Below are 70,447 nucleotides of genomic sequence, written 5' to 3'. Positions count from 1 at the left end.
GTTTTATATTTATCTTTTTTAAATAAAAAAAACTCAGGTGTTTAAGATATTTGTGGCTTTGGAATGTTGTTTCTCTTCTGTGAGAAAACAATTTCTTATTAAGAGACCTATTATCGTTTGCTAAATTTTGGTATTTGCCTACGTTTTATGGTACGAAGTCGACGCCGTTTTTGTTGTGGAAAAGTTGGGAAATGGTAAGCTTCCCGGGACCTACTGTCATGTTGACAAAGGTCCCTTCCTCTGTTCTCTTGTGCCTCAACTTTTCCAATTGGAGCTGAAGATGAAGACGTGATGATTTGAACAAGAAATCAGGAATATAAACAAAAAGCGAAGATTGTAGATTTTTCCAAACATAAGGATGTGTTTTATTATAGGGTAAGTAGTAGTTAGTTTACATTTATTTTTTTTAAATAAAAAAACCCTCGTGGTTGAGACATTTGTGACTTTGGAAAGTTATTTCTCTTCTGTGAGAAAACAATTTTTGATTAAGTGGCCTATTAACTTTTGCTAAATTTTGGAATTTGCTTAAGTTTTAGGGCACAAAGTAGACGCCGTTTTTGTAGTGGAAAAGTTGGGAAATGGTAAGTCTCCCGGGACCTACTGTCATATTGACAAAGGTTCCATCTTCTGTTCTCTTGTGACTCAACTTTTCCACTTGGAGCTAAAGATGAAGAGGGGATGACTTGAACCAAATTTGGAATGTAAATAAACAACGAGGATTGTTGATTTTTCCAAACATGATGATGTGTTTTATTAAAGGGTAAGTGGTAGTTAGTTTATATTTATCTTTTTTAAATAAAAAAACTCGAGTGATTGAGATATTTGTGACTTTGGAAATTTATTTCCCTTCTTTGAGAAAACAGTTTCTTATTAAAAGACCTATTATATTTTAATAAATTTTGGTATTTGCCTCTGTTTTAAGGCACGAAGTCGACGCTGTTTCGTTGTGGAAAAGTTGGGAATGGTAAGCCTCTCTGGACCTACTATAATGTTGACAAAGGTCCCATCCTCTGTTCTCTTATGCCTCAACTTTTCCACTGGGAGCTGAAGATGAAGAGGGGATAATTTGAACAAGAAATTAGGAATATAAACAAAAAGTGAAGATTGTAGATTTTTCCAAACACGAGTATCCGTTTTATTACAGGGTAAGTCGTAGTTTGTTTTATATTTATCTTTTTTGAATAAAAAAAAAGGTCAGGTGTGAGAAAACAATTTCTTAATAAGAGACCTATTATTGTTTGCTAAATTTTGGTATTTGCCTGCGTTTTAGGGCATGAAGTCGACGCCATTTTTGTAGTGGAAAAGTTGGGAAATAGTAAGCCTCCCGGGACCTACTGTCATGTTGACAAAGGTCCCATCCTTTGTTCTCTTGTGCCTCAACTTTTCCATTGGGAGCTGAAGATGAAGAGGGGATGATTTGAACAAGAAATCAGGAATATAAACAAAAGGCGAAGATTGTAGATTTTTCCAAACATGAGGATGTGTTTTATTATAGGGTAAGTAGTAGTTGGTTTACATTTATTTTCTTAAAAATAAAAAAACCCTCGTGGTTGAGACATTTGTGACTTTGGAAAGTTATTTCTCTTTTTTGAGAAAACAATTTCTTATTAAGTGGCCTTTTAACTTTAGCTAAATTTTGGTATTAGCCTACATTTTAGGGAACAAAGTCGACGCCATTTTTGTAGTGGAAAAGTTGGGAAATGGTGAGTCTCCCGGGACCTACTGTCATGTTGTCAAATGTCCCATCTTCAGTTCTCTTGTGACTCAACTTTTCCACTAGGAGCTGAAGATGAAGAGGGGATGACTTGAACCAAATTAGGAATGTAAACAAACATCGAGGATTGTAGATTTTTCCAAATATGATGATGTGTTTTATTACATGGTAAGTGGTAGTTAGTTTATATTTATCTTTTTTAAATAAAAAAAGAAACTCGGGTGATTGAGATATTTGTGACTTTGGAAAGTTATTTACCATCTGTGAGAAAACAATTTATTATTAAAAGAACTATCATCTTTTACTAAATTTTGGTATTTGCCTACATTTTAATGCACGAAGTCGACGTCGTTTTGTTGTGTTAAAGTTGGGAATTGTAAGCCTCCCGGGACCTACTGTCCTACTGTCATGTTGACAAAGGTCTCATCCTCTATTATCTTGTGCCTCAACTTTTCCACTGGGAGCTGAAGATGAAGAGGGGATAATTTGAACAAGAAATCAGGAATATAAACAAAAAGCGGAGAATGTAGATTTTTCTAATCAAGAGTATACGTTTTATTACAGGGTAAGTTGCAGTTAGTTTTATATTTATCTTTTTTAAATAAAAAAAACTCAGGCGTTTGAGATATTTGTGGCTTTGGAAAGTTGTTTCTCTTCTGTGAGAAAACAATTTCTTATTAAGAGACATATTATCATTTGCTAAATTTTTGTATTTGCCTTCGTTTTAGGGCACGAAGTCGACGCCGTTTTTGTAGTGGAAAAGTTGGGAAATAGTAAGCCTCCCGGGAGCTACTGTCATGTTGACAAAGGTCTCATCCTCTGTTCTCTTGTGCCTCAACTTGTCCACTGGGAATTGAAGATGAAGAGGGGATAATTTGAACAAGAAATCAGGAATATAAACAAAAAGCGAAGATTGTAGATTTTTCCAAACGTGAGTATGCGTTTTATTAGAGAGTAATTTATAGTTAGTTTTATATTTATCTTTTTAGAAATAAGAAAACTCAGGTGTGAGAAAACAATTTCCTATTAAGAGACCTATTATCGTTTGCTAAATTTTGGTATTTTCCCTACGTTTTAGGGAACAAAGTCGACGCCATTTTTGTAGTGGAAAAGTTGGGAAATGGTAAGCCTCCCGAGACCTACTGTCATGTTGACAAAGGTCTCACCCTCTATTCTCTTGTGCCTAAACTTTTCCACTGGGAGATGAAGATGAATAGGGGATGGTTTGAACAAGAAATCAGGAATATAAGCAAAAAGGAAGGATTGTAGATTTTTCCAAACACGAGCATGTGTTTTATTACAGGGTAAGTAGTAGTTAGTTTTATATTTATCTTTTTTAAATAAAAAATACTCAGGCGTTTGAGATATTTGTGACTTTGGATAGTTGTTTCTCTTCTGTGAGAAAACAATTTCTTATTAAGAGACCTATTATCGTTTGCTAAATTTTGGTATTTGCGTACGTTTTAGGGCCCGAAGTCGATGCCGTTTTTGTAGTGGAAAAGTTGGGAAATGGTAAGCCTCCCAGGACCTACTGTCATATTGACAAAGGTCTCATCCTCTGTTCTCTTGTGCCTCAAATTTTCCACTGGGAGCTGAAGGTGAAGAGGAGATGATTTGAACAAGAAATCAGGAATATAAACCAAAAGCGAAGATTGTAGATTTTTCCATCCAAACATGAGGATGTGTTTTATTATAGGGTACGTAGTAGTTAGTTTATATTTATTTATTTTTAAATAAAAAAACCCTAGTGGTTGAGACATTTGTGACTTTGGAAAGTTATTTCTCTTCTGTGAGAAAACAATTTCTTATTAAGTGGCCTATTAACTTTTGCTAAATTTTGGTATTTGCCTACGTTTTAGGGCACAAAGTCGACGCCGTTTTTGTAGTGGAAAAGTTGGGAAATGGTAAGTATCTGGAGACCTACTGTCATGTTGACAAAGGTCCCATCTTCTGTTCTCTTGTGACTAAACTTTTCCACTTAGAGTTGAAGATGAAGAGGGGATGACTTGAACCAAATTAGGAATGTAAACAAACAGCGAGGATTGCAGATTTTTCCAAACATGATGATGTGTTTTATTACAGGGTAAGTGGTAGTTAGTTTATATTTATCTTTTATAAATAAAAAAACTCGAGTGATTGAGATATTTGTGACTTTTGAAAGTTATTTCTCTTCTATGAGAAAACAATTTCTTATTAAGAGACCTATTATCTTTTACTAAATTTTGGTATTTGCCTACGTTTTAGGGCACGAAGTCGATGCCGTTTTGTTTGTGAAAAATTGGGAATGGTAAACCTCTCGTGACCAACTGTCATGTTGACAAAGGTCCCATTCTCAGTTCTCTTGTGCCTTAACTTTTCCATTGGGATCTGAAGATGAAAAAGGGATGATTTGAACAAGAAATTAGGAATATAAACATAAAGCGAAGACTGTAGATTTTTCCAAACGTGAGTATGCGTTTTATTACAGGTTAAGTTGTAATTAATTTTATATTTATCTTTTTGAAATAAAAAAAACTCAGGTGTTTGAGATATTTGTGGCTTTGGAAAGTTGTTTCTCTTCTGTGAGAAAACAATTTCTTATTAAGAGACCTATTATCGTTTCCTAAATTTTGGTATTTGCCTACGTTTTAGGGCACGAAGTCGACACCATTTTTGTAGTGGAAAAGTTGGGAAATGGTAAGGATCCCGGGACGTAGTGCCATGTTGACAAAGGTCCCATCCTCTGTTCTCTTGTGCCTCAACTTTTCCACTGGGAGTTGAAGATGAAGAGGGGATGATTTGAACAAGAAATCAGGAATATAAATAAAAAGCGGAGATTGTAGATTTTTCGAAACATGAAGATGTGTTTTATTATAGGGTAAGTAGTTGTTGAGATTATTCTACTCACCTTCTCACCTGAGCCTCCTCTTATATTAATAGAATTGACCCTTCACATAAGGTCGAGCTTATAGAGAAATTGGCAATTTAATATTGTATCAGAGCATCTGGTTTGGTTTCTAAGCGGTATCGGGTTCAAGACCTGTCAGGTACAAATTGCACAAAAAATAAAAAATTGCTCACCTGTGTTTATTTCTAGCGTGTCTTCTCACCTGAGCCTCATCTTATATTAATAGAATTGACCCTTCATATAAGTTCGAGCTTATAGAGAAATTGACAATTTAATTGTAGTGGTTTGTTTACATTTTTTTTTAAATAAAAAAACCCTCGTGGTTGAGATATTTGTGACTTTGGAAAGTTATTTCTTTTCTGTGAGAAACCAATTTCTTATTAAGTGGCCTATTAACTTTTGCTAAATTTTGGTATTTGCCTACGTTTTAGGGCACAAAGTCGACGCCGTTTTTGTAGTGGAAAAGTTGTGAAATGGTATGTCTCCCGGGACCTACTGTCATGTTGACAAAGGTCCCATCTTTTGTTATCTTGTGACTTAACTTTTCCACTTGGAGCTGAAGATGAAGAAGGCCAGGATGACTTGAACCAAATTAGGAATGTAAACAAACATCGAGGATTGTAGATTTTTCCAAACATGATGATGTGTTTTATTACAGGGTAAGTGGTAGTTAGTTTATATTTATCTTTTTAAAATAAAAAAAACTCGGGTGATTGAGATATTTGTGACTTTGGAAAGTTAGTTTTCTTCTGTTAGAAAACAATTTCTTATTTAGAGTCTTATTATCTTTTACTAAATTTTGGTATTTGCCTACGTTTTAGGGCACGAAGTCGACGCCGTTTTGTTGTGGAAAAGTTTGGAATGGTAAGCCTCCTGGGACCTACTGTCATGTTGACAAAGGTCCCATCCTCTGTTCTCTTGTGCCTCAACTTTTCCACTGGGAGCTGAAGATGAAAAGGGGATGATTTGAACTAGAAATCAGGAATATAAACAAAAGGCAAAGATTGTAGATTTTTCCAAACATGAGTATGCGTTTTATTACAGGGTAAGTTGTAGTTAGTTTTATATTTATCATTTTTAAATAAAAAAAAAACTTAGGTGTTTGAGATATTTGTGGCTTTGGAAAGTTGTTTCTCTTATGTGAGAAAACAATTTCTTATTAAGAGACCTATTATCGTTTGCTAAATTTTGGTATTTGCCTACGTTTTAGGGCACGAAGTTGACGCCGTTTTTGTAGTGGAAAAGTTGGGAAATGGTAAGCCTCCCGGGACCTACTGTCATGTTGACAAAGGTCCTATATTCTGTTCTCTTGTTCTTCAACTTTTCCACTGGGAGTTGAAGATAAAGAGGGGATGATTTGAACAAGAAATCAGGAATTTAAACAAAAAGCGAAGATTGTAGATTTTTCCAAACATGAGGATGTGTTTTATTATAGGGTAAGTAGTGGTTAGTTTACATTTATTTTTTTTAAATAAAAAAACTCTCGTGGTGATATTTGTGACTTTGGAAAGTTATTTCTCTTCTGTGAGAAAACAATCTCTTATTAAGTGGCCTATTAACTTTTGCTAAATTTTAGTATTTGCCTACATTTTAGGGCACAAAGTCGATGTCGTTTTTGTAGTGGAAACATTGGGAAATGGTAAGTCTCCCGGGACCTACTGTCATGTTGACAAAGGTCCCATCTTCTGTTCTTTTGTGAGTCAACTTTTCCATTTGGAGCTGAAGATGAGGAGGGGATGACTTGAACCAAATTAGGAATGCAAACAAACAACGAGGATTGTAGATTTTTCAAACATGATGATGTGTTTTATTACAGGGTAAGTGGTGGTTAGTTTTTATTTATATTTTTTAAATAAAAAATCTCGGGCGATTGAGATATTTGTGACTTTGGAAAGTTAGTTTTCTTCTGTGAGAAAACAATTTCTTATGAAGAGACCTATTATCTTTTACTAAATTTTGGTATTTGCCTACGTTTTAGGGCACGAAGTCGACGCCGTTTTGTTGTGGAAAAGTTGGGAATGGTAAGCTTCCCGGGACCTACTGTCATGTTGACAAAGGTCCCATCGTCTGTTCTTTTGTTCCTCAACTTTTCCACTAGGAGCTGAAGATGAAGAGGGGATGATTTGAACAATAAATCAAGAATATAAACAAAAAGCGAAGATTGTAGATTTTTCCAAATATGAGTATGCGTTTTATTACAGGGTTAATTGTAGTTAGTTTTATATTTATCTTTTTGAAATAAAAAAAAAAAAAATCGAAAGTGTTTAAGATACTAGCCATTTGGCCCGGCCTATGGCCGGACTTGCTACATAGATAGCTAATGACTCAAATGCTTAAAGTCCACTTGAATAAATAATATATGTATATTGATAGCTAATGATTCATTGCATAATTTGTTTGAAGGGTTTATGTTTTTCTATTTTTTTAAAGAAATTGCAAGCTCTCAAACCTTGATCTAGTAAGTGTAATGCATACAATTTTTCTGGCTGACAAATCGGTGTCAATTTCAAATCTAGATGAATATCATGATATAGGTGACAATGAATGTTTGTTTGTACATCATATTGCACCATTTGCAATATTGAAGTATTGAGACAAATAATAGTTATCACAATAAAAATGTAATTTTTTTAGATTCCCAAGTCAGTTTGATCATTCAAGTTACCTATTTTAGAGATTGACATTTGCTCCATCAATTCCTTGTACTTAGGACTATTTTAGGAAACTGTTATACATGACAGCTGAATTCTATAGTTTTTCGAAGTAGATGCAACTTTAAGCTTAAACTCCATCTTAGAGTCTTCAAACCCAAAATCCGACAAACATACATCTCTATGCTTACCAGCTGATTCCATAAATTCATAATAGTCCTATAAATTCATAGCTGCAGACATTACCCCAAAGTCTGGTTCAGGGATTTACTCATAAACCTCAGAGGAATGTACTCACTGCTATAAAGCCTCCTAGTGTCAGGCTTGTTCAATCAGATGTAGTAGCAGCTGCCTATACTACCTCAACTACATTCATGAGAAGTAATAAGCAAGGAAGCTTGATTGATCAGGAGTTGCTCATCAAAATCCTCAGCAACCTAGAAATGATAGAAAAAATGGTTACAGATTATGAATCAGTAGCCAACCTACAGAGTGTACAGATGCCCAAGTACATCGTCATTGAACATTGAACTTGTGAGTCACATAGCCAGGTCTACCACCTGGTTATATCAACAGGGTAGAACCTAATATACCCATCATCTGTACGACCTACATCAGGACTCTTCCATCCTGTGAGAAATGCAGTGACGCCCATGCAGTATGCACAACATTCACCTGGAATTGCTCAAATAACCACACCTGTAGTTAAACACCTTGTTAATAAGAGAGTATTTATGTTAACAATTCATGCCCAAAAAAAAAGGTTGCACTATATAAATAGGTTTTGGGGGTTACTTAGGAGCATAACTCTTCTATAAAATGATATCCGTGCTAAGCATTTCAGTAATAGAAGCGAGTGCTTGCTGAGGTACTGAATAGACAACAATAGAAAGTGTGAGGTGTTCTGATAGAACATGTGTAAGACAACATAAGAGAGTATAATAGATGAGAAACGTCACTGCAAGTTGGAGTTAAATGTAAAAGTCTGGATGACTGAACACATGTACATTATGAGCTTCATTTTCTTGTTGTTGCCTCTGAGAAGTTTGTAACACATGAAAGGAGAATGTGATCATATATCTAAAAATAGCAAAAAGGCCATATTATATATTCATAACATAAATCAATAACAACATTGTCCATATGTAAGAGTTGTGAACATAGATAGTAACCTCTGAGAGACATCATTGACTCTTTTGGCGTTCGAGAACTTGTTGTTCATCTGTCATTTGCTGTCTTTTATTTGGATGACCGAGACGATCACGCTCTCTAAGCAAGGAAAGTTGTTCTTCAGACATGTATTCGCGTTGTTTTTTCTTCCGTCGTTGATTCTCCAATTGAATGTTCATTGTGTTGTTGCTGTCATTAACTATACTAAGTGTTGTCCATGAAAATCAAGAGATTGCATTTAATTAGATGCGTAAGTACAGATAAAACGAAAAAAGATGAAATTGAACATCGAGAAGTCGAGAACAGTTGACGGAGTATGAACAACTTTATACAGGCAAACTAAAAGATGCATACCTCATGGACAAAGGTTCGATCATAGCATGCATTGCATGAGGTGTAATCCAATGGGCCTCGACAAACTGCTTGATCTTATCCTGATCATTATGTGAGGTGGAACTTACCTCCATAGATACTCGATTGGAGCCTTTGTACAACTTGATGGTTGAGCATATTTCGACATTTCTGTGACAATCATATTTCCTCAGGAGCCAAGGATTCGCATTCAAGCCAGGGATAGTTTTTCGTTAGTCATTCGTCGTCTTCTCTCTCGTTGATGAAGACGGTCTTGCTCTCTGACTATAGAAAGTTCTTCCTCAATAATGTTTTGGCGCCAGTTTCGTTGTCAATCTCGACGAACACATAATGCATTGTCGCTCACATTCTCCACCACAATGGAGTCTTGCTGGGAAGAGTTGTCCATGTTGGACGCCCTGGGATTATATCGTGGCAAGAGAATGCGTCTAACCCAAAACAGTAAATATAAACAATACTAAAATTACAATCAAACAAATTATCAAAGAAATAAGTAAAATAATGGAGTTGAATAGTGTTCTTGCTGCTCATGCCAACTACGGGTGTAAGAATCATAAACATAGAAACACTGAGAAGAGCGCATAAATAAATTTTAAAACTGGACATACTGAACAAAATTCATCAATGTAAGTATAGCAACATACAATGTTTCCATACATAATTAATAGTATGTCACAGTATTGCAGATTTAGTTGCATTAGTAAGAAGTATTATGTATGATGAATTCAGTAAAAACAGACCAATCCAAAGAGATATATTTCACTTGGGGTAGGTTGCACAGATGCACTAACACAGATTTGAAATGAAAGGCTCCATCACTATCCGTTGCCCCATGTGGTAATGTGGCGTAAACGTCTATTGATAAGAGCCCAAAACTATAGTTTTAACCCTTTAACAGTCATACTTTTAGACCAATTATGTGAGTAATAATTAAGAGTTAACACCGACACGTGTTTTATGCATTTCGGGCTTCAAAGTCCATTATGTGCAGAAATGTGCCACTTTAGCGAGATAAAGGAGAAAAGGTCAGTTACTAAGGAGTTCCGTGATTAAAGGCCAAGTTTCGAGAAGACAAAGCCTTTCTAAAAGCCCGGTCAAAAGCTGAAAAGTCGACGCGCGGGCCAAAACAACACAAAAGTCGCAGAACTTCCGAAGGACATATCTTTGGACTCAGACCTCGGAATGGGGCCTACCTTATGTCAAAACGACCGTCTCGGAAAGAGCTTTCCAATGGTCTAAGCCTTGACCCAATCAGAGGAGCAGAAGTAGATGGAAAGTCTGTTGAAGCCAACTGCAGCTGAAGAGGCCTTTTTGGACTGAAAGATTTGGGTTTTGGGCCTGATTCTCTGGCCCAAAACATGGCTCCAAGCCCATGCACGATTTTTGGATCTGAAAGTATAAAAACAAAAGCTTAACTCTTTGTTAATGGTAGATCTTTTAGTAGAGAATAGTAGATTTTTAGGTTAGAAAATAAAGGTAGCTTAGAATAGAAAGTAGCCATTAAAATAGCTTCTAGATCTAGTTTTTCATGTAGATTAATTAGGTTTAGTTCCATTTCAATTATTGTATTAGATTAAACCTTTGAATCTTGTTCTTCATTTTGATTAGATCAATAAAGTAGTATTTTTATCAATTTCGATTTTTGTCATTTCCATTTCTAGATCTAATTTCAATTCCTGTCCTTATTTCATTTGAGTCATTAAATTAAATTTCATTATTGTTTAATTAAGTAAATTTCAATTCTTTATATCATGTTTAGTTTAAATGTAATCGGAAATGATTGCGTAATGATTCTCGGCTAAACCTCCATTAGAGAGGGTTGAGAAGCCTTGATGAAAGCTTGATTCCGATTAACGTAGATTCGTCGTAATTTCCTTTCCACTCTAGAAACGTTTAGTTCACCATGAGAATGGGTTTAATCGTTCACATGCTAGTTATTAATTGGTAGAAATGTCATATGAAATTAGGGATTAGGAAGAACCAATTGTTCGGGCGGCGCAATTCGGATTACTTTACGATTTGTAGTTAATAGGATTAAGTCGAAGTTAAGGTGGAATCAATCCCCTCTAACTCCTTATCATAGAATCAACGTAGCATTCCCTTAGTTATTCCCATCGTCGACTAGTTGCATTTCGGTAGGTAGTTGCATCGTAGTCTAGTTGCCTTTTTCAGAAATCTCTCATTAGACCTTAAGTTTAGAGTACTTACACTTGAGAACACAAAGATGAAGGACTAAGAGTGGAGCGAATCACTCTACTCCACTATATCTCATAGGATTGAGAGTAGAATCTTTGATAACATATAAACATAAAAAAGTTTAGTTTTACTTGCGTTTAGAGTTCATCGCTTTATTTCAGTAGGTAAAACTAATAATTTTACTTTTATCAAATGCATTTGCTGCCATCTTAGTTTCACTTTCGTATTGTTTTCAGTAGTGTTAGTAATCGCTCTTAAAGTCCCATTTCACCCACCCACCCTTGTTTGATTAATCTTGTGGTTGTCCATTTCAGAGAGTTGAAAAATTCGGGTAAAAATTACAATGATGAATGCTACGCTTCCTTGAGCGACCACCCTAACTCATCGGACCTCGAGCGACCAGCCCCATGTGGAGCGCAACCCGCCTTCAACTCGGAATTCTAAAATACACCGAGCGACCCAGCTATGCGGCGTGACCGCCTTTAACAAAAAAATTTCGGTTTTCGGCGGTTTTGATTCAACTTTGATCTTTCATATTTTTCAGTGTTCTAACATGCTATATATAATGAACAAAAGTGTAACAAGACGCTATTCATAAGCGAAGCAAGGACGAAATCAGTATTCCTTTCTTCCACACCTCGCGATCTCCTCGTTAGAGGTTTATACTAGTATATCGAAATTGTTTGGAGTGTTGATGTGTTTAGCTAAGTTTGGTTTTAGCCTTGTATGAGATTAAGGTCCGGCGAACAAAAACACCGAACGTAATTACACAACAACGTTAATAAACAAGTCTATCTAGTATACCACCCACTTCACCTCTAGCTACTATTTCACACACATCACGACCTGATGCCCGACGAAGAAGAGGCCTCTCTCGACTTCTACAAAGCCTTGAGCGATAGGCCCCAAATCTTGCATCGTTCTAGCAGACCAAATGGGATTTTCGAATCCTCCAAATATTTTTAATTTGTTACCCGTTTTTCATGGATTAGACCATGAAAAACCTTATCAGCACATGCGTAGGATTGAACAAGTCCTAACAACATTCCACCATCCTACGGTTGGTACGGAACAAATTAAATTAAGGGTATTCCCTTTCACCTTAGCCGATAAGGCGGTGTCTTGGTTAACTGCCCAAACGCCTAATTCTATGGACTCGTGGGCTAAACTTGTTCAGCTGTTTATGGAACATTTTTACCCACCCCTAAAGACGGATGAGATGCTTTCCAAGATTCATTTCTTTCCGACAAATCCTCATGAATCATTTTCAGAGGCTTGGAATCGTTTCACCGATCTCCTTATAGAGTGTCCACATCATAATTTAGCGAAAGACACGTTAGTTAGTTGCCTTTTTCAAAGGACTTCTACACCACCATAAAGAAGTCCTGTACATAATGAATGGGGTAGTTTTAAGTAAAGGAGCCTCGGAGGCTTATAAATTTTTAGAGGACCAAACTAAGCGAAATAACAACCGGGGGTAGTGGACGATTACTCCCGCTCCGCTAGTTCTTCTTCAACAGATTAAGGCTACCAAGGTATGTTTGAGGTTAAATCAGATCCCGAGCTTAAAACTCTAATTGAAACCCTCACAAAAAAGGTAGAGGCCATTTACGTACAACAAAAGCCAATCCCCCGTCATGAATGTAAACTCAAATCCATGTAGTTTTACATTGGAGCCCCGAGCATCCCGACTCCCATCGGCCCTATAGCCTATGAACAGCTTTGTTCCATTAATAGTGAACCTAACGCCCCGAGACAAAATCCCAACTTCGGTTGGAGAAATAACCAAAACGTCACACCTCGAGGTACAATAATCAATATGTTAGGCCTACGCCGCGGCTTTAACCAAGCCCCACTACGACAAGGACAGGGTCAGGGGAATTTTAATAATTATAACAACCAAGTGCAACCTCGACAAGGTCAAGCACAAGGTCAAAGTAATTATAATAATTATAATGCTAATAGAGGTATCGTTCCGGTAAATAATAACTATCAAAATTCACCCATAAATAATTCACGTGAAATAGTTCCAGTCACACCACCCGTGACTACTACACCCACACAACCGGATTGTCTTGACACCTTCATACAAGTGAGCCAAAAAAATTTCCAAACCATGGCTCAATCTAACCAACAGCTTCTACAATCCGTTAATAATTTAACCAAACAGTTGGCTCAAGATAAAGCCCAACCCAAAGGTGTGTTGCCAGGTCACGAAATACCTAATCCTAAAACAACAAATACAGCCTTTGAGGTAACCGATAATACTAGTAGTGAATATGAAAATGTAGGTGAGCTAAAGGCTATCACCACCCTCCGTTCTGGCAGAATGGTTGATAACAAAGTAACTATGCCTATAGTTACCCCACCAAGAGTCCCCCTACACCGCTATATTACTAGATACCGAAATAGAAACCGAAGAGCCTACCACATTGTAGGGTACCGGTTCAACACAACCTAAGAAACAGAAGCCACAATTAAACACCCGTGTAATACCATTGCTAAATATAGACGAAACCACCATTTCCACAAAAATTAGCCATGTTAACTAGGGATACAAATTACGAGGAGATTAGGGATGTTTTAAGAATCTAACTATAAACCTTCCCTTCCTCGAAGCTATAAAAAGCTACCACACCATGCTAAGTTTCTTAAGGAATTGTGTACTACTAGGCGTAAGACCAATATACCAAAAGACGCTTTTTAACGTAACAATTCCCAACTCTATCCTCGAACATAATGGAATTGTTAAGTACAAGGACCACGGTCGATCCATCTTGTCAATGCACCTTAGGAGATTCCTATCTGACGATCGCGTTATTAGACTTGGGGGCTAGTGTAAACTTACTCCCGTTTTATTTGTATAGACAAATAGGTCTAGGCGATGCAACCCACCATTAGAATGACGTTGCAATTAGGCGATCGGTCTATTAAGTATCCTAAGGGTGTCGTCGAAAATGTTACGGTAAAAATTCAGGATTTTTACTATCCGGCTGATTTTGTCATCCTCGATATAGAAGTCGTTAATGACTCGTCCCATCATCTTAGAGGCGACCCTTTTCGCAACCCGCCAATCGCTTCATTAATTGCGCGATGGTTCAATGTCCATGTCTTTTGGCCATCTTGCTATTGAAGTCAATGTTTTAAAACAAAGACACGATTACCCGATTAGATCTATGGATGGAGAGGTTAGCATGATCGAGAGTGTTGCTCGAGATTATTTCAACAACACGTTCCCTGATAATCATATGCCCAAATTTCTTTCCTTTGGAAGTCCAGACTCCAACATTTCCATCTCTACACTAGTCGATACACATATTACGGATGAGGATGAGATAGATGACTTTCTCAAAGATGTAGATGACTATCATAGTAACGAGGATATGACCAATCTAGATGAGCAATTCGATGAGTTTCTTCGAGAAGGTGATGAATCACCCTATCAAGAACTACTTTGCACAACATCCACCTCGATTCCCCTCCTCCCACCCTTTCAAAGGAATCCCGAGTTTGCACTTCGACCCTTTTTTCTTTCTTACGTGCTTTCATAAGTATTTAAATCCACCTAGTAAACAAATACTTGAGGAAGGACAAACCTTTTGACACCTTCATTTTTCAGAATTGAGACGACCCACACACAATGAATGAGTTTTGTGCTAAAACCACATCCTCATTGTTTACAGTCGTCTTTCTACAACTTATCCATATCCACCATATTCTCCACAACCATTCACTTTTCTACACTTATTTACTAGAACACCCACTCATTCAAAAATGAAAAATAAGGTGCATGATAGGTTACATAATAGGGTTATCCGACTTCGCTTTCATTTCACTAGGTTGAGTCATAGGAAATCATGGTGCTTGATTGTGTTTGGATATATTTTCTCGTGATATTTATTTATGGAATGATCCACAATTATTTCTACTGTTGATATACGATAAACCGTGCATGTTCATACATACGCCTAGATAAAGTCTCGAAAGTATCGACTATAAACGACTCAACTTTTGTGTTTGGTGCATTTCCTTTCATTTCCATATATTGGTGAGTGCACCATTAAGGTAACGGGCCCTCCCTATGGAGTGTGTGGTGTAAGTCACCGGATCCTAAGTCCACGTTTAAACATAATTCACGTTTTCCACTCTTGCATGTTTTCTCGGATTTTTGAGTCATGTTTCTCTATGGGGTGAATTATGTCTTTATTGTTTTTATTTTTACAAAAAAAAAATTATTATATATATAATATATATATATATATATATATATATATATATATATAATATATATATATATATATATATATATATATTAAAGAATAAGCATAGTAACCTAGGAAGTCTCGAATCGACTTTAAAAGACCATTTGCTAAAACAAATTTTCTAAGCCGTTGTAAAAATTTGTTTGGGGTGGGGTGTTAAATTTTCGTACTAAATATTTATGTCCCATTAGAGTTGCTTAGGCTGTTTTATTGTATTACAATTCGGGTTGACATAATCCATGAATTTAGAGTTCAATTGTCGCATAACGTAAGTCATGCACGCACTTCGAGGCATTTTCCACTATCTTATATGTCATCCACGGTCAGAATAGAGTGTTTTATGAATCATTGGATTGGAAATTCTCTCTTGATCATTTCCATATCTCGTTCGCAAAAATCGGACCGGTAACGAAGCGGCAATTTTGATTTGAAGTTTCGCGAAAAATTGAAAAAAATCACAAATTTCGATTTTGGGCTTGGGCCCAACCAGCCAACCCGACAAGCCGACCGCGCCCTTACCTTTAGCAGCACTCGCGATCTTCTTCTCCATCCGCCATTAACGCCAAGCTCCAAAAACCTAAAAAAAAAAAAAAAAATCAAAATAAAAAGAAAACTAAAATTAACCCACGCCCCAAATCAAATCCCAACCCAAATCGATTCCAAACACCACCGACCACCACCACTACCGATTTACATCACTAAAAACCACCGAAAATTCAAAATTTTGGTGCTGCCGCGCCACCACTCCACCACCACCACTGTTGCTTCAACCGGTTGATTAAAATCCCACCACTACATCACATTTAAACCCCCACTACATTCCAAACTTCCAATGGCTCAACAACGCCGAATTTTGCCAGAGCAAACTTGTACCGCCGACCACTTCGCGCCGTTTTACGGTGACGAGATGATCAGTCGAGACTGGAATAGCTTGTGGTACTCGACTGAAGCCTATTACCACGAGGACTTAGTCCGACGGTTCTATGATACGAGGGAGTTAGAAGGGACTAGGATTTTTGTTGTTGTAGCGAAGAGGCGGAAGGAAGTGACGACTAGGTTGTTGGCTGAGATTCTAGGCATTCCGCCTAGAATCCATCTGGATGTCACCCTGCAGGAGTCCTAGCATAATGGGGTAGAGCCATTGATGCACGAGATAGTTATTGGAGGGGACTACAATGCAAGATCGCATTGTGTTTGACAGGCTTCCCTTAGGACCAACCGGTGCTCTGACCCGGTGGATTGGTCTCGAACGCCCGAGGGAAGGGAAGGGAAGGTCGGCGATATCGCCCTGAACTGCCTCCATATCTTATGGATACTCCGGGAGCCGAAGTATGACTTCGCATCTTAGAGTTTTCTTGAGCATGATTAGGGGGAGTAGGGAGGTCTGTTGCCCCTCTCCCTATGTTGATAACAAAGATCATGCTCAAGTTGAGAGCGGCTTCAGCGACCGATCGGACATACATCACTCTCCACCGTAACCCTCGCATCTCTATAAGGTGTGTCCAACGAGTTTGGAGATTGGTGAAGATAGAAGAAGAAGAAGAGGATGGAGGAGGAAATGCCGAGGAGGCCAAGATAGCTAGTAATTAAGCCAAATTATTCACGAATTATTCAGGTTTATAAGATTTGGCGAATAAAACGAATAATTCGGCGAATTTTTGAATGATACGGTTTAATTCGCGAATTGGTTGGGTTGGGCTTATAATTGCCGAACTATTCGCGAATTATTCACGAATTATAAGGTTTGGCGAATAAAATAATATTTGTATTATTTTTTCATGAATAAAATTGTAAAAATAAAAATAAAAATGTTATATACTTATATATCAAAATTTTAAATGTAAAATATATAGCCGAATTTTAAAGAAATATATTCGTATTATACCCGTATAAAACACGTATATCGTATTTTTACCGTTAGCGTTTTATTGGACCGAATATTTAAAAGTATTATTGTTGAAAATTTCGAATCTTAGACGAATAATTGACGTATCGAACTTTTGCCGTCCACGAATTTACTAGCTATGGGCTGGGGGACATCAGGATGCCTCCGAGGATGAGGAGGACTTGACCTGTTTTGACACGGATGCCTTGGAGAGGTCTTTGGGCGGATCTGCGAACGCATGGATGTGATCCATCGAGGCATCGCGTTAAGCAACACTATCTGTGAAGACCTCCGGACTCGACTCGGCAACGATGCATCACAACCGAGCTCCGTTACCCGGAGAGGACGGGCGAGAGGTGGAACGGATGGCGCCGAGCTAGAAGCTCGGCCGCCGGTTGAGATGAGATCGACCGCGATACCCACCTCACGGGGACTCTCCTTCGAGGACACACCATCCGAACCTGGCGTCGTCGCCCGAAGGACGAATGGTGCTGGCTCTTCAGGAGCTCAGGAGCAATCTCCGGAGCATGTTCCCTCCGCCACCAGTTCCGGAGTAGCTAGGGATAGTATAGTTTTATGTTTTATGTTTTATTTGTAGTTTCCTTACTGTCATTTATTTTTATGTAAGTTTATTTCCGTAATTTGAATTTTGTAGTGTAATGTACTCCGAATGAAAATTTTAATATAAGGGGTTATTTTCAGTATGCGTGGTTGTTTCATATTGATCCCACCTTTCCAACTTGTTTGGGGGTGGTTTTATCAATTCAAGCATTATTTTTATAACGCTTCGTGTTAGAATTTATTGCGGAGTCAAGGTGAAAATATGGCCGTTTAGGCATATCTATGATTGAGTATCATTGTAGGATGAAATCTAGACTAAATAGGTACATTCTATCATAAAATCAACCTAAAAGATACTGGGTTTAAATTAGAATCAAGGATATGAGTTGTTTCCGTTTTCGGGTTTGGAAATTTTAGGATTTCCGGAAACTGCCGTAATTAGTTTTGGCAACTTCCCGATCCATTTTAGCAACTTTAAACCTATATAAACTTGATACAATCTATCCTCACAACTCACACTACACCTAAACCCCATCACTCACCTTTCACTCCCGCGATTCCCTCGTTTCGGCTCATTTTCCGAAGTTTTACGCAACTCCGAAACTTTTCAGCCCTACAGAGGCCGCGCTTCACGCCTGTATTTTTTCTGAGTTTTTGTCGAGGCGTGCTTTCGCTTCAAGCCGAAGTCGCGACCAGCTCAAACACTGGAAATTTCAATTTCTTGAGGCCTTCAGCATACGACTTCCGTGGACCAAAAATTTCCGGTTTTTCGCGCGTAGTATCCGGATCATTCGCGGCTATTCCAAAGCGTAATTTTGAGATGACATCTCCAACATTGATACGGAACAGTCTTTCGAAGATTTGTTCCAAAGCACTACTTATGGTGCTTGGTTTTGTGGCGATCACATTCGTTATTGGCTGGGAGCGCTTATGGTAAGACCGGATGCACTTTATTCTCCAACACTAGCATCTTATTTTTACGATAATTGCATTTTCTTTGAAAGACCGGATGGAGAACAAGTGTTCTCCATCAACATTGATAATTAACCAATGGAAATTACCGTGTTCTTGCTAGCATTTGTTCTTGGACTTGCTATGCCCGGCTGAAATACAAGACCCATGGTGCTATTAGGGTCGATAATATGTATGTCTACACTTACGAAGTTTTTGCATGAGTCGTATGGCGGGCATTTTTCGTATTGAGGACCAAAGGGAATATAACGTCGCCTTTGGTAGCCCGTCCATGAACATAGGAACCTGTTATGTTTTGGATCATGCTAAACATTTTAGGGAATGGCGTTTTCTTACGTGAATGATGCCACTTGCGCGTCTTCCTTGCTTTAGCCACGGGCGTATGTGTCATGACCTTCCCGAACCTTGATGTCTAGTTTAGCTCGATCCCATAGCATGAGGCATAAGTACCTTCTTATGCCCATTCTAGTTTCTCGTATTATGCTATGTTTCTTTCCCTGTTTTTGTACACGCTTCCACGGATTGGATTACGGTTTAACAACGCATGCGACCCACCAATAGTATTATTCGATCTTTCCGTGCAATGACTTGGCAAGGGCGGAGGATACAACCTCATCCGGTTGCACCCTACACCCCGTCCGGACGTAAGTGGCTCTTACTAGGTTAGCAATCATAGATGATAAATGGCGGGAAGCCCGGCAAATTATCATGGCATGGCAGGGCGAAGGAACCTCACTTCTTTATGGAAGAAGAGGATGAGTAAGATGACGAGTAATCACGAGGGATAAGGTAAGTTTTCATTCTAGTTAGTGTCTGCGCTTATGTCCCAAAACAATTTCATTCTTGTTAACCCTATAATGGGTAGAACTTCGTATAGAGTTGTGTCGGGCTTTTATTTCCTATATTAGTACGTTCTAACCTTGTTTTACAGATGTTCCTGAATTTCACGCATTTCAATGGTATTTTTCCTACCCTCTTTATTTAAATGCTTTGAGGACAAAGCATGCTTCTTGTTTGGGGGCATAGAAACACGTGTAATTAAGGCATCTGTTAGGATATAGATAGAGTTAATATGCATTTGTTTTCTAGTTAAAATTTTAAAAATTCAAAAATATAAATAAATAAGTTCATGCTATACACTTAGGAATAGTGGTATTGTTTTCCTTCTCTATGCTCTTAACAATCTAGAAGTCTCACGTAGCTTTTGCATTAGAATAATTGTTAGAAACTTAGGTTAATATGTAGGTAATAATCTTTGCATCTATCTATAAATATATTACATGAGTATCTATGATTGTTAGCAGTAAGTTTCTGAAATCTAGGCTAGAGTACTTATTCTACAAATCCGGTGAGAATATAGCCTAAAGCCTTATATGAGCGAAACATTTGAGAAATGACACAAGGGAGAAGTAAAATCCGGATAGAGATATCACACGTCCACTTGCTTGATCACTATGTCATATCCTAAGCGAGAATTTAGGCCCTCTTTGGATCGATATAGCCAAAAATTCAAACCTATGAATTATTTTCCGCTAGTAAGCCTCCGAGCCTTTCTTTTTAGCCTTCCATAAACCACAAATCCTTTTACCCCTGTTAAAAAAAAAAAAAAAAAAAACAAAAAAAAAAAAAAAAACAAAAAAAAAAAACAAAAAAAAAACAAAATAAAACAAAATAAAACAAAATAAAAAAATAAAAAAAATAAAAAAAAAAAAAAATCAACCCACCCAATTTAGAATAAGTCCGAGAATAGAATGAGGAAGAAAGAAGAAGAGAAAACACATGTAAACAAAAAGTTAGTTAATTGCTTGAGAAAATAAAAGAAAAGAAGTTTCCATCCAAGGAAAAGAAAAATAAAAATAGAAATAAAATAAAAACTCCAAAATATAGAATAAAAGTGAAAAAGTGAAAAGAAAAGCCAAAAAAAAAAAAAAAAAAAAAAATATATATAAAAAAAATATATATATATATATATATTAAGGATGGAAACAAAGTGTAGAAGCAAAAAGTAAATAACAAGGTTTTCTCTAGTTACATAATATGAAGACTCTATTATCTCGGACTTGTCCTTTTTTAATATCCATTTCCTTCCTCCTTAAACCATCTCCTAATCCCCGACACCTAATAAAGACCTCTAGCTCAATTAGGAATAGGTTAGTGTGATAGTAAGTGGCAGATGTGTTTGATCGACTCCGCTTCCTTGTTGTCATTGAGATTGTAAGGTAAAGTGTGCCCATCTAGCACTAGAGTAAATGAAAACTTGAGTGGAAAAATCAGTGTTGTATCTTGACTATTATTGTGAGAACCTACTTAAGGACGCTATTCCGAGTTTCAGAAATGGACCTGCTAGACATTTCATAGTATTACTCATTGTATATATGTTTATTATAAATGATTGATTATTATGCATATATTAGCTTAGGGTTTTGACTTGGTTATTCTTGTTCATAGCTAGTGAGATGTATAGATAGTTTGGAGCATGAATAAGGAAACAATAGTTTTATTTCTTAGTCGTTGTAGTATAGATGAAGTTTGTGAGTACCTTCACTGGAAAACTCTCACGAGGCTATAACTCGTCCACTAGGGATTCCTAGTGGTTTAAGGCCTTGTTGCATATGGTCAATGCAATCGCACTCAGCGAAATGAGAGTAGTTAGGACTCCATTTTTGGTCACTTATGCTAATTTCTCATCTTTGCTTGAGGACAAGCAAAATGCTGTTTGGGGGTGGTTTGATAAGAGCCCAAAACTGTAGTTTTAACCCTTTAACAGTCATACTTTTAGACCAATTATGTGAGTAATAATTAAGAGTTAACACGATTACGTGTTTTATGCATTTCAGGCTTCAAAGTCCATTATGTGCATAAATGTGCCACTTTAGCGAGATAAAGGAGCAAAGGTCGGTTACTAAGGAGTTCCGTGATTAAAGGCCAAGTTTCGAGAAGACAAAGCCTTTCTAAAAGCCCGGTCAAAAGCTGAAAAGTCGACGCGGGTCGAAACAGCACACAAAGTCAGCAGAACTTCCGAAGGACATATCTTTGGACTTAGACCTCAGAATGGGGCTTACCTTATGTCAAAACGACCGGCTCGGAAAGAGCTTTCCAATGGTCTAAGCCTTGACCCAATCAGAGGAGCAGAAGTGGACAGAAAGTCTTTTGAAGCCAACTGCAGCTGAAGAGGCCTTTTTGGACTGAAAGATTTGGGTTTTGGGCCTGATTCTCTGGCCCAAAACATGGCTCCAAACCCATGCACGATTTTTGGATCTGAAAGTATAAAAACAAAAGCTTAACTCTTTATTAATGATAGATCTTTTAGTAGAGAATAGTAGATTTTTAGGTTAGAAAATAAAGGTAGCTTAGAATAGAAAGTAGTCATTAAAATAGCTTCTAGATCTAGTTTTTCATGTAGATTAATTAGGTTTAGTTCCATTTCAATTATTGTATTAGATTAAACCTTTGAATCTTGTTCTTCATTTTGATTAGATCAATAAAGTAGTATTTTTATCAATTTCGATTTTTGTCATTTCCATTTCTAGATCTAATTTCAATTCCTGTCCTTATTTCATTTGAGTCATTAAATTAGATTTCATTATTGTTTAATTAAGTAAATTTCAATTCTTTATATCATGTTTAGTTTAAATGTAATCGGAAATGATTGCGTAATGATTCTCGGCTAAACCTCCATTAGAGAGGGTTGAGAAGTCTTGATGAAAGCTTGATTCCGATTAACGTAGATTCGTCGTAATTTCCTTTCCACTCTAGAAATGTTTAGTTCACCATGAGAATGGGTTTAATCGTTCACATGCTAGTTATTAATTGGTAGAAATGCCATGTGTAATTAGGGATTAGGAAGAACCAATTGTTCGGCGAAGCAGTTCAATTCGGATTACGACGATTTGTAGTTAATAGGATTAAGTCGAGTTAAGGTGGAATCAATCCCCCTCTAACTCCTTATCATAGAATCAACGTAGCATTCCCTTAGTTATTCCCATCGTCGACTAGTTGCATTTCGTGGGTAGTTGCATCGTAGTCTAGTTGCCTTTTTCGTAAATCTCTCATTAGACCTTAAGTTTAGAGTACTTACACTTGAGAACACAGCATGCGGAAGGACTAAGAGTGGAACGAATCACTCTACTCCACTATATCTCATAGGATTGAGAGTAGAATCTTTGATAACATATAAACATAAAAAGTTTAGTTTTACTTGCGTTTAGAGTTCATCGCTTTATTTCATAGGTAAAACTAATAATTTTACTTTTATCATCTATCATGCACTACAATAAAGCTAAGGCATTGATTGAGTAGCAACTGTGGGCATAACGTTAAACTTTTATAAACATACAAACCAAGAGGAAGATCAAATGCATGCCTATTTTGGAAATTAAACTGCGGGATTCCAGTCTACAACATTCCTAATATCAATTGATCAGATTTTAATCATAGTCATCTATCACTCTATTCCAAATGATTAGTAATATTGATAACGCCTGAACCATTTGATGTAATATTCTTGTATACGTAACTCATAAAGTTTGGAACAGATAACCTATAACATCTATCGGATTTTTGAAATGAACAAAGGAGCAGTTGAAAGGTACCATCTTCTAATTAAACACAGACACACAGTCGAACTAAATTTACACCATTTGTTAGTGAATTGGGCGATAACCTTGCCTGTTAAACTGGAAAAAAAAAATGACAATGAGAGTTTCTTTCCGCAATCAAATCCACCAAGCTTCTACAATCAAATTTGCCAATTAGCCTTCCATATAACCAAGTTAACAAACTGCTGACACCGACAATTTGTTTAGTAACCCATCAAACTTAGTTTCCCACCCAAATTCCAACACACCTTGTTTGATAAATTGGTCATAAGAGAATGAGACAATAACTTTGATAGTTTATTTAAAAATATTGGCAATTAGAACATATTAATTTGATAGAGATAGAGGCCGAAGCCTTCATCAGAGAGAGAAAGAGGGGAGACGGAGATATTCCCATCTTGACTTTTCCTCCTTTTGTACTATTTAAAAAAAAAAATCAATCTCGACATATGCATCATTGAAATGCTTATCCACATTACTTTCCAACGATTGGTAAATGTGAACTCAGTCCAAACTGTTATAAATCACTTCTATATAGGTGTTCTAATTCTAGTCTTCTAAAATCTTTCTAAGAACCCGCAACTGACTTAGAAGTTTAACTTGTTCAATTCCATTCAATTACACAACAGTCATCTTGTAACAAACACATTCAATTAAGTCATACCATTAAATCAACAATCAAACACACTCAACATTCAAATAAATAAATAAACAAAAATAAAAATAAAACAATCTGACTAACCTGTGTTTTGCCCAATCGAGATTCAAGGTCCACTTCAAAAAACCACATGCTTCAATGGTTTCCTCTACACCAGCGGTCCTTTCGCTACATTTTACACCACATGTCAACAATTTTTTCTTCCCAAAAAAACAAAAACAGTAAAACTCAAACAACACCCTTCATCTTCATCTTCATCCTCATCCTATTTAATAAACATCAATCATAACCAGATTAGTAAAAGTAAATTTAAAGTATTAAAAAAAAATTAAACCTGGTGTTCACAGTGACGAACACGATTCTAGATAGCCTTCTCTACTAAACTTTCTTCTAAAAGCATTACCATCATCTCCACCACTCTACCAATTCCAACAACAATAACAAAATAGGACGAAGAAGGAGATTGTGCACAGAGAGAGAGGAATAATCGAGAAGCGTAGAGATAATATTTTTAGAGAGTGAGTAGAGAGAAAGGGTTGGCGAGTTTGAAGCTTGAGAAGAGAGCAAAATGGGGAGACCGAGAGAGAGAGAGAGGAAAAACCAAGAGTTTAGCGATCGAAATGACAATTTTGCTCTTGTGACGTACGTGAATCTACTATTCATCGACCCCGTATTTTTCTATAGTGGTTACAAAGTAAAGGGAAATCAAAGAGTAAATCAAAGTGGGTCTTTTCAACTATTTTTTTGGCGTAACAAAAGATTGAAGGTATATGTAAGTAGCCAACCTATAAAACTTTTGTGATTTAATTATTTCACTGCCATGCTATATGTGCTTCCATGCACCTGCTTCCCATGAATAATTCAAAAACAAAGTCGCTAGTTAAAGTGAACTTGTTTAAGTTGTGAATAACTTGTTGGATGGATTTACGTGTGCATTTGTAACTTGGCATCTACCAAGGGATTTAGGATTCTAGTCATATTTATGTATGAAGGAGACATGTACCACTATAAAAATCTGCCTACAGTATATCCTATGTTCTCACTCTATATAGTTAATAAAGGCATATGCGCTAGGTAGGCGCAAGCCTAAGCGAGAATAGACACTCAAACTGTTGCATGTCTATGTGTTTAAACCATACATCCATAACCTTCACATGGTTTTAATGTGTTATAGGCACAATCATCCAACTGATCTATGTTCTATTCTCATGTAATCTATACAAACTAATTCCTTCACAATAGAACTAAAATCCCAATTCAAGTGTGATCATAAATAATTAAATATATATACAAAAGTAACATAACAATAAGACAAAAAACAACTTGAGGGTATATATTACATGCTTGCCACTCAAAACTATAACAATACGTCGACTATAAAAACAAAAACAATAAGTTGTTCCATCTTACCTGTTCATAAATGATGATTGTTCATAAAATGTCTGTTTCAAAAAGGTCATATTATAAGACATCATCTGCTTAGAAATCCAAGATATACAATTTAGAGTGAATCTATGTGCCTCTTATAATAGGCACTGCAAGAAATCATACTAATAGAATAATCTATCGAACCAAAACGATGAACTATTATTCCTTCTCATGGTATATTGTGAGGTTACCCATCCTAACAACGACAGACCAAATTAAAATAGAAAGAAAGTCACAACACTGTTTTACCGATAGCATAACCTTTAGCGACTAATCTATTGGCTATTAATAAAAGCACAAACAAAAAAAAAATGAAAAAAAAAAAAAACACAAAGTTAAAACTTGAATTGATCTCACCTCCACTACGAATATTTTTTCTTAGCTTTTTTTAGATTGTCATCTCTACGTCTGTCGGTTGTATTCACTTGTGAATCTGTCCCTCACTAACCATACATTGTGCTAAAAAAAAAGGTATATGTTGGTGAGAAACAAAAAAATATATATATCGAAAAAGGGAGTATAACCTACAATTCTTGTTGTTAGGTTAACAATGAAAATTTGGGTGCAAAATGTCGACCAAAGCAGCACAACTCTTTGGCTTCCATCAATTCATTTTCTTAAAGGGTTTTTTCAACTAATTTGCTAACGTAGTTGTGATATTTGGATCAAGCTATTTCCCCACGCATTTTAGGTCATATCAACTACAACCAACTTTAAAATACTAATATCATTTATAATTATACCCAAGGCATCCTTGCACAATCGTAATATATCTAACTCATATAAATCTACCAACGGAAATGAAAAAAAATAAATTATAGATACTTGATTCGTAAAGATTGCGTGAGATGAGAAGATCATCGTTAACTTTTAATATTCTGAGAATTACCACCCATCAAGATCTCAGTTACGTTGACAATTATGAAATAGCTAATTAGATTAATTTTTGTAACCAAAGAAAAGATAAAGTACATGTAACCCAAAGTGGGACGAACTTTTATATATATATTTTTCCACATAATTAAGCAAGCAATCAGTTGGACCTCCATCTTTCTTCCATCTTGGATATTCGTTGATTTCATTGGAGAAGAAAGATAAAAACACAAGATCTATTGGGCACAAAAACTGGTTCAAATTGGCAAAAAAAAAACCATCTTTCAGTAAAGAAAAGCTAATAAGAAAATTGCCAAATTTCTAATGAATCAAAAAGTAAGGTGGCAAAGAGCATACCTTGAGGCCTGCTAAAATCATTTGAACCACATTGATGACATATTAGCGATTTTGACGCCACCCCTCTTCATTTTTTTAGTGTTGTATGATGATGCTTAGTCACTTATCACTGGAATCACAAAGAATTCTATAAGAAAAAACCAAGTAGCATATGAGATGCCAACAATATGAAACTTTTACAGTGACTGAGGTATCATATAGGTCGTCAAAAGGTTCCATGGTCAGAAATTCAAGTACACAACACACACAAGAAAATTGAACAAAGCAATGTATGAATACCATGTAAACTCCTAAACCAATCAAGAGGAACCAATGTATCTCTCAAGATTCAGTTCCTATAAACGACTAATGACTACACTCAGAATTTTTCAGCTTCAGTCCTTAATTTCAAGAATAATAAACCAATCTATTTTTGAAATCATGACATGCTCAACCAATACTTGTACCTCATAGTACCAAATTCCATAGCTTCCTTACCCTATTATCATTTCTTGTAACTCTCCAATTTCTAAACTCTACCAAATCAATGACTTGCAAATTATTTATTAAAAACAAAACAAAAAACAACCCAGATGCTTAGCAAGCAATCTGAAACACGAATTTAAAAGTATACACATCATTAGAGTTGTCTATTTCAAACACAAATTAAAAGTATACACGTGTTTAGCTGAATGCAAGATGGACAAACACAAAAAAATTTTTAATGAAATTTTAAAATTGGTTTAGGTGAATGTATCATGTATGTGAAGTAAGAATAATGAATACTTGGAATTAGAAGTGAAGAAAATTAACAAATGAAAAGTTAACTAACGTAGCTGTTAGAATTCATACCAATATCTCAAATTAACGCTTGGATTGCTCCAAGCAATAGACGAAATGCCCGACTGGATTGGATTTGTGATTAAGGATGCAAAAAAAATTCTCGACAACGTATAATCCATTTAGCCACTTTAATGCCATGGCAACATGAAATCATGCATTCATGATAATTTTCAGCGATTTACAATGTCAAAATTGAAGGTTATGGGAAAAAAAATGCTGACTTGATTGAACTTCCTAGAACGATGATTCTGTCATTGTGATTGGGGGTCTCCTTTTTCTATTCAGCAGAAGGAAAGTTTTGATTGAATCAATTTCAAAACCCCAAAAACACAAAATGACAAAAGAAAAAAAAAACTTACAAATCATTGGACTGGTAAATTGTGAAAATAAATTTTGTTGATTATATTCCTTTGGTGACATCCTGAACGATAGTACACTATCAGTAACGGGATCCATTACAAAATAGCAAGTAGTTGATACTGTGAAGCAAGCATCAATGCAAATGAAGAAAATGATATCGTATATATAAATTCCTCATAAACCAAATTAATGTCAGGTCACTATAACTTATGAAAAACCAAAATAAAAGTTTGTAAATATGAGTCAGGGAACACAAATTTTTTGAAAGGATGTCAAAAGAAGATTCGTAAAATATGTTGACTTAAAAAATAGTGGTACTAAGATAGTTTCATACCTGAGGCACCTAAGAATAGAATTCACACTATTTCCATTATTGCTCTTGGTATTAATATCCCACCCATAGCTCCCATAAGATAACAATAAAAGGTATTGCAAAGGATTATAGTAGCTCGTTGTTTCAGGCACTGGGATTAACTGTCCATGCATGCCTTAAACAACGATCTCCCTTCCATTAGTCAATTCTTCATAAGCTTCTCTCCAACCACACTATCACAGCAACTTGAGGATGCACTTGGAATAGAGTACTTCTGTTGATGAGGGGATTGTTCCTTGATAAGCAGTCTACAGTTCTACACTGTTCTATGTCATCGCGTTGTCCAATTTGTCTTAGCACTGCAACAAAACAGTTAACATCCAACGCACGCACGCCTAATTTTCTAAACAATCTCCAAATGTAGTCCACCATTCTCGGCCATACGATGCTCTAATTCGTGCTCAGTGTAGTATAAACATCTGCATAAATCTAGGCATTACTTTGCATAAATCTAGGTAATCCTGCATTATTCGTTGTCACCCTCCGCAGATATGGCCTGGTAATCTTCCGGTTCCTTAGCATCAAGGAACCTTTTTAATCCCTTCTCTGCACATTCATGAAGACGTTCTAACCAAAACTCAGCCTCACCTTGAAGGTACTCAAAGAACTGCCTCTTTGCAGGTTCATCTTCAGGTAGGTAATATCCATAGGCATAGGTCATTGTTGAAACGAGCAGCATTACGACTTAGCCATATATTCCACAGAGAAAGACCAAACTGGAGTAATGAAGTATCATCAATATGAGTAGCTGTGATGAGTCCCCTAAGAGTGTGATTTAACCAATCTTTGAACTCCGCTGAAACATTCAAAAGATGTCCATGTGAGTGAGAAGTTATCCAAACTTATGAACGAGCAAAAGAACATTATATTTCAAAAACACATGTTCTTGAGTATCTTGACCATTACCACACAGAACATTTTGAATCAACAACGAACCCATGAGAAGCTAGGAATTCAGATGTGGGAATCAGACCATAATAACATTGCCACAAGAAATATCTAATTTTAAAAGGAAAATTAGATTTCCATATATGTGAAGTAAGGAGTGTTGTTACTGCTCTATCTGGAAAAACCCGATGCCAAATATCTGAATAAGTTGTTTAAATAGTATAAGAACCAGATTGATGATGTGCCCAAATACATTTGTCTGGATGCTCATTTAAACTCAAAGGAACCGCAAGGATCTTCGGAATAATGTCAGAAGGCCAGTACTTATTTAGAAGATCTCATCTCCATTGTCTATTAACCGGATCTATGAAGTCACTAACAAATTCAAGCTGACAATCCGGCGGTCGACTATGTTGAGATAATGGATCAGTACATGGAATCCACAACTCACTCCAGGCATATGGGCAAATTTTATTACAACTTCTAGAAACATTCCCAGACAACTAGAAAACAATGAAATTTTAACCAACACATTTGCCAATATTATTGAAGACCATCTCCAATCTACAGTAAAGTCTTCAGTGTGTATAGCTCTTATTACTTTAGCAGCATCTCATATGTAGTGAATGACACTCGAGGATTGCTAATAATACACTCAAGGAAACTATAAATATTTATAATACTGTTGCTTCTTTACACTGCTAATATTCAGTGTATTATAACTAGAGTCATCCTATATGAACATGTGTGGTTAATTTTTTTTTTTTTTTTCATATAAGAAGGGTTGAGCTAATACATTAGATTGTCATTTTGGCCTTAAGCAAGGGGTATGGGGTTGGTTCCTTAACTTTTTGTTTATGTGTATCAAGGGGTATGTGGTTATATTTCATTTTTATTCTAGGTTGAAATGGCCTACAGTATGTAAGTATGTATTATTACTCCTTTCTGAGAAAGTCGATATCGACTTGAACAAATAGCTATGTATTTTTTACCACTGAGTTTCATTTTAGTGATATCAATGACATTTATATAAATCAAGTTTTTCTTAACTTCGTTTTAATTGTGAAATCTGATGGATTTGAATCCTAATGTGATGATATAAATTGACAGGAAACGTTGACACAAGAACTGGTCCGTAATCCACAGGAGCATGACGCAATCAACACTATTGTTTAAGCAAGGCATGACTTCATATTTTGTTCATGTCATTTCCTAACTCCCTCCATGTTGTAGTGATTATCCACTATCAATTGTTTTGGTTGCCAACAGATCGACCATATCAAATATCAGCAAGGTATGTGTGAGTGCTCCTTCCATATGACTTTTACTAAATGGCTTTTATGACTTCTATAAAAGATTATCAATCGTCGTTGCCCCTCTGATTACAGGGAGGGTTTTAGTATATCGGATAATATCGGAAGGGCTAGGATTCAATCAAGACTTCTAGCACTAATATAATGCCTATAATGGCTTATTCTTGAATTAGATGGGAAGTGTGGGGAGTTGGTAGTTGCATAAAGGGTGGAAGAGACTTTGTATATGGGCTCACAATAATTTTTAAGTGCTCATACAGTTCAGTCACTATTGGAACTAGCTTTCTTCATGCACTTAGGAGGTGCACAAGCATCATGGGTTGCACGCTGGAAAGAGAATATGGTTGACGGAACTGGAACTCCCATAAGTTCATCTTCATGCTGAGTGTATATTTATTGCTTTCCTTATACTAAGTAAACTTTAATGGTACATATTTCTAAATGATGGGATTTAAGTCATGGTTTTAAAACATGTTTTGTGTTGAATACATGGGGTTTTATTTTATAGATATATAACCTTGATGGAATTTGGTGTTAAGTTCTTATTGAGGAATTTTTATATTTACACGGTTAAGTTCATCTTGATGAATTTCTAAATGGTCCAACGGTTTTTAGATGAAGACCATGAATTCAAAATGATAACGGTTGGCCTTTAATTGCGCAGTAGGTCTTGCTCATATGGGCAGGGTAAGGAGTAGGACTTGACTTACCCTCCCTCTTTATTTACAACTTCCAGATGACATGAGTGACATTTTCTGGGCACTTGCAGTGTCATTATAATCTAAACTACTTATCTATAGCCAATTCAGTTATGTTGCTTTTTGGAACTTTAATGACCTAGAGGTTCTAAGTTGCTTGGATATGGGATTTTGAAGTGATGTTGCACTATGCCTTTGGAAAGGTATTAATTATGGTATCTACTTTTGAAACTTTATATATTACTTGGTTCAGTGTTATATTATTAGTTTTACCGAGGAAATTTGTGTCTTGCTTCTTGGACATGCTCTTTGATGTTGCACACTCCCTTCATGGCACTACTATCCCTACCAATCTCCCTCTCTCATAGCTAGCAGCAGTAGGCAAAAACCTTTTCTCCATCATTTCTAATTGAATCATCAAATTAAGATAAACTAGAACGCATGTACTTATGAAAATTTTCCTTTGTCATCATGTCAATGACGTAATAGTGATCGGTATTACTCTAACATGCATTCTCTATACGTACGGTTTTCAAGAGAAGGCACACAAAAATAGTCTTCACAAGAAAATTAAAGATCAACAGAGGTCAGGTATATTTCTTTCCATTCCTTTCAGTTCATCTATTTATTTATTTTTTACACATTATTTCGAGTGATGTATTTCGGTCCCGTTATTAATGACATGTATAAAGTCTTATCGTCATAATTCAATCAAATTTTATTGTTTTTTTAATTTCTTTTTTTCATTACTGCTACTTCTTTTCAGCTTGAAAATACAAGATTGAAACACGAATGACACTATTTCTATATTTCCTCTTCAACCATGTAAACTCTCTCTTTCATTTTTAGAGTGGTTGAATGACTGAAATAATAAATACTCCTCGAATCTGCCTGTTTGTAGAAGAGTAACCATCATGTCTACTCAATGTATTTGGTTTATTTATGCACTTCCTCAAAGTTAGTGATTTGGTTTGGCACTCTCATCTGTTTGTGTTTATATATTGTTGGTTCTTATGATCATGTATACAAGAGATATAACCCAATTTCAAGAAATTTCTACCGTGGTCCTTTTAATAAGCTGGCAGTAAATACAAATTTGTTCATTTGTAGTATGCGCAGATTGTCAAATGAGGCCTATTGAAGTTTAACAACGAGTTGATTTTTTTTTTCCTTTTAAATTCTTTTCATACTATTGATTTTTTCAATTCAGATTCAGTAGTAGATTTTTGAATTTCATTTGGGTATTGTATACGTTTATTTGTAGTATACATTCTTTGATTTTTAAGAATTTTCAGTAGGAGTTAGCTTCAAAGCAATTTCACTGAGGAATCAATGTTTGTACACTGGACGTGCTAAGGATGAGGCAAAAGATCAATTCGTGAGGACCATACTCTAGGCAGGTATTCCTTGATTAATTCAGGTGGTGGTAGGATACTTTGTTTTTCATGCTTTCAAAAGGGTTTAGGTTTCTCCAGATAGTTTTCTCGATTGTTGCAACGGAATGCTCCTCTTCTTTGATCGATCTTCTATGCAGTTTTATGTTTGTAACCCTTCCACCGAGCAATATACTGCTATTCCTAATTGCCCTTGGAGTCGTCTTGCCTCTGTTGATGGTGCTTTGTTTTTTTATCCGCACTTCAAAGTTGTAAACATCTCACGCTCACATCCAAGATTGAATATTTTCTCTTAAGCTACTGGCCAGTGATCGGTATATAACATTGATTTGGATCCTTGTGTCAGTGATTGCTTTTGGTCCCTACGCTTTGTTTTCTTAGATGGATCACTCTATAAACTATCCATGACGCGTACTAGACAACTAATGCTAATTGATGTAGAACAGATAGCTTTTCGGGCAATCAAACTTCCGGATATTATGGTGGAAGATTATCTCATTGGGTGTTTAGGGGTGTCGCAGGGCATACTCCATTATTCTTGGACTGACAATGAAAGCTCAAATTTAAGAGTTTGGATGCTCGTTCAGAGATGTTACGCGGATGAATGGTTCTTAAAGCATACATTCTCCCTCGAGTACTGCTACAAACACCCAATCTATAATTTTTCATGGTTCTCTGTCTTTGCATTTCATCCAACTTCATATATGCTTTTTGTTGGCAACCTGGGGAACTATTTTATTATGATTCGGGCACAAAAAGGTTAGAGAGAATTTGCAGACTAAGAGAAGATAATGTCGTACTTAGCGGCCAGTTTCTTGTTTTTCTTTTCTCAGTCAACCTGACTCCTCTATGTGCTTCCCTGAAAGAAATAGCTGGTGAGACAAAACATGTTTTATTTTATTTATTTTTTATACTTTGACCTTAGTCCCTTGCTCGCTTCGTTTTTTAAATTGATTGACTAAAGTTGTGATTTTTTCAAGTTTCTTATATATTCTTAAAGGGTGATAATGTTAATAAGTTCCTTTGCATGCAGGGTACAGGCCCGGCCCTGAGCAGGTGTCATGTGGGCGACAGCACAAAGCCCCCAATATATAAGGCCCCAAAAAATAGTTTTAGTGGAAAAGGCTTATTTCGCAAATCAAAAGCCCAAACCGATGAAAAACCCAAAAAACTGAAAATTTCACAGTAAACAGTCGATTCTCTCATATTCTCTTTCCTCATTAATTATGTTCATAAAAAAAAAATATAACAACAGATATAATAGATGAAGAGATCTTCTCAATGACTAGATCTCTCTCTTCCTAATTAATAACGTTTTCTTTTGGAAAATCACTCCAATTAATTACTTGAGTTGTCCTCAATTACTCAAATACAAAAAGAATTAGTAAAAAAAAAAAAACCCCTTTCACTTTATGACCATCTAGTATCATCTCATTCTTAATAATTTCTTTCTTTACAATTGTGGATTTGTATTAATTTTCACTTCGATCAATCTCAATTACTTATTCACCTAAATTTTGATTATTTTTCAAGTAAGTTAGAGATTAAAATCAATTTTTCTTTTTTTTAAATATTATTTCAATAACTCAATTTAATTCCAAAGTAATCTAGTCTAATATTATTCACCTAACTTGATTTCTTGAAACGACATGATTGTTTTCCTAATGCATTCATAGCTTATAGAATTTTGTTGATTGTTCCCATTACTGTCGCGTATGCAGAAAGAAATTTTTTTAAAATTAAAATTATTGAAATCATACTTTAAAGGCTTAGATCGACTATGTCACAAGAAAGTTTAAATGGGCTAGCGTTAATATCTATTGAAAATGAATTTTTAAATAAAATTAAATTTGAAAGCTTCATTGATGATTTTGCAGCCAAAAATGCGAGAAGAAAAATATTTCGATGATCCAATTTGTGTTGATGAAAGACTGGAAGAGGGCCACATTTCTCCGTTTGCACAGAGCTATTGAAAACTCGGACGGCCTGGCAGGGTAGGACAAGTCAAACAAGAAATTGAAATTTAACAAGTCAAACGAGAAATTGAAATTTGATGAACTTAAGAATTTGAAATATGATTTGACTATGGGGAATTTCAGGTTCTGGTTACATTTGTACTGTTTTGGAATTGGACAAGTTGGCACTGCGTTTACGTTGGTAGGACCGTAGGAGGGAAAAAACTGCAAGTCCCCTTATATATATGAAATATAAGGCCCAGGTCCGGGAGGAAGCCAGGAATCCGAGCTTATGTTTTTCAGTCGCCTTTTGAATTATGTAATATAACTCCCCACTATCATATGAAATATATTATCACTACAAATAAATAAGTGTGTATATATAGTGAGCTAATCAACTATATATTAGCCTCCGAAGAACATCAGTGGAGGAGCCATATGGTAGCTACCCGGGGCACGTCTCCAGGTGTAAGGGTGGAATTTGAGCCAAGGGCTCGAAGTTCGGTTTGGGCTTGGCTTATTTAAGCTCGGCTCGAGCTCGCTCGTTTAACTATATGAGCCGAACTCGAGCTCAAATTAAAGCTCGTGTAACAAATGAGCTTGATGAAGCTCAACTCGTTTAGCTCCAATAGCATATTTATAATGTAAAATAACCGAGCGGCTCGGGCTCGGCTTGGGCATGGCTCGAGCTCACTCGTTTACTATATGAGCCGAGCTCGAGCTCAATTTAAAACTCGTGTAATTAGCGAGCCGAGCTTGAGCATGGTAAAGCTTGACTTGTTTAGCTCAAATTTCACCCTTGCCCAGAGAAAATTTCACAAGAACACTACCTATATAATATCTCATACCTCACACCATTATCACGGTTTTAAAATTGAGAATAAAGGGAAACTATTATGGAAATATAAGAATATAATATTGAAAACATTTAAGAGCATTCCCAATCACACTCACTATGGAGGGAAATTGACAATTTTCACTGTTTTTTGGAAAAAAAACTCTTACCCAATGTAAGGGTGACAAAGTCGGTCAGTTGTGACTAAGTGAAAACGAGAATAGCAGTTGCTATTGAGAAAGTAACTGAGTTGTGAGTTTTCAGACGGGATGTTTTATTCTGTCTTGTGTGTTTTTATTTTTTTATTTTTTCTGTTTTTTTTTTCCATCTTGCGTGTTTTTTTTTATTTTTTTCGGTTTTATTTTTTAACTTCATATGGAATGTTTCATTCGGTCCGGCGCATTTTTTCGATTTTTAACTCATATTGAATTGGACAGCCTTACTTTGCTTTTCACCGAAATAAAGGAAATTGAGACTACCTGGAAGTGAAAAACTCTCGCTTGGATATGGAATGCTATAAAGAGGTTTCTTGTTTCTGTATAGCTTAATCTTTATAGATGAATCTAGTTTACATGATTCAAGAATTTGTTAACTTAATTTTTAAATTAAACACGGAGAAGAAAAAAAAAAATTGAGACTACGTGGAAGTGAAAAACTCTCGCTTGGATATGGAATGCTATAAAGAGGTTTCTTGTTTCTGTATAGCTGAATCTTTATAGATGAATCTAGTTTACATGATTCAAGAATTTGTTAACTTAATTTTTAAATTAAACACGGAGAAGAAAAAAAAAAATTGAAAGATTGCAAAGAAACCCATCTACGTCTTTTGTAATTTTCAAACCCAAATTCGTTCTTCATGCAATACCATAGTTTCAAGCACTCCTCAACGGTAATACCAGATTCTGGCGATTAATTACCAGCATAAAACAGAACTAACTAATCCACAACTGTTTCTCAACCGTCTAACAAAAATATAAAAATGGCAATGGCCACACCTTCTTCTCCACTCTCATTCCACCACAATCACAAACCCAAAAACAGACCCATCCCCAAAACCTCTTCTCCTTCATTAAAAGCCTCATCATCACTTTCTCTTCCCACTCAAACTTATAACAATAACAACAACAACATCTCATTATCTCAAACAATAGACCATCTTTGTGAAACTGGTAACTTAAATGAAGCACTACACCTCATTCAAAACAACAACCCCAACAATGGTGATGCAATTAGTACTATGTTACAAGTTTGTGGGAAAAGGAAGGATCTTGAACTTGGTCGTAAAGTACATGAACTGGTATCCAACTCTAAACATTTTAATGATGATTGTGTTATTAATACACGTGTTATTACAATGTATGCAATGTGTGGGTCACCTTTAGATTCACGTCTTGTTTTTTATGGACTTAATAGGAAGAATTTGTATCAGTGGAATGCACTTATTAGTGGGTATACTAGAAATGAGCTTTGGGGTGAGGCTGTTTTGGTGTTTTGTGAATTGATTACGGTTACGGATTTTAGACCTGATAATTATACTATGCCATGTGTGGTTAAGGCTTGTGGGGGCTTATTGAGTTTGGAATTGGGAATGGTTGTGCATGGGATGGTTATGAAGATGGGATTGGATTCGGATGCGTATGTTTGTAATGCATTGATTGCAATGTATGGGAAGTGTGGGTGTGCGGAAGAGGCGGTGAGAGTGTTTGAGTTTATGTCTGAGAGGAATTTGGTTTCATGGAATGCGATGATTTTTGGGTTTTCGGAAAGTGGGTTCGTGGAAGATAGTTTGTTTGCTTTTAGAGAGATGATGGTTGGTGATGACTGTATGAAACCAGATAGTGCGACTTTGGTGACGATATTACCTGTTTGTGCTGGGAAAGGTGACCTGGAGATGGGAAGGGTTATTCATGGGCTGGCTGTGAAATTGGGATTGAATCAGGAGCTGATGGTAACTAATGCTCTGGTCGACATGTATGTGAAATGTGGATGCATATCGGATGCCGAAACCATCTTTGATAAAAATGGTAAGAAAAACGTAGTTTCTTGGAATGTCATGATCGGGGGTTATTCAAGAGAAGGAGATGTTGATGCAACATTTGACTTACTACGGAAAATGCAGATGGAGGGGGAGGAGACAATGAAGGCAAATGTGATCACCCTCCTGAATGTCTTGCCTGCCTGTTTAGAGAAGTCTGAACTGCTGAGCGTGAAGGAGCTTCATGGGTATGCATTTAGAAATGGATTTCAAAATGATGATTTGATTGCCAATGCGTTTGTTTCAGCCTACGCAAAGTGTGGGTCACTAAGCTCTTCGGACAATGTCTTTTACAACATGGATATCAAAACAGTTAGCTCTTGGAATGCACTCATTGGAGGATATGCACAGAATGGAGATCCTAGAAAGGGAATTGATTTATTCCTCAAAATGACATATTCGGGCTTAGAGCCTGACTGGTTTAGCATTGGTAGCCTACTTTTAGCTTGTGGGCACCTGCAGTCACTGAGGGATGGCAGAGCTATTCATGGTTTTGTGCTAAGAAAAGGCTTGGATATGGACTTATTTATTGGAGTTTCACTTCTTTCCCTCTACATTCAATGTGGGAAACCATTGTGTGCAAAGGCATTTTTTGATGGGATGCGGGATAAAAATCTGGTTTGTTGGAATGCTATGATTGCTGGGTTCTCTCAGAATGGGTTCCCAGATAAAGCAATCGATCTTTTCCGACGAATGCAATGCGTTCGACTTCAACCTCTTGAAATAGCTGTAGTTAGTGTGTTATCAGCTTGTGCACAGTTAGCAGCTCTTCGTCTTGGAAAAGAAATCCACTGCTTTGCTTTAAAAGCAGAGCTCACTGAAGATGCATTTGTAAGTAGTTCAATCATAGACATGTATGCTAAAAGCGGTTGCATTGAGCAATCTTGGAGAGTCTTTGGCAGGTTAAGGGAGAAAGACATGGTTTCATGGACGGTGATGATTGCAGGGTATGGAGTTCATGGACGTGGAAAAGATGCAATAGAACTTTTTGAGAGGATGCAAAGTGAAGGATTAAAACCTGATGCATTTACTTTCATCAGCCTTCTGATGGCATGTAGTCACTCAGGCTTAGTTGGAGAGGGTCTGAAGTACTTCTCAGAGATGCGGACAAAGAACTATATTGAGCCAAAACTCGAGCATTATGCATGCATGGTTGACATGCTTGGTCGAGCCGGGCACTTGAACCATGCTCTGAATCTTTTGGAGGAGATGCCAGAGAAGCCTGATGCAGGAATTTGGGGAGCACTGCTCAGTTCTTGTAAAACTCATGGCGATGTGGTTTTGGGACAAAAGGTTTCTGAGATACTACTGGACTTGGAGCCTTATAAAGCAGAGAACTATGTGTTAGTCTCTAACTTGTTTGCAAAGGCAGGGAGGTGGGAAGATGTAAGAAGGGTAAGAGGAAGGATGAAGGAGATGGGCCTGAAGAAGGATATTGGATGTAGTTGGATTGAGGTTGAAGGTAAAATTTATAACTTCATAGTAGGTGATAAAACACTTCCAGATTCAGAAGAAATACGACAAATGTGGCAAGAATTGGAACACAAGATAGGTGAAATTGGATATGTACCTGATACAGGCTCAGTTTTACATGATTTGGATGAACAGGAGAAGGCTGATATATTACGTGGACACAGTGAGAAACTTGCAATTGCTTTTGGTCTTTTGAAAACGACTAAAGGTATGACGGTGAGGATTTGCAAGAATCTTCGCATGTGTGCGGACTGTCATAATGCAGCCAAGTTGGTGTCTAAGGTTGTGCACAGGGACATTATTGTAAGAGACAACAAACGCTTCCACCATTTTAGTGCTGGAATTTGTTCATGTGGAGATTACTGGTAGTTGAGAATGGTGAAAGGTTTCTCATTTTGGTGTTAAGCAGGATCGTAGAAAATAGAGAAGACTTATTATAGTATTGCTATCGTTCTCTTTGGTGGGTCATGGATCAAATTTCACTGGACTCTGGCTTGTTGGAAGATATAACATTTTTGTTTCACAACATTGTCAGGTCTAACTTCTTATAGACCAATGGTAAGCCTCATCAACCACTAAAGATGAATGTGATGTTCTGTTTTTGTACCATTAGAATGAGATCTCAGACTCTGGTTGTACCATTACTGTATGACATTTAGCATTAGTCTACTACTTTATCAAACTGCAAATTGACTAACCATGTTACCTTTTTCTTTGACGGTATTGCTTTATTAACTTTTAATTCCCCGTCTTTCTTTTATTGATTGTGACGAAATTTTTCTCTTTTGACTTCAAAAGATACTGCATATATGTTATTTGGTTAAACTAGTTCCTAAAGCTTTGATCTCGTTCAGATGCCATGAGCATTTCCTTGAATTTTAACTTGGCCAGGCATCTTACATCTTCTTTGATTACATTAATTGGTTACCACTTACCAACATCAAACTGCAAAGGCCCTACATCTATGGCCGTTGACTGGTTGACCTGCAAAAGCCCTACATGTTTTGTCGTTGACTGGTTGGCGTTCACTCCCGACATGGCCTTTACAGTAAAAGAGGGAACTCCATGCAAGGTTCTTGCAGTCATGCTCCATAATATCGAATATATGTCCGATATGTATTGGTTTCCAGGAGACCTAATTGAGTATGTCCATATTTGACTAAAGTAACTGATGTTCCCTGTTCTTCAATGGTTTACCGGGTTCAAATACCCAATAGATTGCTGATGCATATTGGGATGTGTGGAACCTGATATATACTGCGACTTTGGTATTTAGATTCTTGCTCACAGTCACTCTCATGTATGCAACATCCATACATAGGCCACATATCTAGGTATCAGAATCTGACCGTCCCTTTACATCCATTTAGGGACCTAAGGATTCTTCCTTTATCATCTTTTTCTATTTAAATTTGTAAATAAATCCTTTTCATGACGTAGTAATGTACCAGTGCATTTTATCTCAGTACCTACCATGCATTCAGCATCTTAAATCTGTGCCTGTTGTTTCTCCGTTAATGCAACCACAGTGGACACTGAGGTTTCATACACTTAGTTTCTTGAATTAGATGGATTAACTGTTGTTCCCCTTGACTTATCCGTCTTGAGTTGTCCAAGTTTTAATCACTTTCTCGTTGTTCTATATTTTAGTGTAAGTCATATATCAAATGGGTGGGTTTATGATTCACCGGAAACGCACTAAACTCGAAGACAAATATGGAGAGAGAAGGGCCTGAATATCAGTTTCATCTTTTAGGTCAATTCGTATTCATGAATTGGTTCTCCGTTTTATGACATGTAAGATTGACTTGACATACGACAGTTACTGAATGAACCATCTAGAGACGCATTAGATGAGGTCCTTAGAGATGGCGGCATGGCGCCGAGTGAGCTACATCATGTGTAAACTTTCTTATATATATTCCCTTTACATCTATCGATATAATGGATTCTGACAATTAAAACTAGTTTAATGTGTTTCGTAGGTGATACAATGCTGGGATACGACTTCTCTTGTATAAATCCCCTGCAACAATGATTCTGTACCAGGTAATTTATTTTTCTCTATTAATTTGTGAAGTGGGAGTGACACCTGTGAGTTCATGTCTAATTATTCAGAAAATTAACTAATTGAGCTAAGATAACTGAGCTGTAAGAATTGTTTCTCAACTCGAGTCACAAATTTTCATTTATTTGTAGCCCAGGGTTGCCTTTCGGTTCATCCCCAGTTATGAAATTAAAGAATCACAGTTTCCATGGTATAATGAACTGTTATTACTTATAAGCATTGTAGGTTGACCTCTGTACATGTAGGATTAGAGAAAAATTGCTTAATTGAGCATAGAAGCAAGATTTCCCTAAGCGCCTTCCCAGTATACACAGGAAAGTTATCCTAAATTAAACGATGCTCAAGATTCACTTTCCTCGAATTCAGGTGAAAACATACCGTGCATGGTGCGCAGGCACTTAAGAGAATTCCTTGCTCCAAGTGCTATAGAGCAAAATACTGTCATATGAAAATTATGCAGCACCAGTATGTAACTTTAACTATTTGTTCTGTATTTGTTGGTTCCAAAGCTGGATATTTGTTTTGCCACTTGTGGGACATGTGCTTTGCTTATTGCACTATTCTTTTCTTAGTATTTCTGTTGCTGTTTACAATTGCTTCTGCTTTTGCAGACATCCTGGATGGATCTATGTTGGGAATGGTAAATACCAAAAAAATTGGTCCAAGTCTATAAAATTTGGATAAAATCGTCAACAATAATGGGAAAACTAGTATCTGTATTGCTCAAATTTTGGTATTATATAAAAAACAAAATTGAAAATGTTGAAAAGGGTTTTAAAATAAAGTTTGGCCTGATGAGTGATCCCCCAGAGTGATGATATTATTGGACTAGGAATGTATTCCCATAAAGAAGCATAATATCCTCAATTTCTTATTGTCAAGTCAATAAATATTATTACAACTTACTCCCTAAATCTGATATAGAACATTAGTCGAGTCTGTTAGTGTCATAGGTGTGCATATATGTTCCCTCTACATGTTATGGGCGTGAGCCCCTTAGTTGAGTCCAAGCCCATGGTTGAGTCCATTAGTTAGTTGGACACATGTCGTGTTCCTATTGGTTTATGCTTTCTAAGTTTACTTTAAATAACGGACTTGTAGTTAGGGTTTTAGTAGTTGTGTTTATGTGTGTGATTTGTGATTTGTGATTAAGAGATTCAATAAAATAGTGATTTTTAGGTCGCTTTTAATTGTGTTTCAATTAAAGTGTAGATTCAATTAAACTAAAGCTTCCACCAGTAAGATCTATATTATTTGGTATCGGAGCAAATTAATTCCAGGGGTTACTATTTACGGTACTGTTCATCGAAAACATTGTTTGTGAAACACTGTTCATCGGGCATTATTCACTGTGTCACTATTCACCCAGGTTATTGTTCACGGCGATTTTTTTTTTTTTTTCTCGAAAAGTCAATTTTTTTTGTATTGTTATGATGAATCACAAAGCAACTCGAGGTCGTCCTCCATCCATGGATACTCGCATGTCTCGTTTAGAAGAAAACATGAAGAACATGACACAGATGTTCCAGAACCTGATGGAAGCAAAGTTTACAGTCCAAAGAGAGATGCAATAACCACCTCCACCACCACAGAATAATGGTTCAGTGGCTAGTACTGATGATGCATCTCAAGTTGATGGTTCAATTCCTCTTCTGAACCCTTTTGCACCTACAGATCCAGAAAACAACGGAGAGAACAGAGTTGGCATGAAAGATAACACCAACAGGGAACCTCCTCTCAATGAGGAACGTGAGGTGTACCCCTCAATGATGGCGCCGCTCGGCTGCCGGCAGGTGTTGAAGCCCCCCTATTAGGTGCTCCACCAATCTTTGATAAGTATGAAGATGAGTCTCTTTTTGATAAGTACGAAGATCTGATTTGGAAAAATTTTGTGACTCATTTTGACAAACGAAGTGATTTGTTTTTCAAAAAAGCACGATTGCAGATTTGAATTTTCTTAAAGAAAGTCACATATGTTGGTGAAGTTACAAGCTTTCAAGATGAGCCATTGGTACCGAAATATTTTAGTGCATCTTCTGGTTATTGTTTTCATAATCTATGTGCAAGAGCATGTTGTGGGTTACTGATTTTAAGCTAGGAAAATTGCTACAAAAGAAAAATTCATGGTCAGATTCCTTTCAGCTGGGGTATTGGCCGATTTCCTAAAGCTTGTGGACATGGTTCTCTTTACCTGAAGTTTTTGTTGATTAGAAATTCGATGACGAATTTTTTTCGGTTGGGGAGAGTGATGTAGAACATTAGTCGAGTCTGTCAGTGTCATAGGTGTGCGCCTATGTTCCCTCTACATGTTATGGGCGTGAGCCCCTTAGTTGAGTCCAAGTCCATGGTTGAGTCCATTAGTTAGTTGGACACATGTCGTGTTCCTATTGGTTTATGTTTTCTGTGATTTGTGATTGAGAGATTCAATAAAAGAGTGATTTTTAGGTCGTCTTTTAATTATGTTTCAATTAAAGTGTAGATTCAATTAAACTGAAGCTTCCGCCAATAAAATCTACATTAAAATCACTCATTGCCCTCACAAAGAGGTTGCAGTGCAGATATATAGTTGTTCTGTTGTTGTAGAGTTTCTCTACATACAAACAGCTTACATTTGGATTACAGTTGGAGTTCGAGTCAAAAGGTACCAAAGTAGAAGCTTAAAAACAAATCTCCTGCCGGCCAGTAAAACTGTCTGAAAAGCAGAACTGGTCTAACTGAAACTGTCAATTCGAACTGTTGAGGCAGTTTTAACTGGTCTAAACAGTTTTTCTAGTTTGAAGTCCTTTGCCTGAACATTGATTTTTGAACTTCCTATTCCCATTTGTAGTGATTTGCTTCATTTTCTTTAGTAAATCCTCCTGGATCACTTTCATCAAAAGTTCAAGGTGGCAGTGAGGAATGGAGCAAACTGTAACAATAACAATTCTACATTAGCTCATATAAATAAATTGCAATTTGGCCAAGTTATCGATTGATGTCGTCCATTTTTCAAGTCTCTTAGGTACTTATTATTATCTTGGATTCCCACAGTCATCATCAAGATGATTGGGACAACAATGATGTATATGCTGAAAGTTTTCCCTTCATTAGTGTTCCCTACATTATGTCATCTATTTATTGTTCTTGATTTACAAAGTTTTTTTGAATACTATGTTCTGTCTAAAGTTAGATTCTGAGTTAAATTGTAGAAACTTTGCAATTTGGAATGCTTCCTGTATCAGACTCAAAGCTACAGACTTATTAAATAGGAATTAAAATTTCGTATGCCAACATGCTTTTGCGTGTGCAACACTATATAGTTGCTAAACCTTGTTCAAATTAGGTATAATATGTTGGAAATGTCTAATTGGTCAATAAATACATCAAAGGAGTTTTTCTCTGCTATATTTTATTTGCTAATATACAGTAGATGTTTCTTAGCTCCCAAAACTTACTCTTCTGTTAAAGCTGATAAAGATTGTATAATGTATAGTTCATCTTTTTGTCCAATGTGTTTTTCTGTGCAATGGAATTAAAATTGAGACATAGTTAATGATCCGTTGTTCACCAGCAGATCTGGTTTGAAGGATAGACCGTTTTGGTCTGAAGCTACACCATGGTTGAAGGATAGAATTATTATGGTTCACCAGCAGATTTAGTGGGTTTTCGTAATGCTTCAGAGGATAGTGGTGTATTGGTCTCTTCATGAAAGAATGTCGAGTTGTTGAGACTGGATGTAGTGGAAATTTGAAACCTGCAAGTATTTGGTGGTAGGTCGTAAAGCCTCCCCTGGTTTGATAGGAATATTATTTGACCTTAGTGTTCAATTCTAATGGGCCAGAAGTGATTCTTACTTGAACGTTGGAATCTCAATTCATACTGTTGATGGTTGACAATGACTTATTGATTGCAATGGACTAGAGGAGTAATTATCATAGGGAACGGTCCCGGTTGGTGGGATATTGGTGAAAGAAAGATTGTGCCGTTGTCTTCTCCTAAAATTTAAGTGGCTGTTAGCACAATAAAACTGTTAGAATATATCATTTATATTCTACAAGATAAAGCTGCAATATATGATATATTCTATAAGATGGCAGTTAGCATATATCATTATATTCTAGAAGATACTCTAGAATATATGGGGATTTTATGTTATTCTACACTTTCCAGTTTTATTGTAATTTCTGGATCTAAAAATTAATATAAAATGTGTTGTTAAGTGTTTATTTATCATTTTTATCTATAAAATGTTTTTGGGTTAACTAGTGTTACCCTCCTCCAAAATGTGGGAGAGACCCTAATTTCCTATTGGGTGTGGGTGTGGGTGTGGGTGTGGGTGTGAAATCCTAATTGGCTCATCTAGTGGGGGAGTAATACTAGTTAACCCAATGTTTTTTCTTAGCAGAAGTACATCTTAAAAATCAGAACTAGCTTCTCATCCTAGAGACCTAGACTATTTCAAAGAAAACTATGAAGATATATTTCCCCGAATATACTTACGTCTTGTGAAGGTGATGGTGGGGAGAGAAGACAAGAAATTAAGAAAAGAAAGTTGGATAGTATGAGTGCATCCACTTCTTCAGAACGATAAATTGGCAGCAGTTGGTTGCCATCCAGTCAAAAGAGAAGTTTTATGTTATGTGGAGCCTAGGATGTGTTGTCACTTTGAGCAGCTGTTCAAGGAGATTCCCGTGTAAAACGTTTCCAGTAAACTCTGAAGGTTCCCATTTCCATGATTGTAAAAAATATTTACTAGCTAGTTAGACTTTCAGTTTCAATATAGAGTACAAATCCTGCTATATTTCGTAAGATATTTTGAAGCAATAGTGGATAATGTACTATAACCCTAGCAGGGAAGGACAAGCTACTCAAATCCATCCAAAACGGAGGGGAACAGGTTGAGATCAGCTAAACCATTTTAAGACGGGCATTGATGCCCTCACAAAAGGTTGGGTACAGTACTTTTGGTTTTAGTGGAATGCCTTTTCAAATGTTTGAGCTTCTTGTGCCACTGTGCACTACCACCACCACCATTACCAGCAAACCATCAACTCATGTTACGTCCAACTTTGGAGGGACCATGAAGCCTCCCCTCAAAGTAAATGCAAGTATTTCCAGGGGCACCCTCTTCACATGTCACTCTCTCTGTTTTAGTACACCTGGCTGAATTATTTATTATTCTGTATAATATTCATTTACTTTCAAATCAAAGCTTGGTATGTTTTTCCCTTTTTACCATCCATGTTTCAGGTGACTACATAATGATTTTGGCAGGTAGAGTCATCAGAATAATCAGCAAAAGGAGTTCGAAACTATTCGCCCATGTTCTTGTCCTACGAGGCAGTTGATGTTCATTTGGCAAAGAGGAGAACTAGCTAGGGAATAAACAGAACGAAGTAGAGTTTAAATCAGAAAGACAGCTATAAATTTTATGTCTTCTTAGCTGACATTCTATCTGACTTAGTTAAAATCAAGGCCCAAAATATCGATATCGATCAATATATTGGTGTACCCAAAAACCGATATATATTGGATATATTGGATATATCTATTTTTTTGGTGACCAGTCCAAACTATTTAAAATATCATAAATATCGGATATATCGGAAATATATTGAAAATATCAGATTTATATTAAAAAATGGTCAAAAAGTCAACCGATATATCGTAAATATCGGATATATCGATTATATCGGCGATATAAAATTTTATATCGGAAATTCTGATATATATCGGAAAAAAAGGGTTTTATATTCGGTGGATATATGTCGGAAATATCGATGTCGGTGTACCAAAATACCGATATATATCGGTGATATTTTGGTCCATGGTTAAAATAGAGGGTTAACTAGTATAGGGAGCGACTCTAGAAGACAAATCGGCCGAAAGAGAAACTCTAGAGGACACGTTATTTTTGTAATTACTCACAAGGACCGGGTGGATGAAAGCTCAAGTTTACTCTTGACGTGAAATAAGAACGGCTTGGATAGATGAAAGGTCAAGTATACCCCTGAAGAAAAAAAATAAACGGCCCAACCCAACTAAAACAACCCGATTATGAACATTGATTGTTCATACCCCACAATAGGTATGAACAATGATTGATTGTTCATACCTATCCATGTATGAACAATAGCTATGAACATTGATTGTTCATACCCCCAATTATGAACATTAGCTATGAACAATGAGTGTTCATACCTATTTGAGCTATGAACAAGCATTGTTCATACCTATCCATGTATGAACATTGATCCAGTTATGAACATTGATTATTCATACCCACAATAGGTATGAACAATCAACAAACCTACTCATGCTGAACACCAGTTATGAACATTGATTGTGGTTATGAAAACATGAACCCAAAACAGATATGAACAATAACTGTTCATACCCCAAATTATGAACATTAGTTATGAACAATAGGTATGAACAAAACAGATATGAACAATAAATGTTCACACTCAAAACAGATATGAACATTGATTGTTCATACCTTCTTATACCTTCTTTAAGTATAAACAATCCGTGTTCATACTCAAAAAATATGAACCCAAAACTAAGGGTGAAATTCGAGCTAAACAAGTCGAGCTTTACCATGCTCAAGCTCGGCTCGCTAATTACACGAGCTTTAAATTGAGCTCGAGCTCGGCTCATATAGTTAAACGAGTGAGCTCGAGCCGAGCTTAAACGAACGAAGCCAAGCCGAAGCTCAGAGCCCTCGGTTATTTTACATTATAAATATGCTATTTGAACTAAACGAGCCGAGCTTCATCAAGCTCATTTGTTACACGAGCTTTTATTTGAGCTCGAGCTTGACTCATATAGTAAACGAGCGAGCTCGAGCCGAGCTTAAACGAGTCAAGCCCAAGCCGAGCTCCAAGTCTTCGGCTCAAATTCCACCCTTACCCAAAACAGATATGAACATTGATTGTTCATACCCAAAACATATATGAACAATAAATGTTCATACCCAAAACAAACATGAACATTGATTATTCATACCCAAAACATATATGAATAATAAATGTTCATATCCAAAACAGACATGAACATTGATTGTTCATACCCAAAATATATATGAACAATAAATGCTCATACCCAAAACATATATGAACATTGATTGTTCATACCTACTTAAAAAAAATATGAACCCAAAACAGATATGAATATTGATTGTTCATACCCAAAACATATATAAACAATAAATGTTCATATCCAAAATATATATGAACATTAATTGTTCATACCTACTTAAAAAAAAATATGAACCCAAAACAAATATGAATATTGATTGTTCATACCCAAAACATATATGAACAATAAATGTTCATATCCAAAACATATATGAACATTGATTATTCATATCCAAAACAGATATGAAAAATACGTGTTCATACCAACAAAAAAACATTAACCCAAAGTAGATATAAACAATAAATGTTTATTTCCAAAACAGATATGAATAATATGTGTTCATACTTAAAGTAGGTATGAACAATACGTGTTTAACAGTAAAAAATGAACAATCATTGTTTGATTAACATTAAAATTTTAGAGGATCTTGGTGGAATCGAACCATCATCACCTTTGGATATCACTTTTACCCAAATTTGAATAAGTTATTCACATTAGCTATGAACATTGATTGTTCATACCCCCAATTATAAATATTAGCTATGAATAATAAGTGTCCATACCTATTGGGGCTATGAACACTATTTTGTTTGATAATTAGTTTGGTGCTGCCATCTCTAGCTTTGTTTGATAATTAGCCATTGATATTATCGTATAAAAAGGGTTATTCTTCGCAAGGAGGTGTTATTATCGTCTAAAAAGGGTCTGGTTGGTTGGAGAAGAAGGAGTTTTGGCCTTTTGGGTTTTTTCTCTCGTAGTTTTGTTTTATTAACATAAGGGTAAAAGGGGAAATAAAATAAAAAATAAAAAACTGGGCCAATTTATTTTGTCCTTGAGGGTTATTTTAATTAAAAGACTGGGTCCGTAAGTGATTAAAACATGGAATTTGGTTTTGTGAGTGGTTTCTAAAATAGGTTGTCCTCTACCGTGATTTTGGCTCAAAATTGGTCTTGTAACTAGTATTACCCCCACTAGATGAGCCAATTAGGATTTTCCCCCTCTTAGATGGGGAAATTTGGGTCTCCTACAAAAAAAAAAAAGAGTCAACTTAGTTTGACCGTATTGTTTTTTGTGTGTATTTAGGAAGGGAATCCTAATTAGCTCTTCGTCTAGTGGGGGTAACACTAACTAACCCTAAAATAGATGCTTCAAAGCTGTTATTGCATGGTTTACTTTCATCTCATGAAGTACAAGTGAAGTCAACTACAGATCAACTCCGTACAGGAAGAAGAAAAAGATTGACAATGAAGAGCAAGGTTAAAATGATAAAAACACAAGTAAAATCAGCAGTGAAGCAAATCTACGGAGCTAGAGATAGATTGGCTTGTCAGTTCAGCTCGGATATGAGCTGTGTTGCAAGGCACTTCCAGTTCTCTGAGAGCATCGTAAGAATTATCAAGTTGCATATCACTCAGAATTTGGCGAAGTTCTGAAGTTTCTTCTCTAAGGCGGTTGTTCTCTTGTAGAACTTTGTCGTGGCTGTCTGTCACATGGTTCAGCTTATCAATGAGATGGCGATTTTCAGTTCTGAGCCGAACAACCTGTGACCATAACTCATCTAGGTGTTTTTGCTTTCGCATTCTTGACCGACGGGCAGATTCTCTATTAGATATCATTCTTCTCTGCTTCCTCTCGACAATAATGCTCAGTTGCTGCTCCTCTGCCTCATCGGATGTTGAGTTGTTGCTTAAACATGGTTGATGGGCAAATTCATTGACCTGAATAGGAGTATGATAAAGAGTTGAAGGCCTTAAGAATGCACTAATTGGGAAGGTGGGTGAGTTGTTCTGCATGTAAATTGAGTATAGGTTTGGGTCTGGAGGTGCTATGTACCCAAAACCAGCCACCTCAGTTTGCTGCATGGTTGGAATTTTTTTTTTCGAGTAATAGAGTTTTGAAGAAGAAGTTGAAGTACCAGTAGTTTTGGTGAGGAGAAGAGTGGCAGTGTCTTCTGAGGGAAGGGGGAGGCCAGAGGAGTGGAGGTGTTTTATAGGTGCAAAAGGCTAAGAGAAAGTGGCCCACGTTTGGCAACTTGATTGACAGTAGAGAGTTTCTTAAAGAGCAGACACAGATATCCATCAAATTATCCCATGGCGGCATGGCCTCATGCCATTGTATGTGTAAGTATGGATGTTATTGTTGTTTTAATTTTTAGGGTTAGTTAGTGTTATCCCCCACTAATTGAGCAATTAGGATCCCCCACACTAGATGGACAATTAGGGTCTCCTCTCCCAATACACACAAAAAAAACACGGTCAGCCCAAATTGACTTTTTTTTTTTTGTATTTAGGGAGAGACCCTAATTTCCCATCTCTAGTGGGGGAAATCTTAATTGGCTCATCTAGTGGGGGTAATACTAGTTAATCCTAATTTTTAAGATTCATCAGTGACGTGTGGTAGTCAACATGGTGCCTGTTTTTTTTTTTGGGTTATTTAGGTTTTGGTCTTCCTAAATAATGGGTATTTGGAGTTTGGTCCACACTAATCGGTTTATTAGCTTTTGGTCCTCCTAACAGTCACATGCCGTTAGTCAAAATGATTTAGGAAGACCAAAGCTTAATAAATTGATTAGTGCAGACCAAACCTCAAAAACCAATTATTTAGGAGGACCAAAACCTTAAAAATGATGAATTATACTTGAAAGTTGTTTCTTTCTTCACTTATTGTTTACTAGATTACAAGGGAAGGGAGTGTCCCTTAGAGCATCTCCAATGGGGGGTGTAAATCGTATAGAGTGGAAAGTTTACACTCCAAATGTCAAAAAACTCTATCCAATGGGGGTGCTAAACCGTAGGTGGGGAATTCCACATCTCACTATCAGTTGATAAATAGCCCAGGCGACACTTGAACACACGTCTGAACAAAAGAAATGAAGTGACGTCCCTATATATTTCTAAAGTCACAATTTTAAAATTTTAAACTTGGATGATACTTGAAATGATGTCCCTCTTCAAGTGTTGTCCGAGTTTAAAATCAATTTTTTTTTACACTTCTCCGTTGGGAACAATAGAAAGTGGATATTTATGGGCTATACAATAATTAGCAATTAGAGTTGTAAAATTCTAATGGCACCTAGGTGGAGGTGTAATTTTACACTCCCTATTGGAGATGCTCTTACTCGGTGCAGCAATAAGTTCTTACATTGCTTACCTTAATTAGTGATCATGGTTAATGCTGAATAACACCTATTACTTTTAAGAGGGCATGCAACTGAAAACTCTTGTCCTGATTCCACATTGTGAGTAACTTCATATCTATTCCATAACTTATATGTCATATTTATGTCCCTCAATTGATCTCTTCAGTTGTAGCAGTTATATATGTCTAAAGTTGTATTAGGGAGAGTTCATTGATTGGCTAGTCTACCTACTTAAATATTTATCGAAGACATTATATGTCTACTTGTATTGGTATGATTGTCTGGAGTTAATTATTCAATCTAAAAAGACTAATGATAAAATGATTTTTCCATAATTGAAACAACTTTACTAATAAGATCAGAGTTTGTACTAGGTAGAAAAGATAGCACACATTTAGTTCTTATAAATGATTAACAACTTAATCGTGAATCATGGTTATTAACTTATTTATAGTACCAACTATCAAAACACGTCTTTCCTATTGCATGATACGCTTTTAGTTGAACGACATAAATATGACAGATAAATTATGAAACAAATATGAAGTTACTCACAAAATGGAATCAGGACGAGACTTTCAGTTGCATGCCCTCTTAAAAGTAATAGGTGTTCAGCATTAACCATGCTCACTAAGGTAAGCAATGTAAGAACTCACTGTTGCACTGAGTAAGGGACGTTTTCTTATATGCACCCCTCATCTTGTAATCTAGCCAAAAATAAGTGAAGAAAAAAACAACTTTCAAGTATAATTCATCATTATTTAGGTTTTGGTCCTCCTAAATAATTGGTATTTGGGGTTTAGTCCTCACTAGTCGATTTATTAGGCTTTAGTCCTCTTAAATTATTTTGACTAATAGCCAACTTGGTTGATTGTTAGTCAAAACGATTTAGGAGGACCAAAAGCTAATAAACCGATTAGTGCGGACCAAATCCCAAATACCTATTATTTAGGATGACCAAAACCTAAATAACCCTTTTTTTTTTGTTGGTACCAACATACTGCCTGTTGTTAGGCCTAAAGCTTGATGCTCACACTTCATTCTTGTTTTCCTGATTTATTTTGTCCAGCAATCATATATAACAGAATGTTAAGTTCTGAATTTTGCGACTATGACCTCTGCTCTAGATGCAACTTTGCATATATTAATCCCACCAGGAATTATAGGAGCATCAGATTTATAATCCATGACTGATGGAGCATGTTATATATGTATTCAACACATCTTTCGTGAATGATATGTATTATTGATGTGTAATATGGAGGTTTTTGTTAATAGATGCATCGAAAAAAAATTGCTGACATAGGAGAAAAAGAAAGAAAAGGAAAGGACATAAAAATATGGAAAGTTTATAAGTTAATCTAAAAAGAGAATTAAAAATGTCTTTATTATACGTAGCCAATTCTTTCAATCGAATTTGCAGTCCTTGTTTCAGTTGTTTGTGACGCAAATCACACAAACAAAGAAACGGCTGAGGGAAGCCTCATTTCTTTGTTTCTACAATTATTAGATAAAGGAATTAATTAAATCATAATGACTTTACTTAGCACTCACACCATTAGAAAATTCTTCAATAATTCTGTCACGCCGAATTGAAACAGGTTACAGTGGTTCTATAGCTTTTAGTTATGAGGATTCAAAGATGGGAATGTTAAGGCCGGAAGTCTTATAATCGTTTGAAACCGGTAAGATTTAAGATTAATTGTTAAACGCTTTTTTGTAAAACAATCTTAATTGTTATTAGGGTCTTTTTGTAGTACGTCACACTATATTAGTGCATATTTGAGTTTAGTCACACGAAGTTCAAAATTTTGATTTTAGTCACACTCCGTTAGCAAATCTGTCTCAAGCCGTTAGTCAACGTATTTGACTAGATTTGACCGTATATATATATATATATATATATATAAACCAATCCATGTATATATAGAAATAAACCAATCCATCATAAGAAATTTAAACAAAATTTTTAAAAAAAAAATCTATGTATTTGGTTCATCTCTAAAAAAATTGAAAATTTTTAAAAAATTAATTTCTACAATATATATATTTTAATTTTTTTTAGAAATGACTATATTTGGTTTATTTCTAAATGACCGTATTTGGTTCATTATATTTGGTTTTTTTTTTTAGAAATGACCATATTTGGTTCATTAATTTTTTTTTAAAATAGTTTCTATGATATATATATTTAATTTTGACCGTACGTTGATCGTAGAAATTAATTTTTTTAGAAATGAACCAAATACGGTCATTTCTATAAAAAAAATTAAAATATATATTGTAGAAATTAATTTTTTAAAATTTTTAAATTTTTTTAGAAATGAACCAAATACATAGAATTTTTTTTAAATTTCTTATGATGGATTGGTTCATTTCTAAAAAAAAAAAAAAAAAAAAAATTAAAAATTAAAAAAAAAAATATATATATATATATATATATATATATATATATATATATATATATATATATATATATATATATATCGGTCAAATCTAGTCAAATACGTTGACTAACGGCTTGAGACAGATTTGCTAACGGAGTGTGACTAAAATCAAATTTTTGAACTTCGTGTGACTAAACTCAAATATGCACTAATATAGTGTGACGTACTACAAAAAGACCCTTGTTATTATGCATTTATGCCTACCCGTGTTCAATTGTTCAAAATATTGTGATCATATCAATTTCCATTTTGCTCCGAAATCTATAACTGGAGGATAAATGCTCTTATATCCTTTTCCTAGAGCACAACAAGCCACCTAAAGAAAACAATCTTATAAATTTTGTAAGGTTTTTTAGACATTGGTCATAGTCTTACTATGGTAATTAGATTTTGGTCCAGAAAGAAATACTAAAATATTAGGTTTTAGTCCTATTTTTGTTTCTTGACCGTCAGTGTTGACTGTGGTCATGCTACTTGCTCTTTTGAAATGACAATAATACCTTTTAGCATGCGTCTCACGCGCTTACCTACATAATACCGTTGGAATCCAACAAATTTGACTTGCCACATGTCAAAATCTCACAATAGATTTCCATATAAGTGAATTTGGGCCTGAAAACTAAGGAAAGCCCACAACACTAGGATATCATGATATATCATTATTTCCTCATCTTCTACCTCCAGTTACACTAAATATCACCACTCCACCACTCAACTACCTCATCGTCATCATCATTCAACTTCAACCAAAACCAAAAGCTACAACTTCATCTCCCAGTATAACTATGACGTGGAGCACTTGCAAATCAGCAAGACTTACCGCCGGTCAGTTCACAATTGGCTTTTAATTTTAAGTTTTGGAACTCTACATTCTCAAACAGTACCTTTGTCGTCCTCCTCTCCCAATCAACTCCTCCAAGTTCCTCCAATTTCAGTTCTAAGTGATTCCCCAATTTTCGGATTCTCTTTTTAATTTAGGGTACCCTTTAATTTATATTCTCTTGGCATGGTGAATTTGGTAAGAAAAATAATACCAAAAATGAGAAAGAGAATCGAGTTGTCGAAGTTTTGATTGAATTCAGATTTCTATTTTGTTTACTGTTGTCAGGAAGGAAATAAGAGAACATGAAGGGTGATCAGGTGGTATCGGTTGTAAGGAAGGAATGGTATATATTGGGTATTTGGTTTAAGCTTGAGAGAAACATAACTTATAAGTGCGTGAGACGCATGCTCAGGGGCATTTTTGCCATTTCAAAATAGCAAGAAGCATGGACATAGTCAACTGAGTTGACTGACGGTAAAGTAGCAGAAATAGGACTAAAACCTAATATTTCAATATTTATGGACCAAAATCTAATTACCATAATAAGACTAGGGCCAATGGGTAAAAAATCCAACTTTGTATTGGAACTACCGAACTACTCGTACTAATGGAGAGAAACATGCCTACATTATATACTTGTTGATTCTTTATTGATCTGAAGTCTACTATCTATATACTAAAGCAGAGACCTCTAATGAAGAATTTTCTCTCTCCTATGTGGCACTCTAATATGAGAGTTAGTTTTTTTTTCTCCTATGTGGCACTCTAATATGAAATATAGTCTTTTCTAATAGCCTACAATCCCACGTACATAGAACCTCTTTGGAGAGTTCGAATGTATTTCTAATTCTTATATTTGGAGAGTTTGAGTATATTTCCAATTCTTATATATTTGATCAAATAAAAAAAATTGCTCAAAAATAGGTGATTTGTAAAAGATAATTTTCTATTACGAATCAAACACTTTTAGTGTTCCAATTACTATATATTTGATCAAATAAAAAAAATTGCTAAAAAATAGGTGATTTGTATCTCTATTACAAATCATGCAATTTTAGTGTCTATGATAAAGCATCAACTTATTTCGAATATATCCTTAACACGACCTCAAAACATAGTTAAAAACAATTATATAAAAAATAACATCACAAAATATATAATAGAAAATGAAAAAAAAAAATATGGCAAAACAATAATGACAAATATTTAAAAAAAATATAATACTGAATGAAACTAACGTCAAAAAACAATTAATAGGGAACTGAAAACTGTATGCAAATACATTGTACTAACCTCAAATAATATTTAATGGGAAATCGGAAACTGGATGCAAATGCAACCATTAAACTAATCTTAAAAAGTAATTAAAAGAAAATTAGAATATGGATACAACTGCATTAAACTAACCTCAAAGAATAATTAACGAAAAATCAAAACTTGGATGCAAATACATCAAACTAACATAAAAAAAATTATTGTCTGAAAATCGGAAACTGGATGCAAATGCATTGAGCTAACCCTCAAAGATTAAATTAACGGAAAATCGGAAACTAGATGCAACTGCATTGAATTAACCTCAAAGAAAAATTAATTATAAATTTGAAACATTATGCAAATGCGTGGAACTAATCTTAAAAAATAATTAACGGGAAATCGGAAACCGGATGCAACTGCACTGAACTAATCTCAAAAAATAAACTAGATGCAAATGCATTGAACTAACCTCAAGAAATAATTAACGGGAAATCGGAAACTAGATGCAAATTCATTGAACTAACCTCAAACAATAATTAACGGAAAATCGGAAACTAAATGCAAATGCAACTTTATCAAATAATAAACAAGAAATCAGAAACTGGATACAAATGCATTAAACAAATCTCACATAATAATTAACGGAAAATCAGAAACTAGATGCAAATGCATTGAACTGACCTCAAAGAACAATTAACAGGAAATTAGAAATTGGATGCAAATGTATTGAACTAATCGAAAAGAATAATTAACAAGAAATCATAAACTGGATGCAACTGCAATGAACTGATCTCAAAAAATAAATAACGGAAATTAAAAATTGGATGCAACTGCATTGAACTAACCTCAAAATATAAATAATGGAAAATCAGAAACTAGATGCAAATTCATTGAACTAACCTCAAAACATAGTTGGGTTATATGTTGTATGTGGGAATGTCTCGATAAGTATAGTTTTGCATTTAAAATGATGTTTATCTTATCTCTTTCCGTATGATTCGGAACTCCTTGCTATTTAAGTAGTTTCAATATATATGAATTTCAACTTATTAGACAATCTCACAAAACTTCAATCAAATTTCTATTATTAAACAACAAAATGAAGTTGAAGGGTTTTATCAAAGGTGAGTTATTTTTTTTAATGGAGAGTGAGGTTTTCACGTTATAAGAAATTTAGTTGAGTGATCAATATAATATTAATATATAATAGTTTTGCATATTTGCAAATATTTTTCAGAATAATTAATATAACAACACCCGTTCATAGATAATATTTAAAGATTCCACATAGTGAGTCATGCATAATTTAAAGAATAATTAATGAAAAATCGGGAACTGGATAATCTTCGATGATCCTACATAGTAAATCAAACATAATTTACTTTTTATGTCATGTTTGCAAGGACACTACAAATGGATCAGTAGAAGTTGGTATTACACACCACATTGAATAATTAAAAGAAAATCGGAAGTTGGATTCAAATACATAACTGAGCTCAAAGGGTAATTAATGGGAAATCGAAAACTTTATGCAAATGCAATAAACTAAACTAAAAAATTAATTAACTAGAAATCGAAAACTGGGTGCAATTGCATTAAACTAACGTCAGATAATAACTAACTAGGAAATTAGAAATTAGATGCAAATCCTTGAAAAATATTTAACGAGAAATCGGAAACGGTATGCAAATACATCAAACAAACCTCAAATAATTATTAATGGGAAACCGGAAACTAGATGCAAATGCATTGATCAAAACTCAAAAAATAATTAACATAAAATCAAAAACCGAATGCAACTGCATTGAACTAACCTCATAGAATAATTGGTGGGAAATTGGAAACTAAATGCAAATGCATTGAAATAATCTCAAAGAATAATTAACGGCAAATCAGAAACCAAATATAATTGCATCGAACTAACCTCAAAGCATAAATAATAAAAAACTAGATGCAAATGTATTGAACTAACCTTAAAGAGTTATTAACAGGAAATTGGAAACTGGATCCAAATGCAATGAACTAATCTCAAAGACTAAATAACGAAACATTGAAAAATAGATGAAACTGCACTGAACTAACCTAAATGAATAATTAATATGAAATTATAAATTTGATGTAATTGCATTGAACTAACCTCAAAAAATAATTAACGGAAAATCGGAAATTTGATGCAAATGCATTGAACTAACCTCAAAGAACAATTAACATAAAATCGGAAATTGGATGCAACTGCATTGAACTAACCTCAAAGAATAATTAACGGAAAACCAAAAACTGGATGCAACTGCACTAGACTAAAATTAGAGATTAACTAACGGAAAATCAGAAATTAGATGCAAATGCATTGAAATAACCTAAAAAAATAGTTAACTGGAAATCGGAAGTCGGATGTAACTGCATCGCACTGACCTCAAAGCATAAATGTCTGCTTTTTTAGCTTTCTCACATGAGTAATTACGAGTAATTATGAACACAAAACGAAAATGAGTTTATAAAATAGACTCTTACATGTATGCAAATTGTTTAGAAATTGTAAACTATCGAACTAACCTAGAAAAACAATTAATCGGAAGTCGAACCGGATCTTGATATATATTGAACTAATCTCAAAAAGTAATTAACGGGAGATTGGAACCTGGATACAAATGCAATGAACTAATCTCAAATACTAATTAACGAAACATCGAAAACTGGATGCAAATCTGCATCAATTAACCTTAATGAATAACTAACGGGAAATCATAAAGTGGATGCAATTGCACTGAACTAACCTCAAATAATAATTAACGAGAAATCGAAAACTTGATACAACTGCATTGAACTAACCTCAAAGAATAATTAATGAGAATTTAGAAATTGGATGCAACGTACTACATTAAACTAACCTCAAAGAATAATTAATAGAAAATAAAAAATTTGATGCAAATGCATTGAACTAATAACCCTAAAACATATGGGAGAAACTTCCTCACATACTGGATAGGTGGCTCGGAATTCTAGTGCGTCTTCCGTCCCCTCGGGGAAGAGAAAGCACGAATCTATTACAATCTTAGTAGAGAACAGAGGAGGTTATGAAATAAACGTTGGTTCTTCGTTCCGTCCTTGACCTATGATATGATCAATGGCTTAATCCATCCAATTTGACCACCGAATTCTTAATTAAACCTTTACCCTTGAGATTGAAAAACGAAATTGGATTTTCTTATGAAATCTCTCTTTATATAAGCAATTCTATCTTTTTTTCTTTAAAATGCAAGGGGTAAACTGTAAACAAATGAGAGAGATCTGTATTATATGTAGGGGGAAACAATTAACGGGAAGTCAGAAACTGGATGCAGATATATTGAACTAATCTCAAAAAGTAATTAACGGGAGATTGGAACCTGGATACAAATGCAATGAACTAATCTCAAATACTAATTAACGAAACATCGAAAACTGGATGCAACTGTACTGAATTAACCTTAATGAATAACTAACGGGAAATCATAAAGTGGATGCAATTGCACTGAACTAACCTCAAATAATAATTAACGAGAAATCGAAAACTTGATACAACTGCATTGAACTAACCTCAAAGAATAATTAATGAGAATTTAGAAATTGGATGCAACGTACTACATTAAACTAACCTCAAAGAATAATTAATAGAAAATAAAAAATTTGATGCAAATGCATTGAACTAATAACCCTAAAACATATCTGTATTATATGTAGGGGGAATAAATATCTCGACAAATATAGTTTTGCATTTTAAGTAGTGTTTATCATAATTCTTTTATTGTGATCCACATTGGACATTCTCACAAAACTTTAATCAAACTTCTATTGTTAAACCTAACAATAAAAAGAAGTCGATGAGTTTTATTAAGGTTTGATGCTTCCTTTTTATAGAGAGTGGTGCAAGAAATTTAAATGAGTAATTAATATAATTTTTATATCTCATAGCTATGCATAGTTAATAATATTTTTTAGAATAATTTAATATAAAGGCACCCATTCATAGGACACGTTCATGTGATAAATCTTTTTCAAGTGGGAGTAGTGTATTCTTTGAGGATATGGAAACAATCAATCTGTTTTAGTGATTTGTACACATTAGTACGTAAGCTGAGCGATGATGATTTACCGCTAGATCACCATAAATCTAATAAAACTATTATACAAGCTAGATCGAGTTTAAGATAATTCCATTTGAAAATTACGGATTAATATCCTAAACCACAAAATGAAGAGACTATCTTAATTTGATCCTTTAGTTTCCAAGTATTTATGCACCATAATCGCTGCTCATTAACGTATTTCGGTTTATTTTCAATAAAAATATATTCTGATTCGAAAATTTGCCGCTAAATCACTATAAATATAAGAAAACTATTATACAAGCTAGATCGAGTTTAAGATAATTCTATTCGAAAATTACGGATTAATATCCTAAAACACAAAGTGAAGAGGCTATCTCAATTTGATCTCTTAGTTTCTAAATACTTATGCACCATAATCGCTGCTCATTAACGTATTTCGGTTTATTTTTAATAAAAATATATTCTGATTCGAAAATTTGTGTTAGACATTTTGTAAAGCCTTTTCAGTACATAAAATATTTAATAGATCCCGGACGGATGCCAGGCTGGGTCCAATATCTAGTCATATACTAAAGTCACACCCCTAAAGAAAGATTTATTAATACTTCACTTCGATAGAGTGATAGACTTCATGTCGGAAGTGAACAGTATATAGTATATAGTATATACATACGCTGTCATACTGATATACTTCACTTAATGGCCAATTTGTTCTTTAGATAAGCTAATTAAGTATTGTTTGATGGATTAGATATACTCTTTTTTGTGCTTTGTGGTTTCTCTTAATTCAAATCTCTACATACTTTTTTGTTTCTTAGGAAGATTTGATTCTCCTACTACAATAATCTCAACTTGACTACGTTTTTTTTGTCAACATACTGTTAGAATTGAAGTCTCATCTGTATGACTGTATTGTCTTACCACCTAGTAGTACGTTAAAACTTAAAAGTGCTTTTTATTTTATTTTGTTTGCATTTTCTTTTTCTTTTAAGATCTTGATAATCCACAAAAGCATCAGTTCAACTTGAGGAATAATTGATAAGTGCAAAGGAGGAACAACATCTACAATTTTAGTGCACGTCGTTCTTGCCCGCAACTTTGTGAACTTTTCGACTTTTCGTCAGAAACTTGAACCGGGATGTGTGGAGAACTTAATTGAATTGGTAGGTGTTTCCATGGTCAAAATCCTACCAAAAGTAATTCAAATTTACATGAACGACTTTGCAGTTTTGAAATGACCAGAAAACATATACTGTATCCTCAAGTCCTTCACTCATCCTGTCTGTGTTCCACCTGGAAAGTATTTCAAATTTTCAGCGTAAACAATCACAACCTTATCTCTAACAAAACATCATGCAGCACAGCAGTAGCTATGTCAAGATTACTCCTAATATTTCCATAGAGATGAGTGAAACAAAATCGGGCCTCGTGAAGCTTTGGTGGTACAATAATTTCGTCATTCTAATGAATCTAAAGCTTAAATTGATACTAGAATTTCAATAATGTCGTAATTTTCATGACCAAAACACTTGAACCTCAATGTATATGATGAAATCATTTAGGCTTGAGATGTGTCAACTTGAGCTTTACATGATCAATTTCCCTTTTGATGGTGGGTGAGAATGAGGTATGTACTTTTTAATGGTCTTCCACTCAAATGTATCTTCTATAATTGTGGAGGCATCTCTCCTTTCTATTCTTCAGGTGGCTATGAGTGAACCTTAGTCAAGAAGAACATCAGTAGACATACGTACAATTTCCTTTTTCATTTTCAATTTTTGTTGTGTTTTGATCTTTCTTTTTTTCTTGTTATGTTACCTTTTCTTTCTTGTAATTACTATTTATATATGTCAATGCATCATTAATCAGTCACTATCGTTCTTGTCCTCATACTCGTACAGTCATACAGGTGTATATACAACTTCGAAAAGTACTTGGTTTTTCACCAATACCAGATATGGGTGAGGAGGTCGAAATGTCGAATATATCGTGTTCAATGTAGCCAATGATTTCAAATTCATGCCACTTATATATGCATTCAATATTCAAGTGCCTTACGTATTATACTCTATCCCTTCATTACAAATATTACAATTTGAGGATACATATATATGAAGTTGATTTTCCATGTTGGTGACGCTGGAGTTACGTACGGAAGGAAACTGGATTTAATGGCACAGAGATTCTTACCCAACATAGAAATGACAACAGAGGCAAAGCAACCCAACAAGGGAGACATTGGTGCAGAATGGATAAAATACCCCATGGACCCACTCACATAAGCGCGTGGGCTTGTGCACTTTGCACCACCCACCCGGCCAACCCATTGATTGTCTCGTCAACTCGCCTAAAAGATATTGACTATTTTCTTTCTTCTCATTTTCTACACTTTTAACCTCTCCATCATAGTTCTAGACTCTTTCGTGGTACTCTCACTTGTACCACATGTGCTTTGTCTCCATTCCTAGCCACTAATAGACATACTAAAAAGAAGGTAATTTGTCTGGTTTCTTGGTTTCTTGTTCATTTTTAATCATTCTTATGAGGCCATGAGATCTTCAGAGACGGGTTAATAAAGGATAAGATATATAGCTCATCTTCCTTTATTTACAACTCTATTCTATACTTTAATATTTGTTTAAGCGCACTTTTCCTTAATTATATAATCTCTCAAGTAATTAAGAACTAAGAAGAGCAAGTCTTATCCAAATTAAATAGATCTTGATCCGTCATTCAATTTGTCCAGGCCAATATCTAAAGTACAACGAAAGCTCATATCTTATATTGGTTAAATTGGCTAACCGGGCTCCTGATATGTTCAGATGCATAATATGTCTACAGCATTGAACATTGTTTTAAAAATTAATCAGCCGGGAGCCCGGGACGGTCTCTAGTGCGGTATGCGGCGCTTAACCTCAAATTGATCTCGAAACCGGGCTAGGTGGACTAATCAGTCTCTAGGCGGGCACATTTTTTTTCAAAAAATTATTAAATGTTGAAAATAAAAGGCCCATGAAAACTTAAGATTTGAATTATTTAGAGCATCATCAACGCGCTGTTATAATCGATTTCTAATGTGACAGTTGACAATTTATTTGACAATTTTCGTCACCAATGCGCTATCAAAACATCGTTTTCATTTTAACAATTGTCAAATCCAAAACCAAATTCGCCATAAATATAAAAATGAGTTGCATGGGACAAGTTGTTCCGTCCAAGAGTGGGACGGGACAAGTTTTGCCGTCCAATATATATATATATATATATATATTATTTTTTTTTAATAAATGTACCGTTGGAATTAACGGCTATATTAACGGTTATATTTAGTTCCGTTGGACTAGGGCTATATATATTGCATATTTGTTGAACTCATTTTTCATCAATTCATTTCATCTTCTTCCTTCTTTTTTTTATTCTTCACCAAAATCACAAAATGTCTTCACAAAGGTCTAGAGATAGATAAAATAGAGGTGGTAGAAATAGTGAAAACCAAAGTCAAGAAAATAGCCAACATGCCTATGTTCAAGGTCGTTCAAAAAATTTCACAGCTGTAGAAGATGAAATTTTATGTCATAGTTGGATTTTTATTTCAGAAGATGCAGTTGTTGGAACGGACCAAAATAGACATGTTTTTTTTGAGAAAATTGCTAATGGAAATGAACAAGCATATGAGCCGGTCATGGTCATGTAGGGCAACCATGAACTGGTGGACCGGTTCAAGCACGTTTTCACATCATCCAACATGCGGTAAGTTTATTTCAAGGTTATTATGATTGAGAGTGACTGCTAGTAGTACTAATGCGGATGATACAATGTCACGAGCTCGTACTATTTTTTTAATTGTTCAAAAGGAACCATTTATATTTGAGCATTGTTATTGGATTTTAATTTTAAGTCCAAAGGGAATCACTTCTATCAAGTTAGAAGTGATAGTAGTTCAAAAAAACAGAGAACCACTTATAGTAGTGATGTTAGTGATATTAATGGTGGATCAACCGCTAACAATATTGGAATAGCTAATATTTCGTTAGATGAACAAAGTCAACCATCGAGGGAAGTGCCCGGATCAGAAAAACGGCCAAAGGGAAGAAAATTTAAGAAAATAGATGTTGATGAAGTTGCACACCAAATGGCACAAATTCTAGAGGAGGTCGAGATAATCAACTTACAACTGCAAAATATCTGCAAGAACAAACAGAGCTAAAACGACAAATGTTCCTCTCAATGAAAAAGGAAAAAGAATACGAAATATTGAGGCTTGAAGCACAGAAAGAACAAGATATCATGATGCTTGATCTAAGCAAGTGTAGCGGTATTCAACTGACATTTTGGGAAGCTAAACAAGCAGCTATCTATTGTAAGTGGGTTGAACAAGAACAAGATATTATTGCTACTCTTTCTATTCCTAATTATCCAACCTCTTCTACTCCATACATTCCAACCCCTCCTAGTCCATACATTCCAACTCATCCTTCTCAACAATTTGGGTATTTTTCTTCTTCTAGATCAACAAACAATATTAGTTAGTCTCGCGGTAGGCGAGCACGCTCTCCCAATCCATTTCTGAGGGATGAAAATGAAGAATATGAAGATGATGATTTTTAGTTATAACGTTTTTAATTCCAAGTATGTTGTAATGTTTTTAATTTCAAGTATGTTGTAACGTTTTTAATTTCAAATATGTGCAAATCTTATTCAACAAATCACAATCTTATTTAAATAAAACAAACTTGATGAAAGTACACTTAACAAAAAATACATAAAGCACACTTGAAAAACACAGTTAACAGAAAATTCAACTAAGACAAATCAAACTTAAACAAACTTATTAGTTGTTCCTTTGGTTGTGGCGTGCACCATAACGTGCTCAATGATGTTCAACCAGATCATTCTTCAATTGTTGATTAGTAGCTCCACAACGAATACTTAATATCCTGGCTACCATATTTTGCACAAACAGATGGTCATTACTCTGCATCTCAACTTCATGTCGCAACCGTTCATCTGAAGGTGGTTTCCACTTTGGAAGTTGTACAATACATTCATTCTCAACAATCATGTTGTGAAGTATAATACATGTCTTCATTATACTGGATAGAGCTCCTCTGTCCCATTGACGAGCAGGGCTGCTAACAATTGCAAATCTAGCCTGTAAAACACCAAAACCACGTTCCATATCTTTATGAGCTGTTTCTTGCGCTTTTGCAAAGTTAGTATCCATGGGAGTAGCAGGAGATAAGATTGTTTGAATCAGTGTATCCCATGGTCAATATATTCCATCAGCAAGGTAGTAACTCATGTTGTAAGGATTGTTATTAACTTGATAAACACAAGCTGGAGTTGTTCCTCTGACTAAATTATCAAATAAATAAGAATTATCTAACACATTAAGATCATTACACGATCCAGCCATTCCAAAGTATGCGTGCCAAAACCATAGCTCCTGGTATACAACTACTTCCAAAATCACAGTCGCTTTTCTAGCATTGCCCAAATGAGTTCCATGCCACGCAGTTAGACAATTTTTCCATACCCAATGCATACATTCTAAACTACCCAACATACCTGGCCAACCGCGTTCTTCACCTACTGCAAGCAAGCGTGTTACATCTTCTTCCGTTGGGCTTCTCAAGTATTGTTCTTCAAAACAATTGACAACTGCATTGCAGAAATGATGAAGTGATTCTCGGGTCGTACTCTGAGCAAGTTTTATCTAGTGATCCATTGAATCAGCTAGACATCCATAAGCAAGCATTTGTATTACAGCTGTCATTTTTACCAAACCCGAAATCCCAGGCAAACCAAGAGCATCACAAGGAGGCTTAAAATATGGATCAAAATTAGTGCAAACTTCCAATATACTGTTAAAAAGTGGTATTCTCATATGAAATCTACGACGAAACTTACCTGCTTTATAAGTTGGTCTAGCAACAAAATAATCAGCCACCAATCGTTCATGCGCACCAACACGATCGTGGTTAGTGTATTCTCTACCATCAACAGATCCACCCCATTTTGGTATAGATAAAGCGTTAAAAGCCAAAATCATTGACACCACTACAACTGCATCACTTTGTATTTGTTGAACGATTGCGGCATTTTCATTATCGTCGTCGAAAATTAGTTCACTGACTCTTTCGCACCAATTGCTATTATGACTACTATAACCCATGACAAAATATAAAAAGTTTATGATTGATGAGAGGAGATGAAGAAATGAAAAAAAAAAATATGGATGCTTCACCTATGATTCATCTGATATATAGCATAGAAAATGGATGGAAACGATGGGCGCGAAAATGGTTTGGCGCCATAGAAATGGAGGAAAATGATAGACAGGACAACTTTTGCCGTTTATAAAAAAAAATTGTTTGGACGGGACAACTTGTGCCGTGCGAAATCGAAACAAGAAATTTTTGGATTTTGCGTTGGTACTTGACTCATTTTTAAGCATTTTTATCCACAAAAAATGCTGAGGTGTCACAACAAAATTTAGAAATGCGTTGATGATGCTTTTAGAAAGCTAAATGCCAAGTGCTACTATAATATAATAAAGATAATGTATTTTTATATGAAATCGCTCTTGGTCACCCTATTCAACTGTTACGCCTTTTTGTAATGCATCAATACTTTTGTTTGTGTCTATTTTTTGAATTATGGCAAATATTATATATAAAACCCGCCTAGCCCATCTAGAGCTAGGCACTCTCCCACTGCCCCAGATACCGCCTATCTTTTTTAGAACATTGGCATTTAGTCATTGACCCATACGTTTCAAAATATTGAGATTTAGCCCCGGCTACCGCCTATCATTTTTTAGAACATTGACATTTAGTCATTGACCCATACATTTCAAAATATTGAGATTTTAGGGAATTGCTAAATCTAGTACGTTTATACAAATTAACTAATGATAGGTACCATAGTATGTAACTTAAGAGTAAACAACTAGAAACATACATGTATCATTATACATACCAAGAAAAGATAAATAAAATGTACAGTAGGTTAAGTTATGCACTTATGCATGCAATAAATCAGTTGAAATTGAAACTAGAAAATGCAAAATAATAATAATAAATAAATAAAAGGATTTTTTAGACATTGGTCCTACTATTACTATGGTAGTTAGACTTTGGTCTAAAAATGTTGAAATATTAGTTTTTGGTCCTACTTCTGTTACTTGACCGTTAGTCAACTCAGTTGATTGTGGTCATGTTGTTTTGCTCATTTGAAATGGTCAGAATGTCTTTGAGCGTGCATCACACGTGCTTACAAGTAGGACTACACTCTAATATTTAACTTACAATACGGACTATGGCCTAACGATGATATTATTATATGGGTTAAATACTAACTTATCTTTAAGAGTGAGAGAGGACGATAGTTTAGACAATGTGTATCTTCCAATACTCCTGTTTCGATCTTCTGCAATTCTTCATTATACTCTTTAAGTTTTGCAAGTTTTTATTCCAGTTCCATAATATATGCCTTGCAGAGAATCAAAAAACAAAATGTAACTAGAAAAATTGTTTAGAAAACACATGCATAGAATAAGGAAATTAGAAAAATTGTTTAGAAAACAAATGCATAGAAGAAGCACTATGGCCGGTGTCGTGAGTATCTCACTACAAAGTAACTAGTCACAAAAGAAATAAATATGTATATTTCTAGTAGGATGTTGGAACATATTATCCAAATCAAGGACATAAAAGTTCATATAAACTTTACATGTTCGGTCCATTATGAGATGGAGCAATGGAACATATTAAGTTTTTACTTGAACATTGAATGACAATTCTACTTTCTATAATCCGTTCCAACAATATTTTCCTTGGATACATGTTTTTGATACTCACAGAGATTCAATACATACACTTGTAAAACATCCATCGATCAAAAACTGTGTCGTGAAAATATGAATCCTGGCACGATTAAAAATAAACAAACAAAATTTTTTTTTTACTCTAATAGAAAATCCTATAGATCCTAAAATAATTACAGTGTGTCCGATGTTGGTTATATGTTGTTTAGTTTCTTATCTATCATACATATTACTATTTCTAACGTAAAAGATGACATTGAAGGCAGTGTTTTGAATTTATTCTCCACGGAGAGAATTGGTTTATGCAACGTATCAGCCAATTTCGAGGCAATTTATTGTAGAACGTGAAAAAAAAATTCCTTAATATGGGAATCAAATTACATCTGAATGGTCCATTAGAACTCTCAAGTAAATAGTAGTCTTACTGTAAGTTAGATATTAGAGTTTAATTAGTTATACTTGTAAGTTAGATATTAGAGATTAGTCCTACTTGTAAGCACGTGTAACGCACACTCAAAGGAATTCTGCTCATTTCAAAAGAGCAAACAACATGATCACAGTCAACTAAGTTGATTGACGGTCAAGTAACAGAAGTACGACCACAAACTAATATTTCAACATTTCTGGATTTCATAGTAGTAGTATGACCAATGTCTAAAAAACCCTAAATAAAATGATTTTGGATCACTACGAAGTACGGACTACAGAAGGTGCATATATAGTGATTTAAAATCCTAATACAAAGTTATTAAGCAGTAATGATATACTGACCTACTAATTTGACCTACTTAACCGACCTACTAATTGTAATACAAATAAATGTGTCTGTGTGTATTGCAATGCAAACCAAGGCCCAAAAATTCACAATATAGATTAAAATATCGGTCCGTATCGTTAAAAGAGAGAGATATATTCGGATATATCGGATATCTCGCGTTTTTTGGTGACCAGCAAAGTTTCTAAAATATCGGATATCTCACCGATATATCTCGATATCTGAGATATATCTAAATATATCGGATATTTCAAATTTAATTTTAAATTATTAAAAATTGGTCAAAAGTCAACCGATATATATCGATTATATCTTCATCTTCAAATATCGATTATATTCGGCGATATAAAAAAACATATTGTTTTCTGTTCGATATATCTCGAAAAAAAAGGGGTTTAATATAAATCATTGGATATATCTACTCAATATCGATCTATTTACCAATTTACTTGATTTCTATTAAACAAAAATATATATATATCTGAGGAGAAGATATTTTATGGGCCAAATGAATGCAAACTAACGGTATCCAAATAATGAGTCACAATAGTATATCTAAAAAGTAGGTCCGTATCGTTATTGAGAGACGTGAAATTCCTTTTTTATAATCCTTACTTATTAGACGTGTTAACAGCCAGAGCTGACAAGCAAGGAGCATAACCTGTAAATTAACCAGGATGTGCAGCACGTACACCTACAAAATTTGAGCTGAATGTAAATGTTATCACTATACAACAAATTTATTTTGCTTAAACAACAAATAGAAAAGCTAATCACTTAGTGTGCAGTGGATCCTAATAGAAAAGCTATGAATCATGTCTTCATGCATCAAACCTATCACATGTAATATATTTTTCAATTCAATTCTTTCTACAATAATCCGTAAAGTGTCTCTTTAATTTAATCAGAATTTAATTATCTAATGTCATTCTCATCTTTGGCGATGCGAATTAATCCATGTTACGAAAGAGTTTGATTTTCTATTACCCAATTGTTAAGTGAGTGCATTTTACTTCTAGATCGAGCAATACAAACTTCCACACATTATTATGTGCTTACGTGCTTGTAGAAATAAGGTCTTGATCCACTAACAATGTGGATAATAAAGTTGCTTAAGGTTCTTAAAAAATTGAGTATTGCTTAATAGTTTATTTATATAGTTAGTAATCATCATATTCTTTTTCGTCACACTCCTATTTGTTGGTTTTGCTTATTAATGATGTTGTTTAGTATAGATTTTCTTGGCATGTTATGAAACTGATAAGTTGTAAAGCTTTCCTATTTAAAACTGTAATAACGCTCTTTGATGTTTGTATTCAGAATTGGTTGTTTCAGTTATATATATTATATTATAACTATGTGGTTTATAAGCCATCCACTTGGTTTGTTTAGTTTTATGAAAGTATGTGGTGTTAACTGTTAAGCCACGCACCTGTAGATGTCTCTGTTGATTTATTTTATACACGAAAATCTTTGAGTCTTACCGTTTATTCTTCTAAACGTACGTTTAATTTAATTTGTTACTGCGGTTAGAGAACTTTAGGTTGTTTTTACTTAATTTGTGTTTAATGAATGGCATGACAATTAGGTGCAATTTTTAACGTGCGCAAATGCTTTGTTGAGAGATCGATCTGCATGCGGATTGGGGAGGTTTGTTGAATGTAAATGTGTATATATATATAATATATATATATATATAATACTATGGTAGAGTTACTGTAAAAGGCTGCAGCATAATTTTGCCAATTTGGTACTTTATAATAGCAAATAATATGTTCTTTAAAATTCTGTAGCTAGCAACTAATGAATTTTCATTCTGCGCGCAATAGATAATGTAATATCTTACATGCACAATGACAAACCTTATGTTTACATTAGTGGCACCCTGTACGTGTATGGAACTAAGATCAACTAATAAGCTACCTTATTGTCATTCTACATTAATTTAAGGTATTATTTTTTTCTTTTCTATATTCCGAAATTGTAATGTGGTTTTCACAAAATAAAGGACATTGCAAATAGCTGGGTTGATGTCCCCCAACTTGGCTTGATGATGTAGTATCAAAATGTATGGACTATCTGTAGCCAGTAGTTAATATTTTGGTTTGGACAAAAAAATAAAAAATAAAGTACCAAGTGTGTAAATTTCAATAAGCGTTTCGGTACCAATTACGGA

General features: G+C 35.1%; 3 protein-coding genes and 1 pseudogene across 15 annotated transcripts; 1 reads left to right on the top strand and 3 right to left on the bottom strand.

The window, feature by feature from the left end:
- The first annotated feature begins 35,858 nt into the window (after positions 1 to 35,858).
- Positions 35,859 to 45,003, top strand: LOC147480193 (Pentatricopeptide repeat (PPR) superfamily protein). Of its 12 annotated transcripts, none has more exons than XM_086577279.1 (4): positions 35,859 to 39,288; positions 40,716 to 40,779; positions 41,165 to 41,263; positions 44,352 to 45,003. In XM_086577279.1, the coding sequence occupies exon 1, from the start codon at positions 36,202 to 36,204 to the stop codon at positions 39,097 to 39,099; it is 2,898 nt and encodes a 965-aa protein (XP_086433405.1). In that variant the 5' UTR covers positions 35,859 to 36,201; the 3' UTR covers positions 39,100 to 39,288; positions 40,716 to 40,779; positions 41,165 to 41,263; positions 44,352 to 45,003. The 12 variants fall into 12 exon arrangements, with proteins under 12 accessions (XP_086433405.1, XP_086433407.1, XP_086433402.1 ...); XM_086577281.1 differs by lacking the exon at positions 41,165 to 41,263 and adding an exon at positions 40,381 to 40,632; XM_086577276.1 differs by lacking the exon at positions 44,352 to 45,003 and adding an exon at positions 41,410 to 42,918.
- Positions 45,004 to 49,052: 4,049 nt separating this feature from the next.
- Positions 49,053 to 49,947, bottom strand: LOC147480192 (basic leucine zipper 43 pseudogene; annotated as a pseudogene). The gene has a single exon (XR_015204685.1). The product of XR_015204685.1 is annotated as a basic leucine zipper 43 pseudogene (transcript).
- Positions 49,948 to 64,538: 14,591 nt separating this feature from the next.
- LOC147480191 (uncharacterized) lies at positions 64,539 to 64,892 on the bottom strand. The gene has a single exon (XM_086578583.1). It carries the CDS (start codon positions 64,890 to 64,892, stop codon positions 64,539 to 64,541), a length of 354 nt encoding a protein of 117 aa, XP_086434709.1.
- Positions 64,893 to 64,937: 45 nt separating this feature from the next.
- On the bottom strand, positions 64,938 to 65,843 carry LOC147480190 (uncharacterized). Its single transcript, XM_086578582.1, has 3 exons — positions 65,451 to 65,843; positions 65,237 to 65,384; positions 64,938 to 65,023 (listed from the first exon to the last, which is right to left on the bottom strand). The coding sequence occupies exons 1-3, from the start codon at positions 65,841 to 65,843 to the stop codon at positions 64,938 to 64,940; spliced, it is 627 nt and encodes a 208-aa protein (XP_086434708.1).
- Between the last annotated feature and the right edge of the window lie 4,604 nt (positions 65,844 to 70,447).

The sequence above is a fragment of the Coptis chinensis genome, chromosome 8 (genome assembly GCF_015680905.1).
Source record: "Coptis chinensis isolate HL-2020 chromosome 8, ASM1568090v1, whole genome shotgun sequence".
NCBI classification, from domain to species: domain Eukaryota; kingdom Viridiplantae; phylum Streptophyta; class Magnoliopsida; order Ranunculales; family Ranunculaceae; genus Coptis; species Coptis chinensis.
The sequence above is the reverse complement of the archived record's forward strand: the minus strand, read 5'-3'. Positions and strand labels throughout refer to the sequence as shown.

Excerpts from the sequence above, each read along its gene's own strand:
- LOC147480193 (XM_086577278.1), top strand. The coding sequence starts at position 36,202 with ATGGCAATGGCCACACCTTCTTCTCCACTCTCATTCCACCACAATCAC.
- LOC147480191 (XM_086578583.1), bottom strand. The coding sequence starts at position 64,892 with ATGGATACTAACTTTGCAAAAGCGCAAGAAACAGCTCATAAAGATATG.
- LOC147480190 (XM_086578582.1), bottom strand. The coding sequence starts at position 65,843 with ATGGGTTATAGTAGTCATAATAGCAATTGGTGCGAAAGAGTCAGTGAA. Across the intron at positions 65,385-65,450 it reads TGCCTGGGATTTCGGGTTTG|ATAAAACTTGCTCAGAGTAC; the intron begins GTAAAAATGACA and ends ATGGATCACTAG. Across the intron at positions 65,024-65,236 it reads TGAAGAACGCGGTTGGCCAG|TCAGAGGAACAACTCCAGCT; the intron begins GTATGTTGGGTA and ends TTGATAATTTAG.